The following is a 72089-nucleotide window of genomic DNA, read 5'->3' as shown; positions in this document are numbered from 1 at the left end:
GAGGTTCAAAGGCAAAGAAAATGAGGATAGATGCTTATCTGGCCAAGGATCCGATAACTGGGAAAGTCATTGCAGAAGTGGCCACCTATAAACGAAAGGAGGAATCTGGAGATCTCGATGAAGAAGGGTTCAAGGTCACTTCCGTTGAATTAGGTACCATCAACAGAAGCACTAGTAATAACTTCTTTAAGTTTTTTGTTGATCACATGCTCTCATAGTCAGAAAAGGATAGTAAGGAAAAGAAAGAACTGAAGGGGATGATAACAACCATGGTTGTGTACATTGACTCTTTGATCAATCTTGGAGCTTCACCCATTCTACAAGTTTCACAGATGTTCGATCCCAGTTTAGCTGAGAGTCAACAGTTAGTGAAACAAGTACAAAGGGGCAAATTGCTAACTGATGCTATGGGAAGTTGGACAAATAGTATAATCAAAGAAAGCAATAAATTTATCTCTGAATTTTTTGGTTTCTACACAAAGGGTGAAACATTGCTAGGGGAAATTCAAAAGTTGGTCCCAAGATGGGAGACAGAGCTAGTGCGCTGCCAAGTAGTGGTTTTCCAAGTAACAGAGGTAGAACATTTTGGAGTTCCCAAATTCTTGAATGAAAATCCTATGAAGAATGTAGACCCTTGCATGCTATTCATCCTGAAGAACAATATGTGCTAGAAAGAGACCATCTACAAAGAAACAATCAAAGAAATACAAAACATTGAAAACTGGATCACATAAATGCATGAAGAACTCATAAAAGATATGAAGATAGTGAATCCAATAGGTGTCTTGTAGTTCAATGAAGGGAATATGGATGCTGATGTGTTAACAAAGAACTTCAATGAAGCAATCGAACAAATCAGGGATAGTGAATTGCCTAAAGCCAAAGATTTCTCTGCATTAGCAAGTATCGAGTCCATACTACACCTGAACAAAAATTTGATGCCACGTCAGAGTCTCAAAATGAAAGAATACAGGTGGTAAAAAGATGCGTATAGAGCCCGATTAATGAGCCTGAAGAATCCCCATTCACTTGCAACACAAGAGTTCATGGCCACATTTCAGAGTTGGAAGCTCGTGTGTCAGATAGTAGGAGAGGAAGACAAAACTGACGAAGATGCTGGAAACTGAACCGTTCACCTTCTAGCGGTTTTTTTTGGCTTAACTGTTCTTTCATTTTATAACTGTTTCTTCTTGTAACTAAAAGAGTTGGGTTTCGATGGAGGCTCTTTCAGATTTGAAAACTATAAATGCCGAGGCATTTGACTGTTCTTTTTTTCAAGCAAATATAGGAAGTAGCAATAGAGATAGTGGTAGATATTATAGACTTTAAAGATTTCTTTGAAAGACAGTGATTTGAGATATGTATGTGGATATTTTCTTTCAGAGGCTTTGTGCATGGGAGTATTATATACATATATGAAGAATTTCGGGTTTAAACTTTAAAACTTGGTGTTCAAAGCGTCAGATTATCATTACTTTGTGAATGTGGTTTGGCTATTCAAAAATCCTAGTTGTTGTTCTCTTGTAAGTTAATTTAGTTTAGTTTCTTAATTCATGTCATATTCTGTGATGAAGGTCCATTCTTTGAAATGGATTTTGTATGTTCAATAAGTTTGTTCTTTTGACTTTTTGTTTTGAAAGTTTGTATTGTTCCTCACCTCATTGCCAAAGAGCAATTGAGAGATCCTTAGGCACTTTCTGGAAAAAGTGTAGAAGTAATTTTGAATTCATTGTAAATCTGATAAGGGAGCTATACCTTACAAAATTTAGAGAGAAAGGTAAACAAAATGACACTTTCTCAACTGTTGTGAATAGTCATTGTTCCTATTGTAAAGTTAGGCATAGAGTAGATCTAATAATTGGTGAAAAGGACAATCTATTCACTAACACTGCAATAATTTTTGTGGGTGTCATTCCCACCCCAGTTTTACCTTCTTATTCCTAAAGGGTTTTTGGGTTACCAAATCTTTGTGTTATGTGTTGATGCATACTTACATTTTATGTTTGTCTATATGTTTACATGTATGCAACTTGTTTTAGTTATGTATTAATAAGGGTTTGAAAGGGTAGAAATTGGTTACTTCTGATTCACCCCCCCTCTCAGAAGTACTCTTCTCATTTTGAACATTCCAACAATTGGTATCTGAGCAACAAGTTCTCATAAGGAGAAGACTAACAGCTTGGAGAAAAAGGTTAGAAGATGGAAGTCTTCAAACTTGGGAAGATTATTGACAATTAGGTGATTGATGTGCAACTAGCTCCACACAAAGTAGAGGAAGCCAAGGAGGAACTAAGAAAATCCTTGAAAAGAAGGAAGGAGATAGCCATAGCTGAAAATGACATACACTGCAAGGAGATTGATACCTCACAAGTGTTTTCCAATGGAAATTCTAAGGAATTTGATGCAGCAATAGCAGAATTGATGGAGATGAATAGGGCTCAAGTAGAAGAAATCAGAACCTTAAAGCTTGAACAAGAATCACAAGCCGTAATGTTTTGTGAAGTGACTGAACAAAAGAAAAGAGTCATTGAGGAAAAAGCCATGATAGAAGATGGCAAGAGAAATCTTACCAATAGACTGGAAGAAAAGACAATTGAGTTTGAAAAGATCTCAAACATGTAGTTGGACACCTTAAGCCAAATGATGAACGCTCATCATGAGCTAAACATGAAGGACATTTAGATCTCCACCTTGAAGATGTAGAATGAACAATTACATAATGAATTGAAGAGAGAAAAGGAAATAGCAAAAATTTACAACAAACCCAATGAGGCCATCAAGTACTTTGAGCAATTACTAAAATCCCCAAGGGCTAACAATGACATTGTAGGACTAGGATACATCGGCATTGAGGAAGGAGAGTTATCCAAGACTGTAGAAGAAAGAAATAAAAAAGGTAAGAATGCAAAACCTATTTGTCATTTTTGTGGTAAAAAGGGACATACCTTTAATGTGTGCAGAATCAAGAATAGTTATCAGCATGATAAGCCTACGAATGCAAACTTTTGTCACAAGTGCAAAAAGCAAGGACATTCAACACAAGACTGCAAAACCAAGACCATGAGGACACCAAAATTTGAAGGTCACTGCTACAATTGCAAGAAGTATGGACATAGAGCCTTTGAATGTAGATCAAAGCCCATGTGGACATCAAATCAACCAGCAAAACCAAAAGGTCATGGAAATAACTACTATTGGGATTACAATACAAAGTATAGCTATCATTATTGTCAGGAATATGGACACATCCCTAAAAATTGCATAAGGACACACTTCAGAGGGAACTACAACAGGTGGTTAAGTCAAACCACTTATTTCAATTGCTTGAAAACTGGTCATATTAGCAAAAATTGTCCTACAAGGTCAAAAGCATAAAAAACTAAAGACAACAAAGGAAAAGAGAAGATTGATATTGAACAATTAAGAGGACCAATGAACAAGACATGGAAGAAGAAAGGTGAATGCAACACATCAAATGGTGAGATCACTTCACCCAAGAGGTCAAGTGATCACACCTCATCCAATTAAAGCACAAGACAGATACATGGGGCTAATACATATAAAGATGTATCATACATTAGCCCATGAAAACATAGAAGTACTGAAAAGAAGAAATATACAGAAGTAAAGATGTCAAGTAAGAAGTTAAAAGATGATGCCGAGCTACTTTTGGTTACTGAGTGAAACTCCAGTATATGCCAAGTTGAATAGACTAGTTGATGCCGAGTAACAGATGTTAGTGGCTACCAAGAAATTGATAAGTTCAGTTGATGCCGAGTGAAATAAGATAGTAGATACTGAGTAGATGAACTTTAGTGGAAGCTGAGTTGATAAAATCTTTGGAAGCTGAGTGTACAACTGTAATCACAAGTGCAATAAATGCTAAGTTTTTGAACCTAATAAAGGTGAAAATTGTTCATTTTTGAATCATTCGAACATGAAGTGAAGTCAAGCAGAGAAAAGATGCAAGTCTAGAGCAATCAAACAATGATTTGCAACAATCTCAACCATGATTCAAATCCAATTCATTGATTCATAGGTATTTCATTCAAGTGCCAAGCTACACAGAGTTTGAAAGCTTGTTTAATTTTAAACCCTAGTTTGGTAAACAATGGCATCTAGGTCAAAAACCACTAAGGAGAAGGAAAGTCATGAAATTCAACTAGTCAGTAATGAAGTCAAATAGCTAGAGTTTAGGCCCATTCATGAAGTCACTTATAAAAATAATCCCACTGTGCCCTATCCGTAATATCTAATAAAGTTTTTATGCTTCAAGACATTTGAAGGTGCTATAACTGTAAAGTTGGAGCCATAGGAGATTTGGAGATTTTTAATGCATTTGATAAACTATGTGAAAATGGAAAACTGAAAGATGAATTCTCCATAGTTGAGAAGAAGGGTCTGACCACAACCCTAGTTTTTCCCATTGTTTTCAAAATAGAATGGATACACATAGTATTGAGTAGAATCCATGATGGAGCCTTTTGGCTAGAGACAGGGCCAATGAAGTTTACAAAGAAAACTGTCCATAGGGTTATTGGTATTCCAACCCTAGATCGGCCAAAGACCCTAAGAAGTGACAAAAAGGAAGTCATAGAGAAGAATACATGTGCAAAATGGAATAATAGGGGAATTCCAATAGACACCATCATGGGAACCCCTACTAGATTTTGTTGTGAGAGTCATATCACACAAATTCTACCAGTCAAGCAGACTAAATAGTGTACCATGTATAATAGTGGATGTTGCTTATAAATTGGTGAAGAAAGATCATACATATGACCTTGTAGAGCTCATGTTTCAATAGATCAATGAGAATCTAGGAGCCATAAGGAAGTCTAAGGGAGCTCAATGCAAATTTGGCTCAATTTTGGTCTGTATGTTTTTCTATATTATGAAAGAATTCCCTTCAGTAGGAAGGTGAAATGGGATCATAATAAGACCATTGTTGAGAAAATAAATGGATTCATTGAGTAGATGGGTGAGAATTTTGATGTCCAAATGACTAGCTACTTTGAGGACTTCAAGAAGTCCATGAAACAAAGAATGAGGATACCAGTTTCACTGATTGAGCAGCATGAAAAAGACATTTTCTTTCTTGTAGACATTGATTACACTTATATACAGGCATTCATACCTAGAGTAAGATGCCTTAGGCCACTAGGTTATGAACTTGATGTTGATCAAGCCTTAGCAGCAATAACAACTCTACTTGTAGAGGAAATTGACAAGGATGCAAAACATTTTGGAACTTATGACATTGTTAAATCAAGGGTAGTGACATATCTTAAGACAGCCACAATAGTGAAGATGAAGGACAAATTGATCAAAAAGATCAAGAAAAGATTTGGAGTTGAAGAAGCAAGCATAGTAGAGGAAGAGGAAGCAGATGATGACAATGAAGATGAAGAAGATAAGCCTCCACAACTAACACAAGGTCTAAGTGAGGATAAAGAGGAAGGTGCCAAGGAAGAAGAAGCTGAGGAAGCACCAATCAGAACCAAAGTCACCAAGAGGAAGGCTAAAACTCAACCTGCTCCTCAACCTAAGGCAAAGAAAGTGGCAAAACCTGCACCAAAGAAACCTACTACCAAAGCCACCACTAGAGCTACAACATAAAAGGCCAAAGAAGAGGCAGAAAAGAAGAAGAGAGCTACCAAGAAGACTAATGTGGAGTCAAGAAAGAGAAGAAAATATGTAGCTCAACCTGACTTAGATGAAGAAAAGACCAAGTTAGAAGATAATAGTCAATTCAAAGTGGTAATTCATGCACCCCAGTCTGCCATAGATAAATTATGTACAAAGATTAGAAGTGATGACTTGAAAGATTTGAAGAATTTAGTTTTTAACAAGCTCACAAAGGTAGAGCAAAATAAAATAGAGGAATCTGTGTATGCTATGATGGCTGAGTACAAGCACACACCTCTAGAGCTAGATGGTTCAATGCCCAAAGAATTGTATAAAATAGTAGAAGAAAAATGGTAATTTTTGCTTGCAAATGGAAAAGGAAATAAGGGAATCTACTTTAGCTAGATTTTTGCCTAATTTGACTAAGGATCAAATAGCTAATGTATTCAAGAGGCAAAATAGTAGATTTACTCCTAAATATAGAGCATTTTGTATTTTGCAAAATAAAATTGAAGATGTAGTCAGCAAATCCACAAGATTGTGGAAAATTATATACAAGAAAATTGATGATGTATTTGATGTAGAATACAAGGTAGAAGTAAGTGCCAAGAAAAAGGAAATGAAAGAAATAGGGAAGAAGGAGGAAGATAAGAAGGAAGAGGAGAAGAAGGCTGAGGAAGAGAAGAAAGTGGAAGAAGAAAAGAAAAATGAAGAGGTGAATAAAGAGGAGATAGAGGAAGACAAGGGTATAGATGAGCAGCAAGAACAAAGTGTGCAAGACACACAACTATCACCTGCTTGTCCTCCTCATGCCACTATCACACCTGCAGAGATTATCAAAATAAAGGATGTTATTAACACTTCTGGTCCAAACATCAATCCATTAATTGCAAAGGATCTAGTAAAAATTCTTGACCAATCAACACTAGCAACTAGATTATGTTCAAGCCCAATACTGGTCAGTGTTGATGAGTTGCAAAAGGCAATAGTAAAATCTAAGGAAGTCACGGTGCAAACACAAGAACCACTGTTGACCATACAAACTACTAGAATTCTATTTCTTCCTCCACCACCTCCACCAAGAATGATTGTTGATCCACTTCAAGTGCCGAGTGTAGTAGCAGGGGAAGACAAAGAGAAAATAGATTAGCTAGTGAGAACACCCCTAGCCATTGATAATAAAAAGGAGAAACAAGCTAAAGAGAAGGAAGAAACAAAAGATAAGGAGGAATCTGTAATACAAACTTTGGTTGAATTACCAAAATTAGGTACTCCCACTTAAACTCTTCATAAGCTGAGCACTGAAAGGCTAGCATTACAAATTAAGACACTAGGCTCGAGCTCAATAAAAGTAGTCAGGAAACTTCATTATGGAATTCTTGAGCTTGATGAGGAAATCACAATACCTTACTATGAATCTAGCACTCTCACTAAGGAGAAAATCAATGAAATACATAATGCATTAGATAGAAGAAAAAGACAAGAGGTATTGAGAAAAGAATACAAATATAGGCAAACATTGAATGAGATAAAAGATATCCTTATGGATGCCTTTAGTCTACAAGCCCCTGATGAGTCAAAGCCAATAGTTGAGCAACTATCTGATATAGTTGATCAGGTGACAAATGAAGACCATGATACAGATGCAAAATTAATGGAATGGTCATAAAGGAAGTTCCAAGGAAAGGTAAATGAGAAAATATCTGGTAATATAGCACTATCACAAGTTAAGTTGGCTAAGAAAGTAGAAAAATTTAAAATTGTACTTGGAAATATATTCTCCCTGTACAAAAATTTGTGTGATTTTTCCTACTTCACATAGGAGATCAGCCAGAAAATAATGAGATTGGAGAGAAATCTAAAGATTTCCAGTATGAAACTTCCCACCAATCCAGCTCAGAGTGAGAAGCATTTTTCTCAAACGCTCCACACTCAAAGAGAATTAGCTGTATTAACAGCAGAGGAGGCAAACATAAAAGCTAAGTTGATGCAAATTCAGTCCTCTATAACCCCTCACTTGGAGATACTTCATAAGGAGAAAATGTATGTAGAAATAGTCCTCAAGAAAGATTCAAATTTTTCTACCTCAGATGGACTTGTACATCTAGTAGCAGAGGTTGCCATCTAGTATAAGTCATTAGACATTGCACTAGAAAATTGGGATGTAGCTCTGAAGATACTCCTTGAGGTAAACAACAATTTTTTGGCTCAGCATGGTATTACTCTATAGAACCCTTTGACATCAGTGTCAAAAAGGGGGAGATAAAGCAAGGAGGAGATGCAGGAGATATGTGCATAAGAGGAGTGGAAAGTTTGTAAATAGCCAAAAAGGGGGAGACTAGTAATAAAAAGAAAGGGGGAGATGTAAAATTTTGGAAGATGTAAAATTTTGAATTTTTTTTTCAACTTCATACAGATCAGAATGCAGAAACTGGACAAAGATCACTAAATGGACAAGGCATAATCAACTCAAAGGGAGTCATAATTGCAAAGTTGTAATTGATGGTAGGTATTAGATGTAGAACTGTTTCCTACTTGATTCACATGATTAGAACTATAGTTTAAATTCAATAAAGTTATAGAAAAGATTTACTTGATGTTTTACCTAACCTTATAAAAAACACAAAGATATTTCATATACATTTTCTCTACAACTGGCGTAAAATTATTTATTTCTATGAAGAAGTTTCTATTCAATATTCACCCCTATTTTATCTCCTGATGCTCAAACAAATTGAATCACCCTTTATTTTCACCCTATTTTTCAAATTTGTTGTTTTAATCCTAATTTGGGATCCAAATATTTATGAATTCTTTAGCCCTAAAGTAAAAAAGTTAAAATTAGAAGAATAAATAATGATTCTCGATGAATTCACTTTCATATATTATTTGGGTGCCACTAACATTTTATATATTTTGTTTATTAAGGTTAAGAAAATGTATATTTCATAATTTTATACCCTCAACATCTTGTGAGAAAATTTTCGTAAGCTTTACATATTTTACATAATTAATTATAGTCAATAATGTCTTACATAAAAAATTGGATGGGCTATGTAAAAGTTTCAGCTGTAGGAAATATTTCACATGGCTTCGAAGTATTTAACATTCTAAGAAATATTTGTTTTGATTTTTTAGTATTGTAAAATATTTCATTGTTTAGTACTATACAATTTTTTATGATGAAAGTTTATACTAGTAAGCCCATCTATTCCTACATAGTCTAACCTTGGCTCTATAGACTAAGCCTCCAACATATTCTTACAACAAACCTTATGAAATCTTTACCCTTTTTTCATCAAACAGGGACTCTACTTGCAGTGCAACTCTTGGTTTTATACATTTCTGTATATATTTCTTTATTTCTTAATAATATTTTTGTTTACACATATTTCTATACATGTACTCTTTGTTTTAACATTAGTAATTGTATCTTGTGTACAATAGGCATGGTGAAGAATTATGGAAGGCTAATTAGCATTTTCTTGAATACTTCCCTCTTGAGGTGGAAAGTGTTCATCTTGAATGGAATAAAAATATTTGAGGGCATTAACATGACATTTAGGGGAGATGGGATCTTGGTCAAAATGTGGATGGGATAATGATTTTTGGTATCTTCATCTTTATTTATTTTAGTACTAATTTACTCTTCATGCTTTGGATTATCCTCTTGATATATATCCAATTGTAATTGTAACACCCCACTCGAGAACCCAAGAGAAATAACCTAACATGATTTAATGTTTACTGAACTTTTTTTTTTATAGTTAAAACAACACAAGGTAACAATGTGGAAGCAATATACACATACAGATCAAGTATACATAAGAAATTATAAATATAGTTTTCCATTCCTCAAGGGTTCCTTCATGTTGAATCACGTTTAAGAATTTTATAATAATTAGTTTAAGTCTTCAGTACATGTTCATGAATCATAAGGAAATGTTAGATACATTAACTCATTAGAAAATGTGTAAGTACAACTGATACAATGAAAATACATCCAATAAATAACATCCACTACACATGTCGTAGTGTATGCAAGAATAGATACAAGCACATCATAATACAAGATACATGACAATGTACCTATATCAACTAAATAGAAGTCTTGTGAGATAAGAATAAGAATGATAATGACACAACTACATCCATGAACATCCAACATCTATCAAATTGAGGGGGACCCAAATAGTAAGAAGACACTACCTCTCGACCACATGGTCAACTAGTTAGGTTTCCACTCCCACCATGCAGGAAAGATAATGAACAATCCAAAAATGTCTAATCAATCATAAAACATTCCTAGGAAAGGAATCCTAATAGCCAAAACTACCTCAAGGGTAACACAAACTACTCACTTGAAAAAGAGATAATCAAAATCAAAAGGACGCTCATTCCAATACCAACATCACACACCAAGTCAACATCCAGATACCAAATGCAATACTATATCAAATCAACATAAAGTCAATGAAATATATCCACCTTAATTCGAAGACCACATGTCAAAGTACATCAACCACAAATCACCAATCACCGTCAATGAAAGTAAACACTAATAATAAATATATCCAACAATATTTACACCACTAATAACTACACCACTAGAGGCAAAACAAAATCTATGGAGGAGATTAAAGATATATACTAGGGAGTGCCATCACATGGTCAAACTACTTGTGTTACCCTGGACTGGTCCCTCATTAGACCTCAAACCCTCAAGCGTTGAGTTACCCTAGACTGGTCACTCTGGACCCTAGACCCTCAATGTGACCCATGCAGAATTAGAATATCCTCTCATGAAGATGAGGAAAAACTAGTCATACCTCTCACTAGGTATCATCACATTCCCATCCTTATTTATACAAGCACTCAAGGCATGGGAGATGTAATATCTCTAACTTATCTTTTTAGTGTGTTTCTCAAATATTAATTACTAGATTATCACTTATTACATAACTTACAATGAGTTATCCTGGCAACCACTTTGAGCTCTGCCCCCATTACAAGACACTCTTGTAGACATGCACTTAGACTACCTTCCCAAAACTCACAAACTACAATTGTGTCTCATACCACAAAAGTAATATTGATTGAATTTAGTTCCTTAATAGGAAACCCAAAAATAATATTGGTTCTTGAAACCCAAGTTCTCATAGATGCTCATCAAAAGGTATCTCATAAAATAAATCTCAATTTGAATCATAAAATACATCATGACATCTAGTCAAATAATTAACGAAATCTCAAAAACACCTCTGGTGCACATCCTAACTTGGCCAACTAAACAACACACAAAGAAAATCATCACGAAAATAAACATCACAAGACTAGAAATAGAATATAAGAAAACACATAGTTTTCAACCATTGATTTAATTCCATCAATTTCTCTTATTTAGTTTGGGTCATAAGGATGTGTTTAAAAATAAAGTAAGAATATATATGTTAATATAAATTGTTATGCTAATATACTTATTAAAATCAATGAGTATTTAAATGTCGAATCTCTTTGTGCATATAAAAGATCATGCAACATTAGCATGTTATTAATTTAAATAATCTTAGATCATAAATAATTGAATTAATAACATAAATGTATATTATTAGATTTAAATATTGATATCAATTTCATTTCTAAAATATTAATATGACTTTTATTTCAATCTAATATTAATATTTACTTTTCTTTTAATTCTTAATGCAACTAGAGATAACTCAGACTTGAAATTATAATATTAATTAAGTTATCTATAATTTCTCTCATAATATTTTACGTATTTATAACTAGATGATTATATAGTGAACTCCACTATAACTTCTCTTAAAATATAACTGTGTCACAAATATATGTTTATTAACTTATAAATCCACTTGCATCAATAAATACATAACAAGTTATAACCCACTAAGAGTTTTAAAAAGAATTAATATTAAAAACCCACTTATAAGAAAATCAGTAGTATTTATTTATTTAATTTTCAAAATAATTAAAAAATATTTTAAAAAAATTTAAATTTCATTTATGAAATTGATAATTGATCATAAAAAATAAAAAATAAAAAATTGAAATAAAAATAAAATGTAATTAGTATTTTATAAGCCTTTGATCTCTCAAATCATGCAACCATAATATACCTACTTTTATATCTTTAATATATTTATTTTCACATGCATGTATAAGTTTAGTTACAATATGCTTTCCTCTCAACTAACCTTTTTCTTTTCTTAGAAATTTTGCAACCAAATTATTTTAGATATAAGAAGAATATTTATCTTTAAGTAGAAAATTCATAATAATCATATGGTTCTAATAGAAAATTTAAAGTTGAAACCCTATCTATTCAATTTGTTGTTTTCTTCCAATTTTCTATAATCAAATTTTCTCTATATTAGAAAGGATTTTAAAAGAATACAGTCAATAATTTTTTAGATTTTGAACTACAATTTTTCTTAGTCAAGTTTTCTTGATCAATAAGTTTTCCTTTTCAAAATCTACAATATAGTTCTTTATCCAAAAATTAATACAATAAATTAATAAGCATTATGCAAGCAACCAGGAAGACATGAAGTAAACAAATCTTTCAATAAAATTCTACAATGGGTTTTCAAACCATGCCTCAAATTCAAACCCTCTTAAACTTTCAACAATTTTTCTCCCCCAATTCCAAATTTTGCTCCCCAAAACTTCTGTGTCCCTCAAATGAATTACAAACCCTCTAATTGAGAACCCTAATCCTAACTAGGGTTTCTAATCCTCAATTATTAAAAGTCACTAACTTTATTAAATAATAATTACTTTAATTATTTAGTCCTTTCATTCACACTTAAAGAACTTTTTAAATTAATATATTCTTTTATTTTCTTTTCCTCCACTTTATTAATTAGTGCAAGCATTATTAGGCAAGAGCCTACGAAAAAACAACAAATGTTGGAAATATAAGAGGAGTAATTGAGAGGGGAGGGGTGAATTAGTTACTACTAAAATAAATCCTAGAACCCTTAGATGTCAAATAAAATTCAGACCGATAAAACTAATTACTGTTGATACTCGGTAAATATATAGAATGTTGTAATTCGGTAATCAATTATCCTTAAGGTGTTATCAGTAATTACTTAACCTTAATTATGCATGCATGAGAGAAAAGGAATGAACACATATGACACCAAGATTAACGTAGAAAACCAATGTGGAAAAAACCACCAATGTAACTAGTTACTGTTTTTCACTCTTCTAAAGTGAGCCCTATTAGGAGCCAACCCTATTAAAGGTTACAAAACACACTGTTAGGTGTGACCCTATTAAAGGATTTTATCACCCTATTAGGAGTGGCCTTGTGAGAGGTCTTGAAACAATTCAATGGAATTTCCACCTTATTAGAGGATTTACAAATGGCTATTAAACCAACTCTGTTAAGAGATTTTAGATCACTGCTACAATGGTTAGAGAGTAACAATGAAATGATCTGATTGTGATGCAACTGTTCTAGCTTATACTTGATCCTTTTTTATCAAATAACACTTTTCTGCTCCACAAGGATACCTTCTTATCCTTCATGTTTTCTTCCTCTCTTCTTATCTCTTCCAATTCATTCAACTTGCATACTTTAAAATCACAACTTGACTATTTACTTATACCTTCAAGATTGTCAAGTTGGCTCATATATGAATTAGAATAACCAATATTCATTACCATAGTCGGCTAGAATCAATAGGTAAAACAATCAAGCTTCACATGCCAAAATAAGAAAATCCTTCGTTGGTTGACCTTGCTCAATAGAAACTACTTCTGATGCGATTTCCTGTGTTAACCAATAGGAGCTTGGTTTTCACTATGAACTTACAAAATTCCTTTGGTAACCGAGTGAACTCAGTTAATACTAGCTCTATTCAATTTTCCCTTTGTTAACCAAGAGCTCGGTAAATACTACCTTCTATACAGAGAAAACTCAGGAACGCTCGGTAGATAAAGAAAACTATCTTCACTGACCAAATGAGTTCGACATGCACTGTCTATCCATTGATATGACATTTTTGTAACATCAAGGACAACACACAATTAATCAATTGTATCCAACAATCTCCCTCTTTGGCATTGATGGCAACACAACATGTTATAGCATAATGAAATTTTGAGAACAAGACTCCCTCTGTCAGAAAGTTTCTCCCTCTTGATTTTACACAGAAAACTTCTCATATAATATCTTCCCCCTGTGAAGGAACTACTTAACTTCTTTTTCTTAGAATTACAAAATTTCATAAATATATGACAGTAGACTTTTCCCTCTTTGACAACACATGCCAAAGAGAATTCTGATTAGTGTCAATGTACCTTGAGTACAGATTCATCTAGAATATGTCCTTATCAATACTGCATCAACCAATTGATCTTCAACTTAGTTCCTATTGATGCATCATTAAACTTTATTTAGTGAGCTTTAGATAGGGGAATAATCCCTAGCTTACCTCTTAGATACAAAAATGCATTCCTAAGTAATGGCTTGGTGAATATATCTACAATTTGTTCTTTTGCATGCACATATTCCAGTATAATTTCTTTGTCCTATACTAATTCTCTTACAAAGTGATATTTTATAGCAATGTGCTTTGTTTTGGAATGCATCACTAGATTTTTTGATATGTTGATTGCACTGGTGTTCTCATAATACACGACTCATCAATTCTCACATGTGTACTTTCTATGATTTTGTGAGTGAAAAAATTCAAACATTTATATGCTTTACTTCTGCAGGAATATCCTAGAAATATATCTTCATCACCTTTTACATCAAATTTTCCTTTTTAAGATTCTTTCAAGATATAGCATTTGCTACCAAATACTTTCAAGTAACTTACATTGGGTTTGTAGCCATACCATAGTTCATAGGGAGTTTTGTTTGAGTCATTCTTCAACTAAACTTGGTTCAAAGTATGAACTGTAGTACTGATAGCTTCCTTCTAGTATTTGATAGCAACATTCTTCTCAATCATTAGTGTCCTTGCACAATCCATTATGGATCTATTTCTTCTTTTAGCTATTCCATTCTACTCAAGAGTACCAGAGGCCAATACTTGTCTTTTGATCCCTCTTTTAATGCAAAAATTGTTGAATTCATTTGAGATGAATTCACCACCTCTATCTAATCTTAAGAATTTTAATCTTTTTCTACTCTTGCCAGATACCATTTGAATTTTTCAAAAGCTTCCAATTTTTCTTTTAGATACATAACAATCATCATTCTAGAATAGTCATTAACAAAAAGAATGAAATTTTTTTCTCCACTATAACTTTCTATTCCAATGGGTCCACATAAATCAGTATGCATAATTTTCAAGACATCTTTTGACTGATAGTTTTTGCTCTTAAAACTAGTCTTTCCCATTTTACCAATTTGGCAATTTTTGCATAATCCAACATCAGGTTTCTTCAAACTAGGGATACCTCTTACTCTTTTGAGTTTCTTATCTTGACTATATTGTCAAAGTTTACATGACATAGTCTTTTGGGCTATAACCAACTTTCTTCTACTTGAGCAATAAAACATGAGCAATCACTAGCTACCTTTTGTTTGCTTTCCTGATCCAATCAAATTTCCTTTGTTATCTAGCAGTCTTGCCTTACCATTCATGAACTCTACCTTGAATCCAATGTTTTTCAGCTATGCCACACTTAGTAAATTATGTTTTAGTCCTTAAACCAAATAGGCATTGTCACATACAAGTTCATTAGTTAATGAGATACGACCTTTTCCTTTTATACAACAAGGTTCGTTGTTTCCAAACCTTACACTACCTCCATCATAGTGTTCAAAATGTTCAAACTTATTTTTATCTCTAGTCATATGGTATGAACATCCACTATCTATGATCCAAGTATCATTTTTACTAACATGAGAGACAAGTGCCATCTTATCTCCTTCATCATCAAATTCATCTTTTACAACAATATACACTATTTCATCTTCACTGTTATCAGAATCTTTAGCCATGAAAAAACTTTTCTTACCTTTATCTTTGTAGGATTTGTGAGCTTTGAATTCCTTCTTTCCTTCTTGCCTTTGTACTTGTGTTTCTTCTTCTCTTCCTTGCTTTCTTTGTTTGGACACCTAGCAACAATACGACCAATTTCGTCATAAGAAAAATAGATTAGAGGAATTTTACCTTTGTACTTTCCTTTGCTCCTAGAATATTTCTTTGCAAGTAGTGCTTCAATAAATTCAAGATCACTATCAAAACTTTCTTCAGTTTCTTCCTCACTTCCTGATTGATTGTCTTTTATTTTCTTACCTTTTTCTTTGAGTGAAATTTTAGCTTCAAATGTAGACTCAATATTCTTGGAAGCGAGAACATAGTTGTCAAAGTTATCAATCTTCCTACTAGGGCATCCAAGCCTATCTTTTTATTTGGATCACATCTCTTTTCTTGAATAGTAGGCATTCTAATTACATACATGGGAAGTAAAGTTCTAAGAATTTTACTTACAACAGTTTTCTCTTTGATTTCTCCTCTAGATGCTCTGATTGCACTTACACTGGCCTTGATTCTATCCACATATTTTGCAACATTTTCATCTTCTCTCATCCTCATTTGATCAAATTGTCCTTTAGGGCTTTCTACTTTGGCTCTTCTTACATTGTCATCTCCTCCATAGATTTCTTTTAGTTTTCTCCACATATCAAAAGTAGTTTTACAGTCTTTGACCTCGTCAAATTCAACATAACTGAGAGAAAAAGAAATATCAATCATCATGATGTTATGGTTGTTTTTCTTAGCAATATCTTCAACAGATAATGTTCCAATGGGAGTTTTGTATTCTTCATCAAGATATTTGCAACTTGAGTCACTGATGGTAGCTAGATGAAGCCTCATAAGTCCTTGCCATGCTGCAAAGTTGTCTCTGTTCAGCTTTGGAATCTCTTTTTTGTAAGACATCCTAATCTTTGGCTTAGGTCCTTGAAACTTTCTCTGTAAGCACCAAAAGCTCTAATACCAATTGTTGGAAATATAAGAGGAGTAACTGAGAGGAGAGGGGTGAATCAGTTACTACTAAAAGAAATTCTAGATCCCTTAGATGTCAAATAAAATTCAAACTGATAAAACTGATTACTACTGATACTCAGTAAACATACAGAATGTTGTAATTCGATAATCAATTATCCTTAAGATGTTATCAATAATTACTTAACCTTAATTTTGCATGCATGAGAGAAAAGGAATGAACACATATGAGACCAAGATTAATGTGGAAACCCAATATGGGAAAAACCACCAATGTAACTAGTTACTGTTTTTCACTCTTTTGAAGTGAGCCCCATTAGGAGCCAACCCTGTTAAAGGTTGCAAAACACATTGTTAGGTGTGACCCTATTAAAGGATTTGATCACCTTGTTAGGAGTGGCCTTGTGAGAAGTCTTGAAATAATTAAATGGAATTGCCACCTTGATAGAGGATTTACAAATGGTTTTTAAACCAACTCTGTTAAGAGATTCTAGATCACTGCTACAATGGTTAGAGAGTAACAATGAAATGATGTAATTGTGATGCAACTAAATTGTTGTTTACAGATCTTTGTTCTAGCTTATACTTGATCCTTCCTGATCAAATAACACTTTTCTGCTCCACAAGGATACCTGCTTATCCTTCGCGTTCGCTTCCTCTCTTCTTATCTCTTCCAATTCATTCAACTTGCATACTTTGAAATCACAACTTGACCTTTTACTTATACCTTCCAGATTTTCAAGTCAACTCAAATACAAATTAGAACAACCAATATTCATTACCATAGTCGGCTAGAATCAATAGGCAAAACAATCAAGCTTCACATGCCAAAATAAAAAAATCCTTCATTGGCTGAACCTGATTGGTAGAAACTACTTCTGATGTGATTTCCTGTATTAACCAACAAGAGCTTGGTTAACACTACAAACTTACAAAATTCCTTTGGTAACTGAGTGAACTCAGTTAATACTAGCTCTGTTCACTTTTCCCTTTATTAACCAAGTGAGCTCGATTAACACTCTTTTCTGCATAAATTCCTTTGGCGCCTAAGTGAGCTCGGTAGATACTGCCTTCTATATACAACAGACTCAGGAATGCTTGGTAGACAAGGAAAACTATCTTCACTGACCAAGTGAGCTCGACATGCACTGTCTGTCCACTAATATGACATTTGTGTAACATCAAGGACAACACACAATTAAACAATTGTATCCAACAGTAAATTGTGAACCTCTTACGGAAGAGGTCTTGAGTTCGAATCTACTTGCACTTAATAAATAACAATAATAATTAATCTTGGATTTGCCTTCTTAAGCATAGTTTATTATTTAAATTAATAATAATAATTAAAGCTCATTATTTAAATGCAAATCTAATCTAATTATTATTAATTAAATATTTATAATAAAATAATATTAAATCTTTAACCTTTTAATATTTTAATTCTTTTTAATCTAACTTCTTTAAATAGACTTTTAAATTAAATCTTTTAAATTGAAGCACATATTTAATTAATTTCTAATTAATTAAATATCATCACATTTTAATTCTCTTTAATCAAATAAAATTTAATAATTCTCAATATTATATGATTAACTCAAATATTATAATTAAATTATTTACCAAATAAATCACATAGCCAAATCCTGAAAATAACAACATTACCAAACAGACCAAAACTCAAAAGCAAACAACGCATGTAGAATGATTTAGTGAACATTGACATGAGTGGTACCCCCTTCACTTGGTCTAATAATAGGTCCATTAATAACCCCATCTAGGTGAGGCTAGATAGAGTATTGATTTTGGCAGGTTGGAATATCCTCCCTTCCACCTCCCTACATGTGTTACCCAGGACTATATCAGACCAATGGATGAATTTATTTAGAAGGGCTAAACAAAATACTTAAGGCATTAAACCTTTGAAATATGAGATCATGTAGCACTCCCACGCTAACTTTGAGGAGTGCATCAAGATTTAGTGGAATTCAAAATTGGAGGGAGCAACCATGTTTAAGATTGCTAAGAAACTTGAAATCATAAGAAAAGAAATTAACTGCTAGAAAAAGATGATGTTCAGGGATATCTTTAAGCAAAAGAAAGAGATTGAGAAGAAGTTAGAGGAATGCCAATTTTTGTTGGCTAATGTAGATGTGGAGGAGGAGGTTACAAGTCATGAAGAAAGAGTACTAAGAAAGAAATGGAAGTATATCAGGAGATCTTTGGAAGCAAAGATTGCAAATTCAATGGCTAACCAAGGGTGATAGAAATACAACCTTCTTCCATATATTGGCTTCAAAACATAAGAAGAAGAATATGATCACTAGACTATTGGATGACTAGGGATAGGAACTTGTTAAGGAGGAAAAAATGGGTAGTTGGGCATCCAAGAATTTTTAGGATATTTATAATCATAATTTGGCCCCTCAAGATCTCAATAGGAGAGATGACCTCCTAAGATACATCACCCCAGTGATGAACAATGCGATGAATGGGGGATTGTTGAAAAGAATTGAGATGGAGGAAGTAAAGGTGGAAATTTTCTCCATGGGAGCCTATAAGACTTTGAGCCCAAATGGTTTTCCCCTGTCCTTCTTTTAGGAATTTTGGGATCTAGTTAAATATGACCTCACCCATGTTGCACGAGATTTCATAAACAAAGGGAGATTTCTTAAAGAGATGAATCTGATGTGCATTGTTCTGGTCCTGAAGATTGGCGAACCTACTAAGATGGTAGATTTCAGATCCATTAGCCTCTGTAACATTATCTATAAAATTCTATCTAAGATCTTGGATAACATGATGAAACCTCTCCTTGGAAACTTCATCAATTCCTCCCAAAATATATTCGTCCTAGGGAGACAAATTTTGGATGTGGTCATTACTTCCCATGAAGTGATGCATTCTATGGACAGAACCAAGAATCCTCATATGGCCATGAAGCTTGACATCCCCAAAACCTATGATAAAGTAAGATGGGATTTTTTTTATGACATCCTTGAGCATCTAGGCTTTAATGAGATATCCATGCAATTTTCTATGTTTTTCAATGGAACCCCAAGAAAAAAAATTAAGACCATAGGGTGAGCGAGGGTGATCCCATATCCCCATATCTATTCATTAGTGTGGCAGAAGTTCTTGGAAGGAACTTCTTGGCCATGGAAGATAGAGAGTAGTTAAAAGGCATCAAACTAGCCACTACTCTCCCCCTAGAGGTAATACAACAGTTTGTGGATGACACGTTCCTCTACAAGATTGCATCCATCAAGAAAGCTAGACACTGGAAGAAGTTACTAAGGGACTATTCTATTGTGTCTAGCCAATATATCAACTATCACAATTGAAAAATCTACTACTTTAATTCCATGAGAATTTTGTAGGATAAAATAACTAAGGAATTGCAATGGCAATAGGATGAACTCCTGGCTACTTATTTGGGATTACCCATCACTATTAAAGAGGTGTCTTCTGAGTTTTGGAACACCATTGTTGATCACACCCAAAGGAAGCTGACAAGATGGAAAGGAAAGGTCCTAAGTAATGTACGCAAATTAAAAGTTCTCACTACCTCCTTACAAGGTGTCAATGTCTACATTTTGTCCCTTTTCATAATATCTAGTAAGGTTAGAGATGCGATTGAGAAAATCTAGTGGAATCTCTTGTGGACTAGAATGGAGGATTTCTTGAGGATGATTTTAGTTGCTTGGGAGAAGGTTTATAGATTGAAATCCCAAGGATAGTTAAAATTGAGAAGAATCTTTGATCTTAACAAAGCCTTAATGACTGAGATTAGTTGGAGATAAATTAACAAGGAGATTGGGTGGTGTCAAATCATGAAGGAAAAATATATGAGGGTAGTTGATTTTCAATACAACCTTAGGAATATTGGTCTTCCAACAAGTTCAATGATTTGGACTAATATAGTTAACAGTCAAAAAATTTTGAGGAAGGGTATCAGATGAGTCATGGGGGATGGGAGGAAGATTATATTCTGAAAGGACAATTGGTTGGGCTTCATTCTTGACCAATCCTAGTTTAGTCTTCTGAAGAAGGAATGCATTGACAAAATTGGGCCAAAAATGAGTAACTATATTGATAATAGTGGGAGATGGATTAATTTACACTAAAGACTTTTACTTCACCCGATGGCCCAAAATCTACATAAATGCATAGATAAATAATGGGTCCCAACTTCCCTAATGAAGGACGTAGTGGTGTGGCAATATAATTCCTTGGGAGACTTTAGTGTTAAATATTTCTATAATATCCTCATTGGTCATGAGGGGTGCACTAATTAAAAACATGTTTGGAATCTAGGGATCATCCCAAAAGTTTTTTTTTTTAAAAAGTGGATGACCTTGCATGGTAGTATACTCACAATTGACAACCTTAAGAAGGGGGGCTTCTAGTTAGTTAATAGATGTATCTTATGTCAATAAGAGGAAGAAACTACCCCCAACTATTGATACATTATTCCTATTCTTGGGAGGTATGGTTGGGAATCCTTCTTAGATTTATCTTAGAATGGGTATTTAATGACAACCTACAACAATTTTTCTATTGATGGGAGCTTGTTCACCACCCTCTTATAAGGTTACTGTGGAAGATGACTCCCCCATATGTTTATTGATAGTTATGAAAGGAGAGAAACAATTGGATCTTTAGAGATAGATCATCTACCCCTTCTATCATTACCCATCTGATCACTAACTCCTTATATGAGATTATCCCTCACTAGAAATGGCAGGCCGCCACTTATCCCCTAACTCCCTATGAGCAGGTTGTTATGGATAATTGGTGTATTAGGGATCTGGTCTCCAAAATTGACAACTCTAAACTGATGGCCAAGCAGAGAGTTAAATGGAAACCCCCACCCCCTTTATGGCTCAAGTTGAACTTTGATAGTTTTGTGAAGGGTGGTTGGGCAAGGGGGTATTATAATAGACCACCATGGTAACCTTGTTCTAGCCTATGCCTACAACTATGGAGAAAATAACTATAATTATGGTGAAGCTATGGGTCTATTTTGGGGGATGAAATTAGCCACACTCTGGGACATTCAAAATTTAATTTTGGGGAGGATTCTTAGTTAATAATTTAAGCCTTAAAAGGAAGTAACAATGTTGGTTGGAATATTTCCCATCTTATTAAAGATAGTTGTAACTTTATATCGAGACTCTCGATGTGTTGATTCAACAAATTTACCACTACTAACTCCTTATATGAGATTATCCTTCACTGGAAATGGCAGGCCACCACTTACTCCCCAACTCCCTATGAGCGGGTTAGTATGGATAATTGGTGTATTAGGGATCTGGTCCTCCAAAATTTACAACTCTAAACTGATGGCCAAGCAGAGAGTTAAATGGAAACCCCCACCCCCTCTATGGCTCAAGCTGAACTTTGATAGTTTTATGAAGGGGGGTCAGGTGGGGGGGGTCTTATAATAGACCACCATGGTAACCTTGTTCTAGCCTATGCCTACAACTGTGGTGAAAATAGTTGTAATTATGGTGAAGCTATGGGTCTATTTTGGGGGATGAAATTAGCCATGCTCTGGGACATTCAAAATTTAATTTTAGGGGAGATTCTTAGTTAATAATTGAAGCCTTAAAATGAAGTAACAATGTTGGCTAGAATATTTCCCATCTTATTAAAGATAGTCATACCTTTATATCGAGAGTCTTGATGTGTCGATTCAACACATTTACCAGGAAGGAAATGGTGTGGCATATGTGCTAGTTACGATTGGGCATGCTACCCTTGACATGTGTACCTAGGGGAGTGTGAATGATCTTCCAGCTCATATTCAAGAATTAATTATTAAAGATTCCAAATGATGAGGAAATCATGTATAATGGGTCTAGTTTTAGTCTTTTGGTGTGCAAAATTTATTACTGTGAAGGGTTCACCAAAAGGTGATTGTATAAGTATTAGTTCAGATGGCATTATGATTAGCTAGAAAAAGGGTAAAAAAGATGATAAAACTAGCCAAAGTTGGTTTGCCAATTTTTGTGAGATTTGTTGGGATCGTGTCACAAGCGAAAGGATAGAGTTTTTGAAAATTAAAAGTACCCATATCAAAAAGAGTACAAGTGGAGTTTTAAATGAGGTGGGGAGTATTGAGGGTAATAATGAGGCTTCATGGATCAAGCCTTTGAAGTGGTATTATTTCCTTGTGCCTTTGCAGTTGGGTATCTATCATTTCATTTGCTTAAACTGGAAGGTTCTAGGTGTTCTTTGTGGTTTTTTTAGTCTCTATCAAGGTTGGGTTGGGGTTATGTTGGATACTTCCAATGATTTCATTGAGATTTTGGGAAAGAGTGGAGAGATGGGTGGAAACCTTATCCATATTGAGTTGAGACCTATCGAGAATTACAAGGAGGTGACATGGACATATTTGAGAGAAAGCAAGTTAGTGTCATTTATGCAATGCATTAAAGGATATGATGAGGCAGTTTTTATAAATTTTGTGAACTTGTGGAATAACAGGAGGGTGATCATGAATGGGATATCATTTGAGATCAACAAAGAGGACATAGATAAATTTGGCGGGCTATCTTTGGAAGGTAGAAAATGGAGGAAAAAAATTCGTGTTGCTAATGAAGTGAGCCTCAACCATTTTTTTTGACCTGGGGAAAACCCTATGCGTAATCATGGTGGGTTTATCAGAATGGAGCTTTCGAATCCCTAGAAGGAGGTATGCTATGGTATTATGAGATATCTTACTCTTGGGGGTAGGTTTCATATCTTTTATTACTACCATTTCCTTATTTTAAATCATTTCTATAATCGAGACCTCATATCCTTCCCGTTATTTCTTCTACATTCTATGGAGGATAATATTTTTAGGGTTAGGGAGAAGATAAAAAAAGGGAAGGCCTAAATTTTCCTACACCAAGCCATTATGTCTAAATTATATGATTTCCATAAGACCCTCTGCCCCATACAACCCATAAATGTGCAAGTGGTCCTTCCTAAGTCAGCTCTATCCACCTCTACCCCTCAAAACTCTACTGAGGTTATGTCTACTTTAGAAAATAAAAACCAAAAGTCCACCATCCTTATACAAACCAAAATGGAGAAAAATATCCATATTTTGGACTTAGATGTTTAAACTAAAGGTGGCAGGAGAAGATGCATGAAGAAGAAGAAGAAGAGGGTTAATGTGGACCTCGAACCTAAGATAGAAAGTTCCCCTAATTCAGACTCCACTAATAGTAGAAAATGAAAACCATCCTAGAAAAAATAGAAGAACAAGAGCTCTCAGAGGAAATATGTGAGAGAGGAGGAGGAGGAGGAAATTGTTAGTGAGGGAAAGGGTGAGGATAGTAGCCACTTAAGCCCTCTCCCTTCCCATGTGTCTGATACTAATAATAATTCCCCTAGTATGTCAGGGGGTGAGAGGGGGGAGATCCTCACCTCCCCCCAATGTGCTATTGGAAAAGGTGATCATATCTATGAGAAGGACACCCCTCGGTCTCCATCTACTGATGTTTAGAATGATGATTTGGGGCACATTAATAGGAACCTGATGAAGCTGGAAGAAAGGAAAGAGATCCGGGAGAAGAGGTTTGATGAGCTCACTAGGTTTTTTGTGAGGGTGATGCACTCGATGGCCTTCACCCTTCACTTACTACACGCAAAGAAGGAAGACCTTACTTCTAAAGTGGGGGTGGACATCATGGGCTTTCTTTATAGGTTCTTATATGATGATTGGCTCCAACTAGTACTAGACAAGTTGGAGGGAAATGAGTAGAACAAGGGGAACTAGTACCCCCTTTGTTTATGTTTTAGTTTTAGTTTTGATTATTGTTACAATACTCGACCCATGAAGGTTTTGTTAATGGTTCTTTTATGGACTCAGGTTATTACGAAGTTTTTATATTTTAAGTTGTATACTATTTTTAGTTTTCTTTACCATAGTTGGGACATGTTAATGTGGGTTTTTTTGAAATTTAAAATGGGCATTGGTTAATTATGGACATGCCTATTTATTTTTTTATTTTTTAGCATCGTGTACTTCAATTCAGCCCCCATTTTGGCTACTTTCAATTTCAAAAACCACTAGTACAAGATCCTTTAAAGGAATGGGGCATAGTTAATTTATGGTGCAAGTATGATAGAAAGATCATAATAATAGCACAGATACAAGACTAATAAATTATTTTCCCACATGATTGTAATCAACAAAAAATGAGTGGAAAACTCCTCTTTATAGACATTTCAAAAGAATCAAGAATTTGGATTAAAGTTTAAGAGACACAAGGCTAAGGTGAAGAGGTGAGAGAAGAGTGGATAGAATTAAGAGGTAAATGAATTGAAGTATTATATTAAGAGGTACATTAACTTTTGAAAATAGATCTTTCACTTCAATGAATCTAGATATGTTGGGAGGAGAGAGAAAAGGGATATGAAGAGACATGGAGCATTTGTCACATAACTATGGACCTAGATAATGATTTATGTGAACAAAATGGAGGTTTAGGATGAGAAATAACAAGATAATGAATTAGATAAATACATACAAGCATTTTAATTAATTAATAGTAAGAAGAGCTGGGATTAAGATAATTCAATAAGTAAATGTGTATAATTTTATAATTCATACTAGCACTCAATTCCTTCGTTCCAAATTTGATCCAAAACTCACACACTGATCTCAGTATCTTGTTCCATTTTTCATCCATATTAACAACATCATTGGTCATGTATCTAATATGTGTTATTTTGATCACTAAAAGGAATTTGTAACAACAACAACAACAATAAAGAGCTTTCAAATAATTCATGGTCCACCATCTACAAGTTAATGACATGCAATATTGCCATCTTATATGATCCATAATCACCTTCACAATTATTTGTGGGGCATGCAAATGCTAATATCAAGGCCTCGTAGGATGTGAAATAGATTGGAGGATCCTTTTAAGGGTGTGTGACAAATTAATGTATGTGATCAAACTAGGAAGCCTAATTAAACTTTTTCTTGATTTTCAACTATCATTTGAAGTATTTGTCACAAAAACCATACACCCAGTATCATGTGCATTTCAAAGAACATCTCCATAGGTTTGAGTGTTCATGAGGGGTTATAAGTAGATAAGACACTATTTAGGGGTAATTGGGCTTAAAACTAACCTTATACAATTATTCTACAATTTTCTTGAAGTATTATGAAAATGGAAAGGGATATGGAATAGATGAAAGAGAAAATAGAGCACTTTTTGAAACAAGTTGCAATTTGTCACTTAACAGTTAGAAAGATATTTGTGTGGTCTATTCGTAGGCTTATTCAAAATAGAGGGAAAACATGAAAGAAATACAACCAAAGATGAATACACAAGAACCCTTGATGGAAGAGGGTAATGAACAAGTAGAGGTTCAAGCTAGAGGAAAATATCTAGATGTGATGACAACAATCTAAGATGAAGAATCAAACTTGTGGACAATATTTCCAACCATAGAGATAGAATCCTAGGATTCAATGGGTGATTAGTTATTTTGCATTGTATTCAATTCTTGAATAATTTCTATAAATGTTTCCAAATTTTCTAGATGCTTATGCAATTTTCCCTTTTCTTTAAGTGGGCTTTCCTACACTTCATTTTATGATCTAAAAAATGAAGTTGTGAAACAACTAAAAGGAGCTTTGATAGTAGTGATGCCTAGAAAAAATAAGAGAGCAGAGAATTGTGTGAGTTTCTATATAATTTAAGTCACTATACCTAACCCTTATTTATTCCATATTTATGAATAGTCTACTTAATTATTGGCGTGTACTACATGGTACCCATCATCACAAAATCTACACAACTCAACAAAAAAATCATACTTAGTCTGATTTGTTGTGTGCATTAACACAATAAGTTGTTTTCTACTATATTGAACAATTTTTTTATGGCATTTCCACACTAACAGGTTTGATTTGATTTTGTTTGTGCTTGGGCATGACAAAGCGAGGCTTTGGCGTTCCTTGCAATGAATATAGTCAAAAAGAAAATGACCATCTGATTGCCTCAAAATTTGTGTCTATAAGTTTGTATGAGAGAAATGAAATTATTTTAAAAGTATTTTTAGAATTTTTGTGAATTTTTGAATTGGATTGTATACAAAGTTAAATTTTGCAATTCAGATATATGTGAGCAATGTTTCTGGATTAGATTGTGTGAGTTTTTTTAGCATCAACGTTTCGGATCATACTACATGATCCATCATCAGGACAAGAGAACATCAGAATATGGAATGAGCAGACTAGGACACCACAAGCAGTCCTAAAAGGAGAGGGGGGGAAGGGCACAAAGACCAAGAGGACCAAAAATAAAGACATAACCACCAAGAGAACCGGTACAGAATAACCAAACATATGAAAAAATGCAGATAATGTGCATAGATGTAAAGGAATTTTTAATATGCATTAAAAAATGATAAAAAATAAATAACTAAATAAAAATTAAAAAATTAAAAAATAAATAAATAAGTAGATGAATAAAATTTTTTTTAAAAAATTGAGGATCAGCGTGAAAAAGGGAGGAAGCACCCGATTATGAAAAAGAATAAATAACTATAAGAGGTTGAAAATACAAAAATTAGGACTTAAAAATTAAGTATTAAACTGATAATAATAAAAAGGAGGCTCAATCCCTAACCTAAATATATTAAAGAAAAAAAAGAAAATAAATGAAAGCATGTGCAAAAATTAAGAACTTATAGACAACTATATCTAAAAAATCGAACAAGCCAAAAAATATTTTTTATATCCCCAAGAGAAAGAACAAGAAGAGAAACATTAGAAAGGCCCTAATACCAAAACGAAGAAGCTATACACAAAATAAAAAGCTCAGGAGCAAAAAACCTAAATAAATAGATCGAACCTAAAAACTAAAAATGCTACTATAAGAAAATGCGTAAATATGCCATGAGTGCGAAGCAAACGCAACACTGGAACCAACCCAGATTAAAGAAAACGAGCACAAAGAGATAAAAAGCAAACCATAAATAAATAAATGAGGATAATAATAAAAAACAAGACATCAAGATGGAAGGTCCAAGGCTGAAACCATCGGCACAAGAAAGAGCTCTAGGGTTAGAGCGACACAGAGGGCTAAGACGGAATGCAAAAGGAGTGGAGAGACAACAGGAAGCAACCTGAAAAAAGAACACAGAGAATCTGAGGAGGGAGGAGTACGGAGACCACAAGGTGGGGCCAGGAGACTGACTACGAAAGGAGGGGGGGGGGGGGGGGGGGGGGGGCTCCCCCATAAACCGAACAGGCCAAAATGGGGGAGTGACGGGGGAAGGCTAGGGGACAAACCCAGGGGGGCAGGAAAGCTCGAGAAGCATCAAGGGTGATGCTGAGTCTTAAGCAAGCCCAGGAGAGGTTGCCAAGACGAGCTGATGGACCATCCATCATCTCGATTGAGGTTGATGGGATGATAGTTAATTTCAATAGCTTCCTTAAGCTTTCTTTTGAAGAAGTTATCCTCCTTGGAAAGAATTTTGGCGGCCTCCAGACAAATGTGATGCTTGGTGGCCGAAGAATGCTCAGCAAGGGCAGATTTATGGGTTCTATCATGTCTTCGGGAGCATTCGGGAGCATGGTGCAGATATCAGACATGATAGAACCCATAAATCTGCCCTTGCTGAGCATTTTTCGGCCACCAAGCATCACATTTGTCTGGAGGCCGCCAAAATTCTTTCCAAGGAGGATAACTTCTTCAAAAGAAAGCTTAAGGAAGCTATTGAAATTAACTATCATCCCATCAACCTCAATCGAGATGATGGATGGTCCATCAGCTCGTCTTGACAACCTCTCCTGGGCTCGCTTAAGACTCAGCATCACCCTTGATGCTTCTCGAGCTTTCCTGCCCCCCCGGGTTTGTCCCCTAGCCTTCCCCCGTCACTCCCCCATTTTGGCCTGTTCGGTTTATGGGGGAGCCCCCCCCCCCCCCTCCTTTCGTAGTCAGTCTCCTGGCCCCACCTTGTGGTCTTCGTACTCCTCCCTCCTCAGATTCTCTATGTTCTTTTTTCAGGTTGCTTCCTGTTGTCTCTCCACTCCTTTTGCATTTCGTCTTAGCCCTCTATGTCGCTCTAACCCTAGAGCTCTTTCCTGTGCCGGTGGTTTCAGCCTTGGGCCTTCCATCTTGATGTCTTGTTTTTTATTATTATCCTCATTTATTTATTTATGGTTTGCTTTTTATCTCTTTGTGCTCGTTTTCTTTAATCTGGGTTGGTTCCAGTGTTGCGTTTGCTTCGCACTCATGGCATATTTACGCATTTTCTTATAGTAGCATTTTAAGTTTTTAGGTTCGATCTATTTATTTAGGTTTTTTGCTCCTGAGCTTTTTATTTTGTGTATAGCTTCTTCGTTTTGGTATTAGGGCCTTTCTAATGTTTCTCTTCTTGTTCTTTCTCTTGGGGATATAAAAAATATTTTTTGGCTTGTTCGATTTTTTAGATATAGTTGTATATAAGTTCTTAATTTTTGCACATGCTTTCATTTATTTATTTTTTGTTCTTTTATATATTTAGGTTAGGGATTGAGCCTCCTTTTTATTATTATCAGTTTAATACTTAATTTTTAAGTCCTAATTTTTGTATTTTCAACCTCTTATAGTTATTTATTCTTTTTCATAATCGGGTGCTTCCTCCCTTTTTCACGCTGATCCTCAATTTTTTTTAAAAAATTTTATTCATCTACTTATTTATTTATTTTTTAATTTTTTAATTTTTATTTAGTTATTTATTTTTTATCATTTTTTAATGCATATTAAAAATTCCTTTACATCTATGCACATTATCTGCATTTTTTCATATGTTTGGTTATTCTGTACCGGTTCTCTTGGTGGTTATGTCTTTATTTTTGGTCCTCTTGGTCTTTGTGCCCTTCCCCCCCTCTCCTTTTAGGACTGCTTGTGGTGTCTTGGTCTGCTTATTCCATATTCTGATGTTCTCTTGTCCTGATGATGGATCATGTAGTATGATCCGAAACGTTGATGCTAAAAAAACTCACACAATCTAATCCAGAAACATTGCTCACATACTAATGGATTGTGGAAATCTGATTATGTTAATTCAGATATATTTTGTTATAGATAAATTTACTGACTTAAATTTTATACATACTTGTTTTCAAGAATCTAATTAGATTCACTTGTATTTTTATATAATCTCATTAAATTTATTTTCTTATACCTTTTCTATAATCTCTTCTAAAAATATATCTCCCGTTCTTTTTTATTTTTAAAAAAAATATTGTATCAAGTTTTATGTAGCTCATGATATTGATACACAGATTCAACTTCCATGAAGTTTCATATAATCGAAAGAATAACATCTGTTCAAAAGTGGATCCAAAGAAAAATTAAAAAAGTGGTTAAGATGAAAACTTAGAGAAAAATAAATCAATAGATGGAATTACTAATCATGCATTTTACATTCGCAATGTGTTGCAGAATTCTCCTTGGGTGTCAATTCAATTTCCACAATCATAGATTCAATAGTTGGATGCAATTCCATGTGGGTGTATTTCTGCTCAAAATTACCCATGATTATGTTCTCTTTAACTTATATTAAACTGATCCAGAAGAAGACCGGTTCCAAATTCATGGGTTGCAACCACGATTCACCACCTTTAGCAAGAACTACAGTGCATATCCTTAACATTCCTTTTTATCCAGCTTAAAGGTAATCATCAATTTCAATTACCAAAAGGCTTTCACAAAGTTGATCTTGGGCAACCACAGTAGCAACCTAATTGTTCATCTATAGAGAAAAATCTGTAGTAATAAGTCATTTCTTCCCATTTTTTTATATCTTAATGACACGTCAACACATACATTAATGGCCCTTGAATAGAAATTAAAATATATCTTATGCTACAACCTTCAATTTATTTAGTTTAAGTCACATTTTTATTTTTGTTTCTTGTAGCAGCCTATACCTATTTATTTATTTTTATTTCCTATGTTATTTTTAAAAGAATGTTTAGTTAAAGTCACATTTTTATTTTTGTTGCTTGCAACAACCTATACCTATTTATTTATTTTTATTTCGTATGTTATCCTTCCAACTAATATTTATTTTTCATTCACATATTTTATGTGTATAGAAAAAGTATATTGCTTTAAGATCTTACTGTTCTTACTATTCAATGAATTTAGGTCTTTTTACCTTGGACATGCTATTGTTTGCTTTCGTTTGGGCTGAATGTAACTTTTGAGATTTTTTAATTTTTTTTCTGATCTTTTCATTGTTTATTAGTCCCTGCCTTATAGGAGGAGACTAGTTTTTGCCTACTTTATCCTATTAGTATTTTTTTCGGAAAGATCTAAAAACATTAATGAATGTGAAATGTTTAGCTTCAAAATAGAAATTTTTATATTTTAATGCTATTTTTTAATTAGTTATAGCAAATTTTGCTAGTGGTTTTAAAGAATTAAAATGAAAAATTGATTAATATTATTGTTTAACCATGTATTCAAATTGACATGATTTAAATTAAAGAGGCCACACATTTAATTTTTATGCTAAATGGTGCATCATGCAACTATGAAATTGGCCATTCCCTAAAATATAGCATTAAAAATTGATTAATATTAATGTTGAGGGATCTATTAAAAGTAATGTGATTTAAATGAAAGAAGCCACGTTCATTCAATTAAAATGTAGTGTTAAATGCATTTTGTTGAGGTGTACATCATGTTTGTACATTCACATGTGGGATTGGAGGAATAGTTCAACCATCTCCTAATTAAACTGTAATGTTAAATGCATTTTGTTTTGGAAGTAATTCCTAAAAATTTGGCATTGGTGATTAATATGTTGCAATCTGTGAGGCAAAGCGAGTATATTTGACAGATTGTTGGTATGTAACATTTCATTTTCTATTGTGCCATCGATTACTGGTTTTGCAGGTAACCATATTTTGCAGGTAACCATATTGTGACAGATTGTTGGTACTTGTGATAGATTGTTGGTATCTAACATTTCAGTTTGTATTGTGTTATGGTAACCATATTGTGCTCTCCACATGAATGCTCTACTTTTGTTGTCTATGGTTGTCATTTCTTAACGACATTGCAGCTGCTTGGTTCCATTTGAAGGTATTCGTATGTTTGCCATGAGCCTTTTAGGGGTCGAAAATGGTTCTAGCCAAAGGCTTGGCACGTGCCCTGTGATGTTTTGCCTGCAATCTGCCTTTATGCATGTAAAATTTGAGGGTTAGACTGAAAAAATAGAGATGAGGGTATCAATATATTGCCATATATTTGGAGAAATTTCCATGTCAAGGTTTAGTCAACCGTCTCCTATTCGTTATAATGTCGAAATGGGTAGGATGGTAGAAGATTTTTGCAGGGTGGTTATTTATTTTTCAAGCGTCACTAGGAGGGTACACCCACGTATGCTTTATTCCCAGCCAACACACTGCTTAGGGAGTCCAATTTAGATAAGTCCATTTCGTGCATTGTAATGGATAGCTAGCCTATTCAATAAATAGTTACCTTAATAGTGTTCTCTCTTCTTTAACTGCATATATTTATTTGTCTGAATTTCTCCAGTTGATTATGATGATAATGTTGTTGAATTCTTCATTTCTAGAAGTCTAAAATTGGAAAAGGGGCTAGCAGACATGTGGGCTTGAAAATCAACAACTACTATTTTATGCACAGATCTCTCCATTTGAGCAGCTAGTTCTAGACACCACAGGTATGCCTGCAGTCATCTCTTTAGGAAATTAATATTTTTGTTCATAGCGTTCCATACCATTTTCCTTGAGTTTTGAGTGCTAAATTCGTTGCCTTCCAATGCTAATTCCAATACATGTTTCTGGATCAATTGTTCTACCTGTGTGTTGCCAGTCCTGATCTCCATGCCACATTTCTCCTGGTATTTATGTGTAGTCTCTAGGTCCGTGTTGCTTGCAATCTGTTTCCCTTACAATTTTAGTCATTTCCTCAACTCAGCACCTAATGCTCTATTTAGCTAATTGGGAGTCTACTTAAGCTTCCTGGCTACCTACATAAGCTCACTACTTATCAACCTCAGTTAGTTGCTTGTCCTTTTCAGCTACTATGTCAAACTAATGTACTGTGTCACCATTTGAATTTTCAGAAAGATCAAATTCTATGATTTTAAACGTGGGCATTTCAAGCCTTCAAATTTTAATTAAACTATACATCGAGTGCTGTGTTTGAGAAAGATATCCTATTGTGGGAAAATTTATTGCTCCCTTGTTGTGTTGGTTTTAAAATGTTTTATGATTTCCATTGTTTTAATACAGTTGCATGTATTGTTTCTAAAGAAAACACTTAAGGAACTCTTTAGCATCAAAAAATACGCATAAGTGTGAAGAAAATGAGACTTCTTCTCTAAGTTCAAAAAGGTGAGAAAGTATGATACCACGTGGGAAATTAATATAGTAATGACTCTGCATTTTAATTGAAGCTTTGAATATTTATAATTGTATAGCTTTGAATATTTAATGCTTTGTAACTTGCTAAACTGTCCACGTCTAGGGAACACTCGATTGTAAATCTTGAATTTGAAAGGTAGAGACTCTTGTGCTTTTTCATTACCCACAGAGACCTCAATTGCAACCCCCATAGCTCCTTGCTCTTCTGTTCCTCATTAGTCTTCTCATGCAAGCACCTTGCATAATCATTTTTCTCAATTGCTGGTCAAAAATATACATTAAAAAATTAAGTACTTGATCAGTGACCTATGTTCTAATGAAAATCATCACATTGAATTACTGAATAAAAAAATGAGAGCAAATATGAATCAGTGTATTTCATTCAGTGTTAGATTCTAATTTAGAGCTCAATCATAGAGTAGTAGCTCAAGAGTATTTTTGTGTTCAGTTTTGAGTATCAAGTCTTCTGTACATGATACATTGATCTTTTCTTCTCTGGTTTTGATCTTTGAGAGATCATTGTGCTTTGAAGTTTATATTAAAGAGTTTGTAGTTGAATCATTGCATATAAAATAAAGGCTACAATTTTGGTGTCTTGTTTCCCTCGGTGAGGAGGGTTTTTCCCAGAAGAATAAAACAAAGAGTAGAGAACACAAGTATTCTTTTGGGAAAAACCCTCCTCACCGAAGGAAACAAGACACCAAAACTGTAGCCTTTATTTTATATGCAATGATTCGACTACAAAGTCTACTCTTTAATATAAACTTCAAAGCACAATGATCTCTCAAAGATCAAAACCAGAGAAGAAATGATCAAAGTATCATGTACAGAAGACTTGATAATCAAAAATTAACGCAAAAATACTCATGAGCTACTGCTCTGCGATTGGGCTCTAAATCAGAATCTAACACTGAATGAAATACACAGATTCATATTTGCTCTCATTTTTTAATTCAATAATTCAATGTGATGATTTTCATTAGAACATAGGTCATCGATCAAGTACTTAATTTTTTAATGTATATTTTTGACCAACAATTGAGAAAAATGATTATGCAAGGTGCTTGCATGAGAAGACTAACGAAGACTTTCATTGTTTATTCTTATGGTGTTAAATAAAATATAAAAAATAGAATTTAATAGTAAGGCTAACTTTAGACTGTTCAAGATTATAAATAGTAAGTTGAATGATTTGATTTTAGAATGTTTTAATTTTGTTATTTTAATTTAATTATCAATTAAAAAAGTATAATTATATATTTGGTTAAATATTCCTAATGATTGTATTAATAGAAAAAAATGTTTAACAAAATAAAATCAATTTGTATGTAGAAGATGTATTATTTCTATTTCTTATTTAATGCATTAGATCCTTATATTTTTGTATAGGATTATAACATTTTTTGAAAAAAGTATGATGCATTAGAATAATTCCTTGCTTACTATGTCAATTATATTAATAATAGTGAGAAACATATCTTATGGGATTAATAAGATACCTTTATGGGTAAGATTGTGGAATCTTGCCCTTCACTTTTGGCGGGATTCATTCTTGGAGTTCGTAAGGGAGGCCATAGGGGATTTCCAAATGGTTGATACGAAGTCTTTTGATATTTTTAAGACAATGTACACTCACATTCTTGTGGAGGTTGATGTTTCTAAGGGTCCCCCTGAACAAATTATTTTGGCATCTCCAAATGGTTCTTGAACCCAGGATCTTGATTATGAGGGTACTAAGTCTTCTAATATTTTTAAGATAACGTACGCTCACATTCTTATGGAGGTTGATGTTTCTAAGGGTCTTCCTGAACAGGTTATTTTGGCATCTCCAAATGGTTCTTGGACCCGAAATCTTAATTGCAAGGGTATTCTTTTCAGGTGCAAGAAATGTCACAAGACTGGTTATCTCATTATGTGGTGTTCCTCTGATAAGGTTAGATCGAAGAAATCACCTTCTTGGTGGTTGGGGGTTGTGGATCATTGTTATATCATTCAAAAAGTTCCAGGAAGGGGATGGGGTGGATTACTCACATTAGCATGATCTTTCTTTGGCAGATGATTTTGTTGTTGTCTTTGAGGATATGGATGTTGTCTCTAAGGTGGATTTGGCTCAAAATGTTAATGTTGTCCCTTCTTTTGTTGATGGATCTATCTAGAATATTGATGCTGGAGTTGGATCATTTCTCTTATCTCCTGTTGTTGTGGGTATTGATGCCCATGTTTATTTTGCAAGGGTTTTAGGGGTTAGCAGTGGTGCTACCCCTCTCCCTTCTATGGATACTCTTGCGAAATGCCCTAATTCTTCAAATTTTTCTATGGATTGGTAGATGGCTATTGAAAAGGTGGAGGATGGATGGACATCAGTTAAAGGGAAAAATTTTAAATATCCCAAACCTTTGTTTGATGTCTTTACGTTCTCAAAAGACTAGACCAAAATGTAAATCTTGATAGTCTTTTTTTATGTGTTGGTTTTAGTCCTCATGTTGGGAACTATGGTGTGTCCCTCTAGTTTGTTGGGTGGTGTTCCATAGTTGTGTTAAGATTCTTCACTGCTATATCTTTTGTGTCTCTTTGTACAAGGTTTCGGGTCCTTTCAAAACCTACCTTTACTTAATCAAAACATAACTAATGGGATTGGTGAAATATTCTTGTAGCCATATTTTAATAAATTAATGAAATGATCTATAATGTAACATTAATTTTGTTTGGAATAAGAAGTTACTAATTCACAAAAAATAAAGAAGCATGGTTACTTGTCTAACTATGTCGAGTAGAAATATTCCTTCTTTGAAAAAATGTTATAGGCAAAGTTTTGTGGCAAAGGCTTTTAGGAATCATCACCTTCCAAATGGATCAATTGGAATAGTATAAACTTTCCTTCCACTTCTAAGCATGATCTAATTATAATAAGGTTTATCACTAGATTTGATTTAAAGAATCATTCTCGCTAAGGATACTGCATTGCACTTGTATTTTAGTCGTAAAGTGCACTCATATCCGAAATCTAATTTCATTTGATGTCTCAAATTTGGTGAATTTATTTTTAAATTTAGATTTAATAGAAACAATATTTTATTAATTATTGAATTGTATCAAGTATATAGAAGTCTTGTGATTGAAGAAGTCCACAATTGGATAGGAAATGGGCCATAGTATTTCATTATTGGCTATGCCAAATCATGCCCACAAAAGCATTAGAAAGAGAAACCTACAACAACATTTAATTGGAAGTGACTTGAGTATATCACTTTTAATAAAAAGTAGAATGGTGTTGAAGATTATGTTGGCTTGTATGCGTTTAGTTTTCATTGGTAGATGGGTAAGTTAAATAATACATTTTATATGTTGATTAATGTTGATTGATGTAGGTATGCTTATTTATTTTAGATAAATAATTTGAAGTCAAAGTTAGACTTTATTTTTTAAATTTAAATTTTAGTAGAAACTTTTTTGTTAAAATTAATATTGTTAGGATTTTTTATTTTCAATTTTTCTTAGTGTTACACAAGTGTACGCACCTAGAGTAAAACCTTAGTGGGTTGGGTTCGCATATGTACTGAGTGTGGGTACATTATACATGTACACTCCACCATCTTTGCTTGAGCAATGTCATATTATTCAGTACACCTAGTGGGTGTGCAGGTGCATGGATGCGCACACAGGTGCTTACAGGGGATGTGCAGGGTGCAATTGATACCCACATTGAAAAGTTAATTTTAATTTTAATTTTTTTGATATCATCTTACCCATGAGAAATCTAGTAGCTCTAGTGATGAGGAATTTGGTTTAAGGGATGATTAGAGAGCTCCCACCCTTAAATTCTCATTATCAACATTTTGTAGATTATACTCACTTTGGTGTGGTCATGATACATTATTTCATTTCACTATTTCATGCTACTCTACTCATTGTAATCATGAACATCTTAATCTTTATGATATATCATATTTATAATTTGGATAATATATTTTGAATATTTTACCTTTTTAATTTGATAGTCAATGGTTGACTTATATGAAATTATTTATGATTTATATTTTTTATTTATCATTATCATGTTATGTTTAAAAATCTAATGTTATTAATGTCATGACTTAATATGAGTATGTTATTAAGTTCAATGGTTATTGGTTATGAAGTTTCAATTTTGAAGTTTGAACTTGTGGTTCGTGAATCACATTTTAATTTTCTATATTCATTATTGAACTATATTTGGTATGTTATATAGAAGTATGATTTCATGATTAGTAGTTCAAGTCATATATGTATACTATACAATCTCCCCCCAACATCCACACTAGTAGGATTTACGAGACTAAAATTAAAATTACATGCAAATATAAGTAATATTGGAAAAATAATAAATCACATAGAAGAGAACACAAGACACGAGGATTTAATGTTGTTCACCCAATCCCTAGGCTAGGTCGACCATCAACAAGTCCAATATTCGTATTATCCAGTGATTACAACCTGACTACAATCTATAATCCCTTACAGCTCAATACTACTACAAGAAGCTACAATATCACCATACATAATATAAATCCCTAATCTTAAACCATTTTATACAAGCTTTTTTTTGCTTACAAAAAAATTAGCGCTAGAATAAGTCATCCAATAGAAAAATAATAGTCGACACCTCTGCAATAGTAAATTCATTTTTACTATTGACCAAGGCCCCGCAACCCAGGACCCCACAAGGGGCACTGACCCCCAAACTGTCATAGTAATAATCTAGGGGGAAACCACACCAAATTGAGTGAGATAAATTAACCTCCAAGTTTGATTAGCCTCCATATCACAACAATCTCCCACTTGGAGACTAACTAGACTCCACACATGGTAATAACCTCCCACTTGGAGATTGGTCATAGCATTGTTGAACTTGTAGCTCCCATTTGAATGTAAAACCACCTCGGACTCTATTACTCTTTTATTCTATTTAGTCTAGAAGACCAACCAAAGTTGAAGAGGAGTTCTTCTTCTCCCTTGTCACTGCCTTGGTAAACATATTAGTCAGATTATCATATTTATGTATCTTTTTTAGCTTTAACTGTCCCTCATCCAAAACTGACCAAATGAAATGGTACCACAACTATATGTATTTTGTCTTTGAGTGTAGAGTAGAGTTATTTGCAAGATGATTGGCACTCTGGCTATTTGTAAGAAAATAATTGTTCTTCTATGGGTATCCCAATTCTTCCATGAAGAATTGAAGCCATATCATTTCCTTGGCTTCCTCTATAACACCAACATACTTTACCTCTATAGTGGATAAAGCATTAACCTTCTGCAACCGACAAATCCAACTCACTCACTAGTACATGTGGGGGTCATTTTTGACCTAAATTTTTGACGGCAGGCCAATTTGGCTTGTCAAATTTTTTTATTTTAAAATATGATCCTGATAATGTTGAAATTTTGATGACAATTAAGTTTATCATCAAAATTTTGATGACAGTTAAGTTTATCATCAAAATTTTGACATTGTCGAGGATATAAACAAAAAGAAAAGAAAAGTGAAACTTCATTTATTCATGTGGCAAAGTACGGGTGGGACTTTAGGCATGACCAAGATCTTTTCAGTGCCATTAAGGTAAGTTTGATGGATTAATTTTCATTCATGTCCTCTTATATTTGGAACTTTCTTTCAAGGTAAGCATTCATGGATTGATTTTCATTCTCATCCTCTTCTATTTGGAACTTTCTTTCAAGGTAAGGGTTCATTAATTAACTTTCATTCCCACTAGATACATTACCATAATCATTGTTTTGGCACTTTCTTTCAATCTGATAGGAGAAAAGGGTAGTTGCCTAGCTAAAATTGGCCTGGTGGAAAATTCCTTTGCTTTGTTGTCTTTTTTATAGTAATTGCACCAATCTTCATTGCAAACATTAGGATCCTCTGGTTTTGACCTGAAAGCTCTATGTTGATTTTCCTCTCCACTATAATTTTTTTGTCCTTACATAGGCTTTCTTAGCCTTGCCTTAGTCCATACTAAAAAAACCCCTCTTTGATTTTCTCGGCAATTATTTTGGACAGACAGGAGATGATGTAGGTGTTCATTCTCCACTGGATTTTGTCACAGAGCCAGATAGATTTTTAATGGGCATTAAAAACCCTCAATGAATCTAAAGTTTCAGCTCCCAATTTTCTTCTAAAACTTATGTGGGGTGCCAAAAAAATGAAACCATTAATTAAGAGCCAGTAAATAAATATACCAATTAACTTTTAATTGACTCGGATTTAAAATATAGTTACAAATTTAAAAATAACTTCAAATTTTCTTTTTTAATAAAATGAGCTTATGAGCAGGACTTTAAAATATGATATGTATTTTAAATTATTTATCAAACATAAGTCATTTTAGTTATATCCTTTAGCTACTTCCTTCAATAGAACAACCTCTTGATATGTCAATTCTAATTTGATACTTTCCAATTCTCCTTTTGTTTCACTTTCCTTGATTTTTTTTTTTTCTCTCGGAGCACCCATTTGTTAGTCCCTGCCACCTATAGGTGAGGAGTTAGGAGTAATGTTTTTACCACATTTCTCTATTAGTCATTGCCTTGGGTCTAAGGAAAAATGTTAAAGCAAGCCCATAAAAATCCACTTTCTTAGTCTATTTTTATTTATCATTATTTTCCCTCTAATTTTTAGTCCATTTCTATTGGTTGGCATGATTTTCCCCGTAGTCTTTTCATTATCTTGTCATAAAATTCAACTTGAAAAATGCATGCATTCCACATGTTCTTTGCATAGTTGACAACATGTGTTGTTTGCATGCTTTGTTGGCATTCCTTACTTATTTGTGTGTCTCTTACTTGTTATATGTTAGTGATAAATTTAGTAACTTCATAAAATTTCACACCCTCAATGAATCAACAAGTCAATTAATCCCGACTTTCACAACTAGCTATGAAGCTAATAAACACTTTCAACCGTAATTGTTTAATGGTTAGTCACAAAAAGGACACATTGTTAAATTAAATTTATTAAGTAAACCTTTCCATCTTCAAAATTTTAAACAATAAAATTGAATATATTGCTAAAGCCCAAACCAATGGAAATGCAGTAGCAAGCTTAGAACAATGTTAAGGCCATGAAGCACTTTAGTTATTTGTCTGGGGCTTGCTAACATGCCATAATCTATTTTACTTGTATGGTAGTTCACTAATGATTTTGTCCCATGTTCCATAGGACTTGGTCATAGTTTTACAAATATTTACAAAGATTCTAGCCACGTAAACAAAAGTAATCATAGTATGCACTGAATAAACAAATTCAACCACAAAATAGTACCGAAGGATGATAGTCTGATGCTATGAGCCAAAAAATAGAAATGGTTTATAAAGTTATATCTTCTAGTAAATATAGGATAATAGATAGTAAAACCCTAAAAGGAAAATTAGTCACACTAATACATCATCTCCATCTACAAAAATAGCTAATCCCCGTAGCCTTACCAACAAATTAAGAAATTGTGTCTAGTTATGATAAGTATCACTCCCTTCCTCACAAGATACAAGACATGCATTAATTCACAAAAATTTTAGCACTTAATAGCACCTTTTCTAGGAAGAAAAAAATACAACTTTTCATAATATAATCATGTACCTACTGTATACCTACAAGGAGATCTTAAAATTATACTTGCTCTCTGCACATATTTTCCCACCAAAATTACTTTCTTATTGATTCAAATCCATACATATCAACTCCAACCCTTTTTTAGGTCGAAGAACATTCATTTATAAGATATATCTCTTGACCTTACATATTCATTCCTACTTGCTCGATCAAAACAAAAATCTAACTGTTGACCTTCCAAATTTGCAAAAAAAATTGTTCAGCAACAATATTTGTTGCCTGACAACTTTTTGTCAAATTTTGCAACTTTTCCATATTTATAATCAAATGCCTTCCAAGGTGATAAAATTGCATATGTAGATGTATGTATGTATGTATAAATGTATGTATAAATTTATATGTATGTATGTATGTATGTATTTATGTATGTATATATTGAGAGAGATCTTGTAGATTGTGAAGATCAATGGATTGTGGAGATCAAAGGCCCTAAGGGGTATTAAAATGTCATGTAAGGTCACAAATGAATTAAACATGTAACTTGTAAGCCTTTTGGACCTATATATGGTTCCAAGTAGGCATGAGTTAGCAAAGGAGGGAAATTGTCAAAAATGTGTAAAAAATGTAAAGTTGTCAAAAAATGTTCTTGTCAACTTTTTTTGTAAAATGATAGTTTTTTGAAGATATAGATCAACCATCTTGTAAGAAATCTTTGGGGAGTTAAAAGGTGACTCTACTACATAAATAAGGAAATCATATGTAGATGGGGATGGAATGTAGAGAGGAGAGATGAAGAGTATGGTGTGGTAATATAATCAGTTTCTTTTGTCAAAGATGTTGGTGTATTTGGTATTTGAATGTAGTCTTGGTACTTTCTCCCTTACCTCATGGATGTAATAGTTCAAAATATTTCTACCAAGTTGAATGAAGTCTAGAATCAATGTTAATGCTACATGTGTGCCTAACTTCATTGGTTATTTGTCTAAGTTCTCTTCACCCATTGGTTGGATAGTAAAGTGTATGTATTTTTGGGGTGAAGTATCACAGTGGCTGCATGTTCTCATTGTATGGAGTTAGGGAAGATTTAAAGGTTTCTTCATGGCTAGTTATGATAAGTATCACTCCCTTCCTCACATGATAAAAGACATGCTTTCATTTACACAATTTTTAAAACCTTTTCTAGGAGTCAAAAACATAACTTTTCATAATATAAGCATGTACCTACTATAAAATTGAAAGGAGATCTTAAAATTGTACTTGCTACTTGCACATATTTTCCCACCAAAATTTCTTTCTTATTGATTCAAATTAGTACATATCAACTCCAACCATTTCCTAGGTTAAAGAACATTCATTTATAAGCTATATCTCTTGACCTTAAATATTCATTCCTACTTGTTCAATCAAAACAAAACTCTAACTATTGACCTTCCAAATTTGCAAAAAAAATTGCTCAGCAACAATATTTGTTGCATGACAACTTTTTACCAATTTTTGCAACTTTTCCATAATCAAATGCCTTCCAATGCCTTCCAAGGTGATAGAATTGCATATGCAGATGTATGTAGTATGTATGTATATATGTATGTGAATATGTATGTATGTATGTATGTATGTATATGTATGTATGTATATGTATATATGTATATATGGATGTACATATATATGTATGTATGTATATATAGAGAGAGATCTTGTCAATTGTAGAGATCAATGGATTGTGGAGATCAAAGGCCTTGAGGGGTATTAAAATGTCAATATGTACTTTTAAAGCCTTTTGGACCTATATATGGTGACAAATACGCATGAGTCAACAAAAGAGGGAAATTTTCAAAATGTGTAAAAAATGTGAAGTTGTCAAAAAATGTTGTTGTCAACATATTTTGCAAAATGACTGTTTTTTGAAGATGGAAGGTCAACCATCTTGTATGAACTCTTTGGGGAGTTAAAAGGTCATTCTACTACACAAAGAAGGCGATCTCATGTAGATGTGGATGGAATGTATAGAGGAGAGAGGAAGAGCATGGTGTGATAATATAATCAGTTTCTTTAGTTAAATATACTGGTGTATTTGGTATTTGAATGTGTCTTAGTACTCTCTCCCTTACCTCATGGATGTAATAGTTCAAAAGCTTTCTACCAACTTGAATGAAGTCTAGAATCAATTCTAATGCTACATGTGTGCCTAACTTCATTGGTTATTTGTCCAAGTTCTCTTTACCAACTAGTTGGACAATAAACTGTATGTATTTTTGGGGTGAAGTATCACAATGGCTAGATGTTCTCATTGTATGGAGTTAGGGAAGATTTAAAGGTTTTCTTTGTGGCTAGTTATGATAAGTATCACCCCCTTCCTCGCAAGATACAAGACATGCTTTCATTCACACAAATTTTAGCACCTTTTCTAAGAAAGAAAAATATAAATTTTCATAATATAAGCATGTACCTACTATAAAACTACAAGGAGATCTTAAAATTGTACTTGTTTTTTGCACATATTTTCCCACCAAAATTTCTTTTTTATTGATTCAAATCCTTACATATCAACTCTAACCCTTTCCTAGGTTGAAGAACATTCATTTATAGGCTACATCTCTTGACCTTACATATTAATTCCTACTTGTTCAATCAAAAAAAAACTCTAACTATTGACCTTCCAAATTTGCAAAAAATGTTGCTCAGCAACAATATTTGTTGCATGACAACTTTTTGTCAAATTTTGCAACTTTTTCATATTTCTAATCAAATGCCTTCCAAGGTAATAAAATTTAATATGCGGATGTATGTATGTATGTATGTGAATATATATGAATGTATGTATATGTATGTATGTATGTATATGTATGTATGTATGTATGTATATATGCATGTATGTATATATAGAGATAGATCTTATGGATTGTGGAGATCAAAGACCCTGAGGGATATTAAAATGTCATACAAGGTCACAAATGAATTAAAAATGTAATTTGTAAGCTTCTTGGACCTATATATGGTGCCAAATAAGCATGAGTTAGAAAAAGAGGAAAATTGTCAAAAAATGTTGTTGTCAACATTTTTTGCAAAATTACAATTTTTTGAAGACAAAAAGTCAACCATCTTGTATGAACTCTTCATGGAGTTAGAAGCTCATTCTAATACATAAAGAATGAAATATCATTTAGATGGGGATAGAATGTAGAGAGGAGAGAGGAAGAGTATGGTGTGGTAATATAATTAGTTTCTTTTGTCAAATATGCTAGTGTATTTGGTATTTGAATGTAGTCTTGGTACTTTCTCCCTTACCTCATGGATGTAATAATTCAAAATCTTTCTACAAGTTTGAATGACGTCTAGAATAAATTATAATGTTACATATGTGCCTAACTTCATTGGTTATTTTTCTAAGTTCTCTTTACCCACTAGTTGGACAATAAAGTGTATGTATTTCTGAGGTAAAGTATCATAGTGGCTACACATTCTCATTCTATAGAGTTAGAAAAGATTTCAAGATTTTATTTGTGGCTAGTTATGATAAATATCACTTACTTCCTCACAAGATACAAGACATTCTTTCATTCACACAATTTTTAGCACCTGTTCTAGGGAGCAAAAACACAACTTTTCATAATACAAGCATGTATCTACTGTAAAACTATAAGGAGATCTTAAAATTGCACTTGTTGTCTACACATATTTTTCCACCAAAATTGATTTCTTATTGATTCAAATTGGTACATATCAACTCTAACCCTTTCCTAGGTTGAAGAACATTCAATTATAGGCTATATTTCTTGTCCTTACATATTCATTTTTACTTGTTCGATCAAAGAAAAACTCTGACTATTGACCTTCCAAATTTGCAAAAAAAGTTGCTTAGCAACAAAATTTTTTGCATAACAACCTTTTGTCAATTTTTAAAACTTTTCCATATTTAGAATCAAATTCCTTCCAATGCCTTCCAAGGTCATGATAAAATTGCATATACATATGTATGTATGTATGTATGTAATTATGTATGCATGTATGCATGTGTATATATATGTATGTATGCATATGTATGTATATGTATATATGTATGTATGTATATGTCTATATCTATTTATGTATATATATAGAGGTATTGTGGATTGCGGAGATCAGTGGATTGTGGAGATCAAAGGTCCTAAGGCATATTAAAATGTCATGCAAGGTCATGAATGATTTAAACATGTAATTTGTAAGTCTTTTGGACCTATATGTGGTTCCAAATAGGCATGAGTTAGAAAAATAGGCAAATTTTCAAAAATGTGCTAAAAATGTAAAGTTGTCAAAAAATGTTGTTGTCAACAATTTTTGTAAAATGACAATTTTTTGAAGATGGAAGGTCAACCATCTTGTACGAACTCTTTGGTGATTTAAAAGGTCATTCTACTACATAAAGAAGACAATATCATGTGGATGGGGATGGAATGTAGAGAGGAGAGAGGAAGAGTATAGTGTGGTAATATAATCAATTTATTTTGTTGAATCTGTTAGTGTATTTGGTATTTGAATGGAATCTTGGTACTTTCTCCCTTACCTCATGGATGTAATAGTTCATAATATTTCTACAAATTTGAATGAAGTCTAGAATCAATGCTAATGCTACTTGTGTGTGTAACTTTATTGGTTATTTGTCTAAGTTCTCTTTACCCATTGGTTGGACAGTAAACTGTATGTATTCTCAGGGTGAAATATCATAGTGGTTGCATATTATCATTATATGGAGTTAAGGAATATTTAAAGGTTTTCTTTATGGCTAGTTCTGATAAGCATCACTTCCTTCCTCACAAGATACAAGACATGCTTTCATTCACACAATATTTAGTACCTTTTCTAGGAAGAAAAAACAATTTTTTTCATAGTATAAGCATGTACCTACTGTAAAACTATAAGGATATCTTAAAATTGTACTTGTTGTCTACACATATTTTCCCACCAAAATTGCTTTCTTATTGATTTCAACTCCAACCCTTTCCTAGGTTGAAGAACATTCATTTATAGGCTATATCTCTTGACCTTACATATTCATTCCTACTTGTTCGATCAAAACAAAACTATGACTATTGACCTTCCAAATTTGCAAAAAAAGTTGCTTAGCAACAAAATTTATAGCATGAAATTTTTTTATCAATTTTTGCAACTTTTCCATATTTCTAATCAAATATCTTCCAATACCTTTCAAGGTGATAAAATTACATATATAGATATGTGTATGTATGTATGTGTATATATATGTATTTATGTATATGTATCTATTTATATATGTATGTATGTATATATATATATATATATATATATATATATATATATATATATATATATATATATATATATATATATATATATATATATATATATATATATATATATATATATATATATATATAGAGAGAGAGAGAGAGAGAGAGAGAGAGAGAGAGAGAGAGAGATCTTTTGGATTGTGGAGATCAAAGGCCCTAAGGGGTATTAAAATGTCATGCAAGGTCACAAATGAATTAAACATGTAATTTGTAAGCCTTTTGGACCTATATATGTTTCCAAATAGGCATGAGTTAGAAGAGGAGGAAAACTATCAAAAATATATATAAAATGTAAAGTTGTCAAAAAATAATGTTGTCAACATTTTTTGCAAAATGACATTTTTTTGAAGATGGAAGGTCAACCATCTTGTATGAACACTTTAGCGAGTTAAAAGGTCATTCTACTACATAGAGAAGGCAATCTCATGTAGATGGGGATGGAATGTAGAGACGAGAGAGGAAGAGTATGGTGTGGTAATATAATTAGTTTTGTTTGTCAAATCTTCCAATGTATTTGGTATTTGAATGTAGTTTTGGTACTTTCTCCCTTACCTCGTGGATGTAATAGTTCAAGAGCTTTCTACCAAGTTGAATGAAGCCTAGAATCAATGCTAATGCTACATGTGTACCTAACTTAATTGGTTTTTTGTCTAACTTCATTGGTTGTTTGTCTAAGTTCTCTTTACCCACTGGTTGGAAAGTAAATTATATGTATTTTTGTGGTGAAGTATCATAGTGGTTATCTCTTCTCATTGTATGGAGTTAGGGAAGATTTAAACATTTTATTTGTGGCTAGTTATGATAAGTATCACTCCCTTCCTCACAAGATACAAAACATGCTTTCATTCACACAATTTTTAGCACCTTTTATAGGAATCAAAAACACAACTTTTCATAACATAAGCATGTACCTGCTGGGTAAAAGCTCAAACTTGTGTCACCCTTTTATAAAGGAAAAGGCTAACAAAAGTATACATGTTCATCTTCAATTGCATAAAATTGGTAGTATTATTTAGAATTTGATAATTATGTAAACTAATGAAATGTGTAGAAATGGATGAAGTTTAGGATTATAATTTTTAATAATTATTTGGAATAAGAATTGATATAGTTTCATAATTTTTAAAGACAATTTTTTACATGCTAAAAAATAGGGGTCTAGTTCCCACCACAAAACTATATGGAAATAAACTTATTTCCCTTAGATCTTACATTATGTTAAATATTACATATATATATATATATATAGAACAATCAAAAATAAAAATTGGCTTTAGACCTGTATTTTTATCTTTTATAACGATTCAAATTTCAACTCACCTGAAATCAATAGTTTCCATTTCCCACCACATTTTAAAAACCAAATCTATTCCAACCAAAAGAAAAATTATGCATTCTTGAAGAGGCCTCTCTCCTCTAGAATTTTATGTGATTTTTAATGTTTTTTTTATATGATTTAATATGTTTTCCTTTCTCAAAATTGACATCTTCTTGAGTTTTAAAATACTTGTAGAATTTTTTAATTACAATATATTATATCTAATTAAAACATTATAAACTCTATATGAGAATATTCTTGACTTTTAGCTCTATAAAATTTTATTTTTTGTAAATGGATACAAATTAGTATAAAACATGCATTTAATAGATATTTTCAGTTAGAAAAGTGTGAGACCATATATAACTTAGCTATAATGAATTTGTGTAGGTTATATATTTAAATAAAATTGATTTTTAGATAGAAATACTCAAATTCAATCATTCTAATAAGTCATCCTGAAAGGTGACACAACTTTGTACTTTTACTCTATTGTAAACTGCAAGGAGATCTTAAAATTTTAATTGTTGTCTACACATATTTTCCCAGGAAAGTTTCTTTCTTATTGATTTGAATCTATACATATCAACTCCAACCCTTTCCTAGGTTGAAGAACATTCATTTACATGTTATACCTCTTGACCTTACATATTCATTCCTATGTGTTCGATCAAAACAAAACTTTGACTGTTGACCTTCCAAATTTGCAAAAAAATCTCAGCAACAATATTTTTTGCATGATAACTTTTTGTCAATTTTCATAACTTTTCCATATTTCTAATCAGATGCCTTCCAATGCCTTCCAAGGTGATCAAATTGCATATGTGGATGTATGTATGTATGTCTATATATATGTATGTATATGTATATGTACATGTGTGTGTGTGTGTGTATATATGTATGTATGTATGTATGTATGTATGTATGTGTATATATATAGAGATCTTGTGGATTGTGGAGATCAAAGGCCCTGAGGGGTATTAAAATATCATGAAAGGTCAAAAATGAATTAAACAAGTAATTTGTAAGCCTTTTGGACTTTTATATGCTTCGAAATAGGCATGAGTTAGCAAAAGAGGAAAATTGTCAAAAATATGTAAAAATGTAAAGTTGTCAACATTTTTTGCAAAATGACATTTTTTTGAATATGGAAGGTCAATCATATTGTATGAACTCTTTGGGGAGTTAAAAGGTCATTCTACTACATAAAGAAGTAAATATCATGTAGATGGGGATGGAATGTAGAGAGGAGAGAGGGTGAGTATGGTGTGGTAATATAATCAATTTCTTTTATCAAATCTACTAGTGTATTTGGTATTTGAATGCAGTCTTGGTACTTTCTCCCTTACCTCATGGATGTAATAGTTCAAAAGCTTTCTACGAAGTTGAATGTGTAGAACAAGAATTTTAGTGTGCAAAGAACATTAACAAATAAAGTAAACATTCACAAACCAAAAAACTAAATTCACATATATGCTTAGACAAAGAAAGCAAACAAGAAGTGCAAACCTCACAAGAGAAAACACTCCATGCTTTCTTGATTCTGTAGATGTGTCCTTTTGCTGTGGATGTATGCTCAAGATGCTCAAAATCTGCTTCAATGGAGATGGGTAATGGCAAATTGGTAGCTTTGTGAGCTCTCAATTTGGCATTATAAGGGTAAGATTGATGGCTTTGGTTCTCAAAATAGCATGGTAACTTTAGCTCAAAGATTGTTGATGAAATGGCTTGGGATGGGATTCAATTTATAGGCTAAGGGGTAAAGGGATGGAGGGCTTAGATGCAAGGATGGATGAAGGCTTAAGGAGGGCTAGGATGCACTCAAAGGAGAGCACATGAATTGTGCTTGTTTAGCACCAATGGGAAGGTGACACTTGTCACAAGGAGGATGAGTGTGAGAGGGTAGGGTAAAGGGTTGGTTAAAGGCATGATGAGTGGGGTTGAGTATGTAAGAGAGGTGTAAGAGGAATGAGTGTGGAAGAGGGAAGAGTGTGGAAGATGGATGTAAGAGTCATGAGTGGGCTTGTAAGAGTCTTTTATGGTTTGTAAGAGCACTCATGACTTAGTGGTTGGGCTTTTTGAGGGGAGACTTTGGTTTCGATTAGGAAAGTCTTAAACTTGTTTAAGGAATGTGACAACATTAGGGGGTGGATTAGGCTTGGGTTTAGGATTAGATTAGGGATGTTAGAGATGTGCAAGTGGATGGCATTAATGAGGGTGGGTGAGTTAGTGGATAAGCTTGGTTAGTATGGGTGGATGGGGTGGATTAGGCTAAATGGAGGATTAGAGATAGGTTAGGGGTTTTTGAATTTGAGGATTTCATTTATCAAATAGATTTATTTAATAAATGGGGATTTTTGGAATTAGATAGAAGAATAGGATTTAATTGATAAATAATAGATTATTTGATTTATCAATTAGGACTATAGATGATTAATTAAATTAATCAACTAGGGGATGACAAAGGATTAATTAAATAGAAATTTAATTAATAATGCCTTTTTAGATAACTAAATAGGATTACTAAAATAGTTTAATCAAATTTAGGTGTCTACAGAATGAAGTCTAGAATCAATGTTAATGCTACATATGTTCCTAACTTTACTGGTTATTTGTCTAAGTTATCTTTACCCACTAGTTGTACAGTAAACTATATGTATTTTTGGGTGAAGTATCAAAGTGGTTGCATGTTCTCATTGTATCGAGTTAGGAAAGATTTAAAGATTTTCTTTGTGGCTAGTTATGATAAGTATCACTCCCTTTCTCACAAGATACAAGACATTCTTTCATTCACACAATTTTTAGCACCTTTTTCTAGGAAGCAAAAAACACAACTTTTCATAATATAAGCATGTACCTACTATAGAACTGCAAGGAGATCTTAAAATTGTACTTGTTGTATGCACATATTTTCTTGCCAAAATTGCTTTCTTATTGATTCAAATCCATATATATAAACTCCAACCCTTTCCTAGGTTGAAGAACATTCATTCATAGGCTATATCTCTTGCCCTTTAATATTCATTCCTACTTGTTCAATCAAAACAAAACTCTAAGTGTTGACATTCCAAATTTGCAAAAAAAGTTGCTCAGCAACAATATTTGTTGCATGACAACTTTTTTACAATTTTCACAACTTTACCATATTTCTAATCAAATGCCTTGCAATGCCTTCCAAGGTGATAAAATTGCATATGCAGATACATTGATGCATGTATGTATGTATGTATGTGTATATGTGTATATATATGTATGTATATGTATGTATGTATATATGTATGAATGTATATATATATATATATATATATATATAGAGAGAGAGAGAGAGAGAGAGATCTTGTGGATTGTGGAGATTAGTGGAGTTCTAGGATTTTGTTGTCATGCCCTTGTAATCATTGTATATGTATGTATGCATGTAAACATAGAGATCTTGGCACAATCGAAAAACAATAAAACTCACTCAACAAGTAGCATGTCCATAGGTATTGTCATAAGCTTTTAAACATAACTATATAAGGAGTGAGTTAGGACGTATATAGGTTAATCTTATATTTATTGTAAATTACAACACAAGGGTTTCACTAGGGTATTACATGCAATATTGGATGCCCCCATTGTGTAGATGCATTGGACATAGTTAGGCAGCACTTAACTATTTTAAGACATAATATGTTAACTCACAAGATTCATTCCCTTGCATTACGTCTAATCCAAATAATAAAACAATAAAACTCACTCAACCCATGTTGAAACAAGGACATTACCTCTAATCCAAATAATAAAAGAATAAAACTCACTCAACCCATGCTAAGTGATAAGCCATAACCTAGTTCAATTGGTCTAGTTGCTAGTTAGCTGGGTTGATTACAAATTCCTATAGAACTGTCATCAGATTTGGTAAAATAAAATGAACAATCAGTTGTTCATAGCTAGCATTAACTTGACTAGTCTATTTAGACCCATTGATTATTGTCACAAGCTTTTAAACATAACTATATAAAGAAGGAGTTAGGACTTATATAGGTTAGCCTTACATTAATTTTAAACTACAACACAAAGGTTGCACTAGGGTATTACAAGATTGTAATTATAGAAAATATCCTGATTCACCCAAGTGGGTGTATGATGGTGAAGAGTTGTAATAGGTGAGTAAAGCTCACCATTGGTTATAGGAATATAGCTACATCAAAACAATTAGGAACCAGAACTACATATTCTTTAGAGTGATTAGCTAAGGGGTCTTGATCCTGTATATATGGGTATGTAGGCCATTAGGTTATCAAAGTATTCCTCCAGTGTGAAGATGCCTTGGACATAGTTAGGTAGCACTTAACCATTTATGTATGTATGTATGTATCTATCTATGGATATAATTATTCTCTACTTAATAGTGCCATCACTTGACAGACTAATTATATAAAGGATGCATCACTTGACGAGCTAATTCATTATGTTGATGAAAAACCAACTACACTTTAATCAAGCATTATAAATATTATTTCCAGATGTGCCTGTGTAGTTTCAAAACTAGTTTTTGAATGGACATATCTATGTAAAACACACAAAAAAACATTTATGTGAAATGTGGGTTTTTAAATTATGCATGTCAGGTGTTTGACTTATATATGAACAAAATGTTGTCTCGTGTACAATGATTTTAGGATATGCTCAGAATTGGCATGGGGAGGAAACCCTTGAGCTTTATAGAATGTTTGTACAAATTTGGCACCAATAGAACATGGGAAGAAGGTCCATACTGATGCTATTAATATTGGTTTTGCATGGATCATCACAATGTGATATGCACTTGTCACCATGTATTCAAAATGTGGAAATATGGAGAATTCCCTCAACTTGTTTCATGAAATGTCTAAATTAGATCATTTTTTATGGTCAACATTGATTGCAGGGTATGGTTAGAATGGACATGGAACTGAAGCCCAAAATCTCTTCTCACAAATGCAATTGGAAGGGGTTGAACCTGATAAGACAAGAAAGTATACTCTTACATCATTAAAATGGACTATGCATCAAATATTCTTTTAGAAATTACTTCGTAACTATGTATGCAAAATGTGACGATAATTTTTTTTTCTATACAGACAGAATGCAATCAAAGGAATGAAGTTGCCAAGCTAACCCCCATGTAAGAAGAGGTTCAAGATGACAAGAAGATGGTGATGGGTCAATGCAAGACCACAAACACTATAGAATTGAAGTATCTTAATGCAAAGGCAATGAATTATCCATGGATAATAAACATAATTGAAGTGCAAAAAAATAAAGTGAAAACAATAAGGTTAAAGTTGTTGAATTGGATGAAGCCATCATTTTTGGAAATTGTTATGTTGAACAATCAAAGTATTGTATTTATTTTTTGAGTCATGATAGTTTAGTGAAATAATCATTTCAATTCATGTAATTAGGTGTTCAATCAAGGTCATGTAGACCAAGGTCAAGGACCAGTCAAAGTTGGTCAATATCAGTCTAAGGCCTTGAGGGGTATTAAAATGTCATGCAAGGTCACAAATGAATTAAATATGTAATTTTTAAGCATTTTGGACCTATATATGGTTCCAAATAGGAATGAGTTGGCAAAAGAGGAAAATTGTCAAAAATGTGTAAAAAAAATATAAAGTTGTCAAAAAATGTTGATGTCAACATTTTTTGCAAAATGATAGTTTTTTGAAGATGGAAGGTCAACCATCTTGTATGAACTCTTTTGGGAGTTAAAAGGTCATTCTACCACATAAATAAGGCAATATAATGTAGATAGGGATGGAATGTAGAGAGGAGAGAGGAAGAGTATGGTGTGGTAATATAATCAGTTTCTTTTGTCAAATCTGCTGGTGTATTTGGTATTTGAATGTAGTCTTGGTACTTTCTCCCTTACCTTGTGGATGTAATAGTTCAAAATATTTCTACAAAGTTGAATGAAGTCTAGAATCAATGCTAATGCTACATGTGTGCCTAGAATAATGCTTCTGAGAGGGGGGGGGGGGTGGGTGAATCAGAAGTATTGTACCTTGACCATTAAAACTTTTTAACTGAAAGTAGATTGCATGCATATAAACAATTATGAGAAACACATAAGCATCACCACATAACACTTGAGATTTTGGTAACCCATAAACCCTCCAAAAATAAGAAGGTAAAACTAGGGTAGGGATGATACCCACAAAATCACTATAGTAATAATGTTTGACCACTTTTGATGGTCTGCCCTGTTAAAGGCTTTATACTGTATCAATAGTGACCTAGTTAAAGGATTTACAAACACTTTACATGAAGTGTTACCCTGTTAAAGGATTTAATCACCTATTTAAAGGATCTACAAAATAGTTGTTAAGCTAACCTATCACCATAGGGTTTCCTTTCTAATACAATTACTAGAGAGTATTAGGTATAATAAACCTGATAGCTTACAATCCTTTGATTGCTGAATACATGAACTTGATCTGCTTTCTCTGATCTTGATCCTCTGAGATCTGATACTCTTCACTCTAAAAATAGTTTTCCTTACACACCCTCATCCATCCACATATACAATGAGATTTAGTCTTCCTTATAAAGACATTCAAAGACTTAGGTTTAGATGTGGATCTACGATCCATATTGAAATCTCTGTTTCTCGCTCATTCCTTGCACTTTTCTTATTGGTTGCATGCCTTCTCCATTTTTCTTATTGGTTGCATGTAGATTGCATAGGAAATACAAAAGATTCAATCTTATCATTTTAACCCTTTAAGATTTTTCATATGTCGGCCATGAAAATAGTTTACATCTGAATTAATGAAGTTACAAACTCACATGTACATTCTGTGTTACTCGGCACTTACTGATTCTAGATGCTCGACACTTATAACAAACTAGTTTACTCAACTCTTGTTGCATTTCTGTATTGCTCGGCATCGTCTGTGACTCAACACTCAAATATCACTCAGCACTTGTATCATGCTTGGCACCTAAAGTCATTCAGCACTTGATCTTCACTCAGCACCTAATCTTCACTTGGCATCTGAAGTGGCTTGGCTTACGTAGTGTGCTCGGTTCCAATGTAGAAAATGGTTAAGTGTGTTGGCACTCAAATGTCAAAACCATTCTGAGACTAAAAATCTCCCCCTTTGACATGAGTGACAAAAACACTTAACTAACCTTATGAGTACATTCACTAATCTTCTTGGTATACATATAGAGGTTTTAAAACCTTGATCAAAATTTTGTAACTTACAATATATACCTCAAAATTATTGTAACTCCCCCTGAGTTGATTATGCCATTATCTGCGCTATCTTGATAACCAAAATTTTATCAAAATTTTATGTTGTATATCATGCTCCTCCTTCTTTTATCTTGTCTCCCCCATTCTCTCATCTCCCACATACAACTTTTGATATCTCCCCCTTTTTGACACTTATGTCAAAGGGTTTTAAGGGTTAAGACCATATTTCACCAAAAAATGTGTTTTTTACCTCCATAATCATCCCGAGAGCTGCATCCCAATTGTGCAAAGTAATTTCCAATGACTTGTGCTAGATGGCAGTCTCTACTTTAAGGTGAATAAGTCCATCTGAAGTAGAAAGATTAGGATCTTTCTTGAGAACAGTTTCTGCATAGACTTGTTCTTTATGGAGTACTTCCAAATGTGGGGTAATGGAGAACTGGAGATGTATCATTTTTTCCTTGATAGTGGCCTCTTCTATTGTTAATACAGCTATTTCTTTCTGAGTGTGAAGCATTTGAGCAAAATGCTTCTCACTTTGAGCTAGATCTTTTGGTAGCTGCATACTTGAAATATTCAAATTTCTCTCCAGGTTCATTATCTTTTGGCTTGTCTCCTGTGTGAAGTATGAAAAGTCACACAACTTTTTGTACAATGATAATATATTTTCAGGTACCTTTTTCACTTTGTCTATTGCCTTTGCCAATTCAACTAGGAAAGTGCAATTTGACTTGATATTTTCTCATTTACTTTTCCTTGGAATTTCCTTTCAGACCATTCCATAAGTTTTGCATTTGTCTCTTGGTCTTCATTTGTCACCTGGTCAACAATATCTGATAATTGCTCCATGATATGCTTTGACTCATCTGATGACTACAAACTGAAGGCATCCATAAAGATGTCTTTAATCTCATGCAGTGTTTGCTTTTGTTTATACTCCTTCCTAAGTATCTCTTGCCTCTTTCTTCTATTTAAGACTTCCTGCACCTCATTGATTTGATCAATGCTTATTGTTTTTGAGTCATAACTTGGTATGAATATTTCCTCATCTAATTCAGGGTCTCCATAGTGAAGTATCCTTGCAAATTTTGTAGAACTAGATCTTGGTGCAGATATTTACAATGGCTATTGTGAAGGGGTTCCCGAGGTAGGAAAATTTATCAATGTTTGTATTGCCTCCTGCTCTTTAGGGGTTTCCTCTATTTTTTCCTCTTTCTGTCTACTACCTTGATCAATTATAGTAATTTTTGGAAGTGCACCTTGTGTTTGTGTTGTAGGATCAGATGTAATAGTCTGTCCTATTTGTTCTCTTTCTTTTTCTCCTATTGCACTCGACTTTTGTACTGTGGTGTCAACTATGCCTGATGAAACAACTGTTGACATTTGAAGTCAACCAATAGTAGCTGTAGAGATGATGGAAGGTGGTTCTTGTGGATTCTTCTTATCTCTAACTTTGTTTTCTACTAGTTTTTGTAATTCATCCACACTAACCAATACTGGATCTGTACATAATTTGGCTTGTTGTGTGGATTGATCAAGGATTCTTCTGAGATCCTCTGTAGTTAATGGATTGATGTTCTAAGCAGAAGTGTCAGGAACATCCTATATAGTTATAGTTTTTGCAAGTGTGATGGGTACATGAGGAGGGCTAGAGGGTGGCAATTGTGTTTCTTGCACACTCTGGTCTTGTTGCTGCTCTTGCTCAGTTGTTTCCGTTTCATCTTGCTTTTGTGTCTCCTCCTCCTCTGTTTCTTTCTCCTGTCCATCTTTCTTTTCCTCTCCCTTCTTCTCTTCTTCTTCTTTCTTTTCTTCTTCTTCTTTCTCTACTTCTATCTTCTCTTCTCTCCTTTTTCTTCTCTCTTCTAGTGGAGCAATAGCTTCATCCTTGTATTCTTCTTCAAGAAAATCTTCAATCTTTTTGTACAAAATTTTCCATGATTTTTTTGTTCTTTGTACAATTTTTTCCATTTTGTTTTGGAGAATAAAGAATTCCTTGTACTTAGGTCTAAACCTAGTATTATGCCTTTTGACTACTTTCTCTATTTTCTCCTTAGTCAAATCAGGCAGTATGCTTGCTAGGGTTGATTCTCTCATCTCCTTCTCCATTTTCAAACAAAAATGCCATCTGTCTTCCACAATTTTAGACAGTTCATTTGGCAATTGTCCATCTAGTTCAAGAGGAGTATACTTGAACTGTGCCATCATTCCATAAACTGATTCTTCTATTCTATTTTGTTCCTCTTTAGTAAACTTATTGAAATCAACTTTATTTATGTTGCTTAAGTCTCCATTTCTAATCTTTTTACATAATGTATTAACTAAAAATGGCTTACCTTTTTAGATTGATCTTCTTTATCAGTAACAGGTTGAGCCACCTATTTTGTTCTTTTTCTTGGCTCTTCATGTGTCTTCTTGATTGTTTTCTTCTTTGTAGCTTCCTCTTTAGCTTTTTGAGTGGAGGCCCTTGTTGCAGCTCGGTTGTTGGCTTTTGAGGTGATGGCATGGCAGTTTTCTTTGGTTTGGGCTAAGCTAGAGGCAATTCTGTTGCCTTTATTTTCTTTGACTCAGCTTTAGTTGGTGCTTCCTTGGCTTCTTCTTCCTCAACACCTTCTTCATTGTCTTCACCTAGGCCTTGAGTTAATTCCACTAGTCCTTGCTCTTGTTCATCCTCATCATCATCATTGCCATCATCTTCTTCTTCTACTTTAGCCTCAATTCCTTCACCAAATTTCTTCTTAATTTTCTTCATCAATTTGTCTTTCTTCTTCAATGTGGAGGTAGTTTTTAATTCCATATTTACCTTTGATCTTACCTCATCATAAGTGCCAAAGTGTGGGGCACTCTTATTTGTCTCTTCTGCTAATAATGCAGTTATTTCTATAGATGCTTCATCTATGTTGATCTCATAACGGAACGGCCTTAGCCATCTCACCCTTGGAATTACTGCTTGGATATAGGTAAAATCAATGTCAACTAAGAAGCATATGTCATTAGTATGTTTTTCCACTAAGGAAACTGGTATTCTTGCTCTTTTCTTCATGGATTTCTTGAAATCCTCAAAATAGCTTGTCATCAGGCTATCAAAATTGTCTCTCATTTGTTCTATATATTCATTAATTTGGGATATGATAGTTCTATCATTTCTCCATGTAACTTTGCCAAAAGAAGGAAATTCATTCTGAACATAAAAGAATACACAAACCAGAATTGCTACAAATTTGCATTGAGCACCCTTTGTCCTTCTTATGGCAGCTAGGTTTTCATTAATCTATTTTAATTGAAGTTATACAAGATCATAAGTATGATCCTTTTTCACCAATTTGTAACCTACATCTACTGCAATACATGGCACACTATTGAGTCTACTGGATTGATAGAATTTATGGGCAATGACTCTAACAAAAAACTCAACTAGAGGATCCTGAATGGTGTGAATTGTCATTCCCCTTTTGTTCCACTAAGCACCTATTTTTTTTCAATAACCTCCTTAGATTCACTTCTCAAGGTCTTGAACCGATCTAGGGTAGGGTATCCAATTACCCTATGAATGATTCCTTTCATTATCTTGATGGGAATATCTTCTAACCACAGACTACCACCATGAATTATGCTTAACACAAGTCTAACCCATTCTGTCTTAAATATGATGGGAAAGCTCAAAACTCGGGTCAAACCCTTCCTTTCAACAATTTTGTATTCATCTTTTAAGACTCCATCGACACAGAGCTTCACAAAGGCTTATCTTATTTCCATATCTCCTAGGGCTCCTATCTTACAATTGTAGCATCTTCTTACATCCTAGACCATTACAAATTTTGGGGGTATGTGGGAAAGAGCTCCGGCTGGGTCATTTTTGTATGCAACTTTAGGAATGGGACAAAAATCAGGCTGCCTAACCTCATTAGATACTAGTTGGACTTCAAATGATTCTTTGTCATAGGTTTTCTTAGAACTCGAAGCCATTTATGCAAACTAGGGTTTCCTTTACACAGAAATATGAAACTGTGTAGCTCAACACTAATGAAAATACCTCAAGATCGATGAAAACACATTATAAGATGTTGGAATCTTCTTGGAATGTTGGATTCTCTGCTATGAAGTTGCTATGCTCTCTTTATCTCCTTTGCTTCTTGATCGTGATGAGGAAAGATGTTTGGAATCGCGATAATATACCCTATTTTCATTGCATTAAATGTTCAACTTCCAACTCAGCTTTTGAAGGATTTTAACATTACTCGACTTCTACTACATTTCCACTTTACTTGGCTTCCATAGGAGTTACTGAACTCAACATTACTCGGTCACTATTAGGAACTCGACATGTGTTGGAGTTTCACTCGGCATCGAAAGACAGCTTGGTAACATCATTTATAATTTTTGTCTTGGCATCTTGTCTCATGCAGATTTATACTTTGCATTGATTCTTCATGCTTTAGGGCTGATGTATGATACTTCCTTATATGTATCAGCCCCATAGGCTCATCTTGTGATTAATTAGATGAGAAATGATCACTTGACCTTATGGGTGTAGTGACCCTTTCATCAAATGTATTTGATTCATTCTTTTTCTACCATGTCTTCTTCATGTCTGTTCTGATGTGTTCCACATCAATCTTTTCTTTGCCCTTGTTTACTCTAATCTTTGGTGCCTTTGACCTTGTAGGACAGTTTCTGCTGATGTGACCAATTTTCAAGCAACTGAAACATGTGGTTTGGTTCAACCATCTTTTATAGTTCCCTTTGAAATGTGTTCTTATGTAGTTCTAAGGTATATGTCCATATTCCTGACAATAATGATAGCTATACCTGGTGTTGTAATCCTAGTAGTGATTTTCATTCCCTTTTGTTTTTTATGGTTGAAGAAAGTCCAAGCCTAACAATATGAACCTAGAACAAAAAAAAGGCGGCAATTTCTAGATTGTGGGCTCAGTTCAAAAGAAACAGTTATGGAAAATGTTATTGTCCTTGCAAAAAATGAAAGAGCTTAAAGAATCAAAGAATTCTAATCACAACAGCTAAGAGACATTGTAAGAAACATGATCACATTGAAGGGGGAAAGGATTTTTGTCCTTTGGTGAATTTGAATATTGAAGTAGAAGGTAATGCTCCCATGGAAGAAGATGATCCTAAGGCAAAGAAATAATTGAAGATGTTGGTATTAGTGTAGTTGATAATGTGCTAGAGAATAGGATTGAAGGAGATGTTACTGGCATAACTAATGAAGATGATGAAGCTAATAATAGTCATGCATCTAACGATGATGATGAAGAGAACATTGATATACCTATAATTGAAAATGCAAACTAGCCCCTATACCAAGGCTCCCAAACAACACTTCTCTCTATTTTATTGTTATTGGTAAAATTCAAGGTTATGAATGGGATATCCAATGTAGCAATATCACATGTGCTAAGGTATATTTCCATTTTTTTCATCTTCTATGTTAGTGTACCATTAATGTTCTTTATATTAACAATTTGTTTCCATAGATTGTGAATAGGAAGACAATAGGACCTATCCCCAACCCAAATTTCCAAAAGGAATGATCCAAATTGATTAACCACAAGGAAGTGATCAATGCACAAATGGATCAAACAATGGAGAACAAGAAGAAACAAATAGATCATATGGTCTTTCTATTGAAAGCTAATTACTTGAAATCTTGAATAAATAGAAGACAAATACTAACCTTAGAGTTGATTAAATTTGTAAGATGATGATTTATGATGTCTATGTATAGTTTCAAGGAATTCTACAACCTATTCCAAAATGGAAATGTCGAGACGGAGAAAACCCATAAAAATTTTGTCCTTTTGAAGGTAGGTTGACCTTGACTCAAATAGAGGGGCACAATCTTACCCTGGGGCATAATTGTGCCCCAAAAAGTTGACCTTAACCTACACTACTCTAAAGGAAAAAAAATTCACGGATCCTGCAAGTTTGACAAAAATGGTATCCAAATCTGCACTTTAATTCATTGTTCTACGCTTGTATCTACAAGAAGAATAGTTTTGTTGTTTGGATGAGGGGTTTGCCTTAGTCAAATGCCAATTTTGAATCAACCTTAATAATGGAATAGAAATAAAGAATGCTTGCAAGTAGTAGAAGTAGATCTAACAATGAAGCTATGATATTCAATAGATATGCAATTGTATTGTGAAATGTAAACAAGTATATTGATATAAAAGATTGAACATAACATTAGCAAATGTAAATTAAAACCTACATGATTATATGCTTAGAATCCACCTTGAAAGAAGAATGAATAGATCTTGAAGATGAACAAAGGATATTGATGGAGTATTACACCACCATGATAGAAAGTTCTAGGGTTTTGAATGATGAATCTTGAATGCTTGAACCAAATCCCTTCAAAGGCTTGAATGCTTCAATCCTTGATCTTCAATTGAAAACTTGAATGCTTGAATGATATGATTCTTGCTCACTTGAAAATGAATTCTTGATAATATCTCCTTGTGAAAAGTAGGTAATCGCTCATAGTAAGTAGATAGTCATTCATGTGTGATAGCTCCTAGATGTGTGCATAGAAGTGTGGATGTCAACATGAGGGAAGAAGGCTTCCTTATATAGAGATCTAGGGCACAAACTCCTAAACAAGGCTAACATGGGAGCATTGAATCCTAATTAACCTTAACCTCTAGAAATAGACCTAGAATAAATGCAATTTAAGAGTCTACCATTCTGAAACTCAAAATAGCCGACCCAAAAGTGAGAAAATGAAACTTTCTGAAGCTTGATATCTTGAAACTCCCAAAAATTAAAAATTGGACCTGGGGTCAAGGATGAGGTCAACCCTACCTTAGGTTAGGGTCAAGGTCATGCTTGACCTAGGTTAGGGTCAAGGTCAACCTTGACCCTTCAGGTCACACTTGACCCGAGAAATTCAAAGTCCTCATATTCATAGAGAAAATTGTTAGAAATGGACTAGAAATAGAGAGAGAGAAGCATAATAGGGAAAAAATAGCTAGATCCATGTAAAGACCTAGTCAAGATGCTTGACATGACCCCAAACCACTTACACTAAGGACTAAACACTCTTAACATGGAAGTGCTTCCATTTTAAGATGATACATTTAGCCCCCACTTTAGCAAGAGTATGGATTCAATTCAAGGTCTTGGTAAAGTAGAAGAAACAAGAGATATAAGTGGATTCAGAATAAGATAAAATAACACTTAGATAGGGAGACAATCCCCTAGGCTAAGGATTATAACTCAACATACACACACGAGGGTGTGAAAATAAAGAAAAACAAAAATAAAGCTAAAAGACACAAAAGAGGGGTTAGTACTAAAACAAACCCATATCAACTAGTAAAGGAAACCTTGCTAAGAAATGCTTCCTATACTAATTTTTGGAAATATAATAGGGAAGTAAACTCTTAGAGGGGGGGTAGGGGTGGGGTGAATCAGCACTCAAATCTTGCAACCTCTAAAACTATTCACCACACATCCATCTCACAATCTATGCATATAAACTGAAATACCAAATTAAGTAAATACATCCATAGCATGAAAGTAAAATATTTGACACATGTATGACACAAGATATTTGGTTACCCAGAAACCCTCCAAGGAGAAGTTAAAACTAGGGTGGGGATGGCAACCACAAATATTCACTACTAGAGTAATAAAGTGTATCAAATGAAGGTTACAATGTTTGACCATGAAACATGATCTACCCTATGAAAGGTTTGCCATGTTAAAGACTTATAAGATTGTTAGATCTTACCCTGTTAAAGGATTTAAACACCCTGCTAAAAGTGTGTCTGGTAAAAAGACTTTAACTTACAATGAAGTAAGCACTTGTAAAAGGAATTATAATAGCCTATTAAGACTACTCTATTAAGATATTTAACTGATTCACCTATTAAAATGTCTTAGCAATGATCCTTCAGTTAGCACTCTATTGCTTGATGTCAGATCACCTCTATGCTGATGTGTACTTGATTATTTTTTATCAAATGTATCTTGGCTATCCTCTAATTCCTTTCCTCTATTCTCCTTTAACTAGTTCCATAATGTAACTCAATTTAGAACACCTTAATCACCATGAGTGCTTTATTTACGTATGCAAACTCTCTTCAATTCTCCTTAGCATTTTTTTTAAAGTTTAAGGTTTGTCTTCCTTAAGAAGAGTTAGGTGAATTAGGGTTAGGTATGAATCAATGGTAGTGATTCACCCATATTTCTACTTAATCCTTACCTTTTTCTGATTGGATGTATGTAAGGCATAAGGATTCACAATAAAGATTCATCCTTATCAACAAAGATCGTAAAACAATCCCTAAGTCAGCTCAAAAATGGTTTACATAGTAGTTTGTGCCAATACAAACAACTATGTCAAAATTGTATTACTCAACATCTGAAGTCCTTGGTGATTGACACTAACTGTAACTTCAATTTTGTCACTCAATATCTGAATGACTCGGCATATATTTCTTGCTCAACACTTGAATCACTCAGCACATACTATTTTCTTGACATCTTAGTGACTCGGCATTTGAGTCGCTCAACACTTGCTATTTATTCGATATGCTCTATTTTATATGTTATGCTTGACATATATTACTTTTTTGGCATGAACTAAGTACATGACTTAAGTATATATACACTCATTTGTCAAAACCAATCTAAGATCAATAATCTCCCCCTATGCAATGAGTGTCAAAAACACTTGGTCATGCATTAATGATCTCCTTACAAGCATAACTTAGATATCTAATATCTATTTTGGCTTCTATAGAAAATTTCAAAATATCAAAATTTTGCAACACATGACTTATAGTCATACCTCAAAATTCATAACTACCCCCGAGTTGATTGTTCTATTCTATACTCTATATCTAAACATTGAATATATTTCTCCTATTGAGTAAATTTGCATAAGTTGAGCTGATACTATGTTTTTGTCTCTGTCTCCCTCATACTCTTTCTCATTTCTTGTTCTCTTATTGTCTTACTCCCCCTTTACTCTTACTTCCCCTTTTTGACACTTATGTCAAAGGGTTATGCCCTAATAGTGTGTTTTTCCAAAAATGATTTGTGGATCTCTAGTATAATCTTTAGAGCTGCATCCTAATTATCACAAGCTGCCTCCAATGACTTGATTTGGATGGCTAGCTCAGCAGCAAGGTGTACTAAGCCTTTGAAGTGTAGAAAGATGAGGATCTTTCTTCATAAGAGTTTTAGCATAGGCTAGTTCCTTGTGTAGTATCTCCATGTGTGGAGTCAATGTAGACTAGATGCATATCAATTTAGCCTTGATGTTGGTTTCATCTGCATGTAATATTGCTAACTAACTTTGGGAGTGTAGGAGGGTGCTGAAGTGTTTCTCACTTTGGGATGGAGACTTTGGTGGAGTTATGCTAGATGTTTGCATAATGCTCTCCAATTTTAGGATATGACTCCTAACTTCCCTTGTGAAGAGTACATAGTATTATTCAATTTGGTACAAAGAGAAAATATTATCTAGTACCTTCTTCACACTCTCTATTTTGGTTTCATTGTAATAGCACTTGATATCTTTTCATTAACTTTATTCTAAAACTTTCTCTCAAACCATTCAAGTAATTTGACATTTGTATCTAGGTCTATGTCATTAACTATTTCCACTATACTGGTTAATTATTTAATTATTGGCTTGTTTTCCTCTGGAGTTGGCAAACTGAATGCATCAAGAAAAATCTCTTTAATATCAACCAAGGCTTGTCTCTACCTATGCTCCATTCTAAGAAGTTCTTGATTTTTCTTCTTTGCTAGAACCTCTTGAAGAATGCCCATCTACTCAATTGTGATGGTTGCAAGATCAAATTTAGGCAACACAATCACTTCATCTAAGCTCACATCACCATATGATGTCACCTCATCTTCCTTAGATGTGTTTGGACTTGGCCTCGAGGATTGTAATGGTGTAGCTTCTATGATTAGCCTCTAAAGAGCTTGACTAGGAGGAGTAGCAGATTCTGGTAATGATACCAATGCTTATATTGCTAATTGCTCCTCTAGCTTTGTTGTCAAACTGGACTCATCAATCTTGTCCTTCTCTTTCTTTGTATTACCATTAACACCTTGATTTTGTGTTGTAGGTGCAAGAGTGACATCCTAGCCTATTTAATCTTGAGCTCCATCTTGCTCTTCTATTGTAATCTCATCCTTCTACTCACTAGATGTTTCAACTTTGTCATTTATCTTTGCAGGTTCATCTTTGATGATTAGATCACTTTGTACTATTGTACTATCAATGGAAATTGCTTGCTCCTTTTTGTGATATACCACAACAGGTAATGGTGGTTGTACCATGATAGATTGAGAAAGGGGTGTAGATGTTTCTAGTGTTTTTGTTTCCTCCCCTGAAGATGCCTTATCTTCCCTCTCAATTTCATCAACACTTACCAAGATAGGATTCTCACAAAGTGTGGCCTATGCAGTGGATCTTATCAAAATATTCTTCAAGTCTTTCTCTAAAAAGGGATTGATGTTCTGAGTGATAGTCTTAAAAAAATCCTTAATCTTAATAGTGTCAATAATTGCACTTCACTCCTATTGAGGAATGGCACTCGAAAGTTGTGTATCTGGTATACTCTGTTCTATTTTCTACTCATCTATAGCTAGTGCCTAGGTGTCTATGTTCATGTCTATGCCTCCCTCAACTATATCTTGTTTAGTGTCTTCTTCTTTTTCCTCTTCATTTTCCTCACCTACTTCAATAGGTGTTTGCACAACTTCCTCAGATGTTGATAGTCTATATGTTAGCTTCCATATTTGTTTGGACTTTAGCACAAAATCTTCAATGCCATTCTACAATATACTAAATGCCCTATAATTTTGATCAAATTTTCCACTATATCTCTTAATGGATTTTGGCATTGTGGCCTTACTCAGTTCTAGTATTACCTATGCAAATTTTGTCTCTCATATTTGTCTTTTAGTGTCTAAACCATAATGCCACTTCTGCTCAACTTTATCATACAAACTTTTGGGTATGGAGTTGGCAAGTTCAAGAGGATCTTTTTTAAATATTGTCATCATGGCATATACTACCTCTTCAACTTGATTCTTTTTAATCTTCTCAAGATTTTCAAACTCAATGTGATAAATCCAGATAAATCAACATTATTTCTAATATTCTGACATAGATTATCTAAATCTAAAGTAGAATTATGAATTACCACTTGAAACTAGTTTTTGTCATCAGATTTAGTCTTCTCTTCATTAGATTCAACTAGGGAAATATATTTTATCCTCAGTCTCTTCTAAGGCTCTTCACCCTTGCTAGCTTGACTAGCTCTCTTTTCCTTTGGTTTGGCTTCTTCCTTAGCCTTTTGTGTAGTGGCTCTTGTACTAGCCCTTGTTGTAGGTATTGTACAATAAGTAGGTTTTGCAACCTTCTTTGGTTTTCTCACTGCTGGTGCTTTAGCTTTTTTTTCTTCTTCTTTTTAGTAGTTGTAGGTGCTTCATTGTCTTCTTCTCCCTTGACACCTTCTATAATTTCTACTTCCTCTTCTTATTGGTCTTCTCCTTGACCTTGGGTGATGGCAAGTGGTGCCTAGATAGGTGCATTCTCTTCTTCTTCATCATCATCTTTTTCTTCTTCTTCTACCCTTTCACCAAATTTCTCTTTCAATTTCTTCACCATATTATTCTTCTTCCTAATGACTAAATTAGTCTTCAAATCCATGGTGATTTTTGACTTAGCCACATCATAGTTTCGAAAATTTGTAACCTCCTTATCCACTTCTTCTACAAGTAATATTATGATTGCTATAAAGGATTCATCAACATTGATTGCATATCCTAATGGTCTTAACCATCTAACTCTAGGAACTGTTGCCTAGACATATGTAAAGTTAGTGTCAACTAGGAAGAAAACATCATCAAAATGCTTCCCCACTAGTGAAACTAGTATTCTCAATATTTTCTTCATTGACTACTTGAAGTCTTCAAAGTGGCTTGTCATAATTGACTCAAAATGATCACCTATTTTCTCAATGAATTCACCTATTTGCATTGCAATAGGTTTGTTTATCTTCCATGCAATTTTACCAAAAGTAGGAAATGTATTCTATACATACAAGAATAGATCCAAGTTTTCATTGTGCACTTTTGATCTTCCTTATGTCTCCCATATTCTTAGTCAATTGTTGCAACTGCAACTCAACAAGATCATAAGTATGATATTTCTTCACTATCTTGTATCCCATGTCAACTGCAATACATGGTACACTGTTGAGTCTACTGGATTGATAGAACTTGTGTGCTATAATCCTTACTAAAAAAAAAAATTAAGGGATTTGTGATCGTATCTATTGTCATCCCTCATTTATTCCATATAACCCTTGTATTCCTTTCAATTACCTCTTTTGCTTCACTTCTCATTGTCTTGGGATGATCTAGGGTAGGATACCCTATAACTCTATGCACAATCTTCTTGGTGATTTTCACCGGTCCATTCTCTAACCATACATAATTGTCATATATTTTTCCCAAAACTATCTTTATCCATTTTATCTTGTAGACGTTGGGAAAATCTAAGGCACAGGTTAACCATTTCTTCTCAACAATTTTTTATTCCTCCTTCAATGCTCCATTTTCACACAATTTCCCATATGTCTCTATAATATCCATGTCTCCTATGCTTCTAACCTTACATGTATAGGAGCATCTAACATCTTGAATCATTAAAACTTGTGGTGGCAGCATTGACAACGCACTGGATGGATCTTGTTTATAAGATATCTCTAGAATAGCTCTAAAATTTGGTGGTTTAATCTCATTGCTTATCAATTACACATCCAAAACTTCCTTTACTTCTACAACCTTGGCTGCTGAAAAACTAGATGCCATTTCATAAAACTAGGTTTTGCAAAAACTTAAGCTATGTAGCTTAGGACACGATAAATACCTTTTCAATCCTATTGAGATGGTGTTGAATAGCTATTAGATCCACTTGCAAACACTCAGGACAATTTCTCCAATTTTACTTTATCTCTTCATGCTCTCCTTCAAATTTGAATGATGTCAAATGAGTAGAAATCGATCATATAGACCCCAAAACCTTGCAATTAATGCTTAGTGCTTACATAACTATAAGCTCAACTTTAATAAAGATTTTGACTCACTCAGGTTCCATGAAGTTTCCTCTCAGAAACGACTACAACCTTGGTCAACACTAAAAACTTTGATAGCTCAGCATCAACTAACATTCACTTGGCAACCATAGCAAAACTTTTCATGCTCGACAATAACATGAAAACTAAAAAAACTTAAAGATTTTTTCTTGATTCTTAACAACACTTTACATCTTTATTCATGCATATGTAATATTTTTAGAACTAAATCATTAGAACTGATGTGTAGTATATCTTTTTAAATATTAGTCCCACTTACCTCTTGATTTATTTATTGGAGGAGGTGTGATCACCTAACCCATTGGGTGAAGTGATCCCATCTACACTTGATGTGCTACAATCTTCCTTTATCTTCCATATCTTGTTCAACTCATCTCTAAAATTCTCAACATCTACCTTTTCTTTGCCTTTGTTGACCTCACTACTTGGTGCCTTTGACCTTGTTGGACAATTCTTTCTTATGTGAACATTCTTCAAATAGCTAAAACATGTGGTTTGACTCAACCATCTACTATAGTCACTTCTAAAATGTGTTTTTATGCAATTTTCAGCAACATGTCTATACTCTTGATAGTAGTGGCAACTATACCTTGTATTATAATTCCAATTATAAGAGTTTCCATTGTACTTTGCCTTTTTCTACTTGTTTTATGATCATTTAGGCTTGGATCTGCACTCATATGCTCTATGTCCATTCTGACAGTTATAGCAGTATCCTTAAAATATTTGTGTACTTGTGGTCTTTGTTTTGCATTCATGTGCCTAATGTCCTTGTTTATTGCATTTTTGGAAATGACCCATGAACTTCTACTTAGGATTTTGATTTACAGTCTTGCTCCTATAAATATTAGTAGTATGACCTATCTTACCACAATCATGAAAAGTAGGTTTGGAGTTCTTACCTTTGTTACTTCTTTCTTTACCACTTTTGGATGATTCTCCTTCTTTAGTACTAGTGTACCCCAATCCAAAAGTGTCACTGTTGCATCTAGGGGATCTCATCAATTGTTCAAAGTATTTGATGGCTTCACTAGGTTTGTTGAAATTATCAGCAAACTCCTTTTCTCTTTTCAAATCATTTCTCAGTTGTTCATTCTACAACTTCAATGTTGTGATCTCAATATCCTTTTTGTTAGTGTAAATAATTAATTATTACTATAATTTACTTAAGTTTACTTAGGTTAAATACATTTTCATATAGACACCTAGGAGTATGTGTAGTTATATGAGTTGTCTTGTTGACAACACAAGAGTTTGCATATTCATCTGAGTTGTCATGTAGACAACAAAGTTGTTTGTACTCTAATTAAGCACATGGTGTCTACCAAATCTCTATATGAGATACACCTTGTCATACTTATCCTCTCATCATTGCACTAACTTCTATTCTCAATGGAGGATAATCTACCTGTGGTGGATGTGTGCTTAGTTGTGAGGCTTATCACTTTGCTAACTCCTAGTCATTCTAGATGCCTTTATATACGGTCACTTCTAGTGTGTATGTATATATGATATTCTTATTATTTTTATTCTGATAATCCATTATTGGTCCATATTGTGCTAGTGTTTGAGCCTCTTGATCTTTGTGTTATTTTTTCCTAAGGAAAATTCTTACATGGTATCAGAGTTGAGGGAGCTTCTCTTCACATAGCCATAGGAGACCATTTTTGCTTCACCTCTTGGAGGACCTCGATTTAGATCCAGAGTATCTGTAGCTATTGGGATTGTCTAGAGCCAAAGTGGACCTTGCTATTATGTTCAAAGCATCAATTGGGTGAATTTTGACTATAAATTTTCCTACCCTAGGCTATAGTCAAATTTGAGGCAATTTTTTTTTGCAAACCAAAACCTGAAGGCCCAATTTGAAGAATTGGTATGATCATTTCAGATCTCAAAATTTAATTTTAGATCTGTATATTTTATTATTTCAATCTCTTCAATTATTATTTTTTCAGAACTGCAATTATTTTTTTTTTGCCTATTATGCCTGTAGAGAGCATTTATTGTAGGAAACTAGGTGGTCAAATCTTGGCACCCACAGAATATTCTATAAGCAACCACCAGCATCTTACCACATAATCAGTGGATTCAACACAAAAACTACCCACATCAACCCAACTGACAATAATCACAAGCCAAACACACGGCGGTTTGGATCAGCGGCCTCTAAGCCACAATACTATTCATGGCCGTTATTTTTAAACACAAAAAAGCACCAACTCCGAGTGCATGTGGGACTAAAACCCACTGCCTCGACCTGTTAGCCTTCTCTCTCCCCACAGTGATGCCTAACCACTGTCAACTGACTACTCCGTCGATGCCAACTTAGTAACCCCATCGGTAAGTACCTCCTCCATGCAACATCTACACGGCTTCCACTTGGCAACTTCATTCCCAATGTTTTCCAAGTCCACTGCTACCGGAAATTTTTTTTGGTGTCCAGTTACCACTGCCTTGTTAGTGATCGCCAAGTGCCCATGTGGATCACAGTCAATGCCATGTTAGGTGACATGTTAGCGGACAAGTCAATAGGGCCACATCATCAACCATGGCCTACACTATTGAGGACAATCTTCTCAAATTAGATCCTAGGAATTTTGACACCATCAAAGATTATCTTACCCAAGTAGACATGTATAGGGCACAACTTAAGGATTGTGGTGAACCAATCAAGGATGGAAAGTTGATCAAACATGTGATGACTCATCTTCCTCCTGAATATGCAATTTTTGTTTCTAGTTATAATACTCACAAGTTAACAATGGGTAGTGCCTTCACTAAGCCTTCATTCGAGTCATTTTTAGGAATGTTGGTCTTAGAACATGAAAAGCTAGTGAGTATGGGAATTCTCTAGTCTTCCAAGACCAAAGCTATGGTAGCTAATGAAGGGAATCTAGGTGGTAAAAATTCCAACAAGAAGAAAAAGTAGTGGAAGGCTAAGCCACAAGATGGAACACAACAATCCTCCTCTAAAAAAAATTCTTCCTCGCATCAATCTTCCTCCACACAATAGCCTTCCTCACAACAAGGCAAGTATTTTTCCAAAAATAATCAAAAGGGGAACAATTTCAACAAAACAGACAAGACAACTTGCACCTATTGTAAGAAGAATGGTCATGATGAACATGAGTGAAAGGATAAGCAGATCAATGAGTTGCTAATCATAATGAGGAAACATAAAATTGATGTACCAAATGCCTATAAGGATAAGGGATCTTCAACCACTTCAAAAGGTAAGGGAAAAGCTTTGGTAGCAAGTACAAACAATTCTAAGGAATGGGTTCTTTATTCAAGAGCTACACATCATATGGGTGCTTCAAGGGAGCATTTTTCCTCTTTGAAACTAGTCTTCAAGGATGTTATTCATGTTCCCAACCTTAGCACCAACCTTCTTTCAATATATCAAATAATTCACTATGGATATGGCAACAAAGGGGAGTTCCTTCCTGATATAGTTGTGGTGAAAAATCTAAAGGATGATTCTATGGTGGCAATTGGAAAGGCTAATCATGAGACAAGACTTTATTCTTTTTCTCATTTTATGACTAATTCCACTTCCCTTGCCTTGTTGACCCACTCAAATTCACAAAGTAAACTATGGCATGAGAGGTTTGGACATCTCAATTACTTCTATCTTCAACAACTTAGCAACAAGGATATGGTCATTAGTCTACCTCAAGTCAAGTATTCAGAGGATGTATGTACAAGTTGTGAAGCAAGCAAGCACCCCAAAGAGAAGTTTGACAAGGGGAAGACTTGGAGACCTACTATTTCTCTTGAATTGGCTAATAGTAATGTATCTAGCCCATTTCCAGTACCATCATTTGGAAAGGCTCACTATGTTCTCACCTTCATTGATGACTTTTCACGCTACACTTGGGTCTTCTTTCTTGCTCATAAGAGTGAAGTGTTTGATAAGTTTATCACCTTCAAAGCTCAAGTTGAGAAGCAATCAAGGAAATCCATCAAGATTCTACAAAAAAATAATGGAAGGGAATATGTGAACTCAAGGCTTATAGACTTTTGTACTCATGAAGGTATTGATCTTCAAGATTTAGTTGCATACACTTCACAAAAAAATGGTGTTGCTGAAAGAAAGAATAGAACCCTTAAGGAGATGACCACTTGTATGCTTCAACATAAGTCTCTAGATCAAGTTTTTTGGGCAGAAGCCATGTGTTTTATCAATTACATCCAAAACAAAAGTCCCCATAAGGCCTTAGATGGAAGTACACCTTTTGAGTCTTGGTGTGGAAGAAAACCAAGTGTAAAGCACTTTAAAGTTTTTGGTTGTAGAACATGGGACATGGGAAAGGATACCTCCACAAAAATGAAAGGCATTGGAACCTCAAAAAAAACCTTGCATATTTGTTGGATATCCTGACCACATTAAGGCATACAAAGTCATAGGTCCAGAGACACGTGAAATCTTCTTTGAGAGGAGTGTTCACTTTGAAGAAAC

Source organism: Cupressus sempervirens, chromosome 4, assembly GCF_028749045.1.
Source record: "Cupressus sempervirens isolate cs-2001-9-10 chromosome 4, ASM2874904v1, whole genome shotgun sequence".
NCBI lineage: Eukaryota > Viridiplantae > Streptophyta > Pinopsida > Cupressales > Cupressaceae > Cupressus > Cupressus sempervirens.
This window is presented reverse-complemented; position numbering follows the sequence as displayed.